Genomic DNA, 72,089 nt, shown 5'->3' with positions numbered 1-72,089 from the left:
TGGATTATTCACCACATTACGAAGTCTTTTTTTTTTTAAATCATCATTATTATCATTATCAATGGTTCCCCCAAATTGTTGTGCTTGACAAAAGACTGTCATTCAAGTGACATTCACGTGGATGTGATCTGTACGGTCGCAAAAACGAGCCAGCCATAGTCATTTAATTCATGTACGAGTCCCTCAACGCTTCTACACACACTCATTTAATAGCAACAGATATATATCTTACTAACGATTACTATTGTTATCACAACTACTGTTATAATGCTATCAAGGCATAGGTACCTGAATTTAGATGAAATTTGGAATGTTGTCGATTTAGTTCCAAAATTTTTTTCAAATATTTCGATCATCTCATGCTGGACACACACGCGAATTTTAACTTCAGTGTGTATACACTAAATGTGTTTTTTCCCCTTATTGCACCATACATTTCTACTGTCGTGTCCTGATAATGATTAGGTTTTTTGTTTTTGTTTTAAGAATTTACAAACTCCTGTATAGATCAGTTTGTAATTCCACTTTGCGCATGAGTAGGAAAAGGTCATTTGTACCAATAGGCATTTTGATTCTTAATTCAATGAGGTAAGCATTTGTGATGTGATGATTATTCATGTGAACCTTATCTAAATGGTGCTTGCCAGCACATCCGCCTGACAGCAAACCTGGTATTTGACAAAGAAAAAGGTTGTTATTGCTTTCAATACAAAACAATAAATTAATTCCCTTCTAAAATGTCAACTGATGGACTATTCTAGTCATCTGGTCTAAACGCAAGTTTATTCTTTGTTTGAACACGAATTCCATAACTTGTTACGTCGGACAAGCTTATGCATTGTGCCGCTTTGAAAACGAGTGAAGTGCCTAACCAGCCGAGAAGGAAGAAAGGTAATTTGTACCAATGCGTACATGAGCTAATTACGAACTGGTTTAATGGCATAGTGGACTCTCCTCGTCAGTCGGATGCCAGAATAAGACTCGTACGATTCACATTCATCCTGTCAGTACTGAGCCCCAAGAACGACAGTCAGCTGGGGAAACATAGCGTCGTATGGAAATCGCAAAACTAGTAGGATGTCGAACCTTATAAGACCCAGTTTACTGTCTCTAAACTTCACACGAATCTTCAGGTCTAATGGAATATACCACTTCACAGTAGATGATATACGTCCTGTAATTCTCCCACAGTGGTCACATCTCATTCTGTAGACGATTGGACTGTTATCGTCAATAATTTCTTAATACAACGCATACCCTTTTTTTTTGGGGGGGGGGAAGAACGAACTGCCTGTATACGATATCATTTCAAAACTCGGTTTTCTGATGTATCAGTAAGAGAAGAGTTTTATGTTAAAAATGCTCAATATTGTACAATCCTTACAATAAATAGTTTGACAGTAGCTACAACGTTCAAAATCAACTAACAGAAGTATCTTGGCAAAGGAAAAAACAAGAAACAAAAACGCAAATCAAGCAAAAGTGCATTATTTGAAAGTGGGAGTAATTTGTGTGTAATACCTACGATGGGAACGAAGGAAGAAATTTGAAGCACTGTTTAATGATCTTGCTATTCCCCCTTTTGAAAGCTTCTTTCACTGTTGCCACGGAGCTGGTTACCAGGGACGCCACATTGGATCTGGCTTGACCTTAGCATTGACCTCTGGAGAGTCTACGTCATCGTCTCCTCGACCTACGTTTGCCGTGACATTGACAGTGCCTGAGCGGGCTGCGGAAGGGGAGGGGACGACTGGAGCTTGGGGTGGTGACGAAGATGAGGGAGAATGAGGGAGGGGGGTGGCGAATCGTTGTTGTTTGGGGTGGGTCAGTTTCGATCCAGCCGGCATGATGGGCAGGAATTGAGTTTTGATGGGAAGTGTGATGGCAACAGGAGTGAATGGCGCAGAGTGCAAGTTGGATTTCAGAGGGATGAGCCGTTCCGGTTGACATCGTTTCGTTGTCGCCTTTTGAGATGGAGCGAAGGAAGTCGAGGGAGAGGATACAGCTAAGGACGAGAACGGCGATGATGAATGAGATGACGGTGATGATGATGGAGGTGAAAGGGATCGTCGTCTCTTTCGACGAGGAGTGTCTACGTCTGATTGAATACTGCGTGCCCCTTGACAAGGCCGTCTAGTACCAGTATGATGATGAGTGGTAGGGGAAGGATTAGGTGGAAATGTGATAACACGATAAGCAGCGGGTGCTTCTCCTGCAGGGCTAGTTATTTGGAGGTTGCTAGGGGCAACACATTTCGGTATCATATGCGCAGGTGATGAGCGAGCACCGTTTGAGGACACCGCTGCGGGGGCTTGTGGGGGTGATGCGGAGTTGATCGCAGGGCATCCTGTGTAGACTGGTATCAAATGTGTCGGGACATGTCCCGATTGAACGAAATGCTGGGGAAGGACAAGGGTAATCCCTCCCCCTCCTGGTGTCAGATTGGGCAGACTAGTAGGAGGGTGCAATGTCAGTTCGCTTTTGGAAATAGTCGGTACCTCAGAACTGACGCTGCCTTGAGACCGATAGACGACTGGCAGTGGGAGTCTAGCCACCTCCTTTTCATCGTTAACTCTGTCCATCACCGCTCTCCTCAGTGGACTTTGCGTTTCATTGACAGACGCATTCACAGATAGTCCGCCGACGTGGACAGGTCGCGACTGAACTTCATTGGAGCTGATTATGCCTGGAGCAGGGAGGTGGGATCTTCCCACCTCCCTGCCTGGAGCTAGAGGAGTGCCCTTTATCAGTGGGATGGGTGTAGTCTCTGGCAAATCCATGGCGGTGCTGCTGCACTGCGTAGCTAGGTGGCTCAAAAGTTGGAGACGCACCTCCATCTCTCTATCAACCACGCTGCCAGTGGCGTGCGCCATGTTGCCAGTACACGCGTCATTATTGCTTGTCTTGTTAATGATGCTAAAAGTGTTTTCCTTTACCTCGCTACCATGGATCGATGAATAACTGGGTGTTGTGTTGCTAAGGTAACGCGACACCTCTTTCATACATTCGGCGTATCCAGTTCGAAACTCAGCAAGCTTCATTGGGTCTTGAGTTAACGCCATGCCTGGTAAGACAAAGAGAAAAGGAAGTTAAACCCAGGAGACATTGATTGAATAAACGAACAAATATATTAAGAAACCTTTCTAAAAACATCGAACTGAGAAGCATATCTGATTGACGGCAAGAAGAACTATTTCTTGACATAGATAAAAACCAGAAGTCCCCTACAGAGAAATCCACCCCAAAAATAAATTAACTCCAAAAGTAAAAAAAGAAAACAACAAATGATTTTTTTTAAATCCCTTCACAACGTTCCAAAGAATACAAACGTTCCAAAGAATCGGATAAGAAACAAGGAAGATATGACATTGTGAAATTTCATATTTTTCGGAAAACATTTCTTGACTAGTCCTCCTTATGAATATTCAAATGAGCGAGTTGATGATGTTTGCTTGTGCAGGGCAAGCACAAGGTTTAAGCATAACAAACAAAAGGTTATGCATATGGATTTAAGCAATTGCTTGAGCTTGTGCTTGTGCTCGAAGCAATTGCTTGCAAGCAATTGTTTCATTTCATGGATACGGCCCAATCACTTTCCTCGATATCATGCCCTCTACGAAGATAGGCCCAACGCAATGTTCAACTGAACTGAATCATAACAAAAGACTGACTTACTTTTTGGCATAAGTCAGCCTGTTTTTCTGTTTTATTTACTTTTTTTTTTGGGGGGGGGGCGGAGACAAAAAGATAGATAGAGAGAAAAAGAGGGGGGGGGGCGTTGGCAGACTGAGATAGAAACGAAGAACAGTAGAGAGCTGAATATGCATCACCCGAGAACACAACCTTCTTGAAATAACCTCGATCTCAACATTATCAAGATTTAAGATCGAATAATTACAAGCATGTGGTTAGAAGGATCTGAATTTTTTTTTTAGTATTCATACAATTAATCCATTTGTATTTCTCACGTTTATGCATTAACACCTCCTGTGCTTGTTTATTTGAAATGTATGACCTCTTTTAAGATTCTTTCATGCAGCTTTACCGGTATCCATGCAGGGGGTTTGTATCCGGTTCTTACCAGCGACATGATGCCGGTTTATGGATCGCAGGTAGCGTACAGTCATTTCCAGGATGTCAGCTTTCTCGAGTTTGGAGTGCCTTGGGTTCTTTCAACCAAAAGAAAACAAACAAACAAACAAACAAACAAACAAAATGTCAAGAGGACGTTAAACATGACATGATGTTTGATGCAAGTATCTTCTGTTAAAAAAGTAAAGTACTGTTAAAGTATTCTGTTGAAGTGCACTCTCGAAATAAGGAACATTTTCTTCATTTTGTGATCGCTTGGTACAAACATTTCGGCTTAGTCCATTTGCTTATATACACCATAGTTAGTTCACGTTTGCTAAGGAAGATATAATTTTTTTTTTTTTTAATCTGATGGGGCTCAAATGTAAACATTGAAAAATTTGCGGACTTTAGATGTCTAATGATGATAAAAGGGACAGGGCATATCATTAAACTAAGAACTGTTTTGCCACATTCAAAATGTTCACTAATATTACCATGCTTGTAACGGTTTATTACGAAGTTACTACCTTCCGCGGTAAGATATGTTAAATCCGACTATTTAGTTTTAACTTTAATAATCACATTGATCACGGCTTTTTCATAGGTTCATTTTATAAAATATTAGAGGCATTAGTGGTATGTAGGATCACGTAGCTAAATTGATGGTTTTCAGTCTAGAAACAGCGTTAATGCCTTTTTAGCGTGTGCACTGAATAAATGAACTATAGTCAGCTACGTTATAGGCCCTATTATGTCAGACGGTGAGGGACCAAATTTGTACACTTTTAGAAGTTTCCATGAAGTCATATTTGGGGATTAAAGGTTGTTAATATTGTCATTACTCGAATGCAAGTCCCCCCCCCCCCCCATAAACAAAGAAAAAGAAGATGAGGAAAATGATACCCAAGCAAAGATATCCAACATGCAATAGCATCTGCAAACGCAAAAAAGTAACATTAATCATAGATACAATCACTCTCGGCATTTCCCGCATGGTTAAGCGTGAAGTTAGTTCGTCCCCCACCCCCTTCCATACACACTGCACCTGTTCGCATGATTCTGATGAATATACATGTACATGTGCCTTTTGCAAACATCATTGTCAGATCAGCGAAGGTAATTCTCCCTGGCAGCTCAACCCTGTCAGAGTCCCCCTCCCACTCTTCCCCTCCTCCTCTCTGTCGTCGTTCGTCCTGAATCGACTGTGTCGACCCATGCAAAGATAGCTCCTTACGGTGTTAAGTCGTCACTGGAAACCTAGGTATGATCTACACATCAAAAGCATTAATACCTCCATCTACGCGCCCCCTCCCATTCGAACCCATGCACCTGTACAAAACCAAACAATGACCTCTCGCATCCCGTGAGAATTCCGAGGGTCCCTTTGGATATTTTTTGTGCTCTTTTTTTTTTTCTTCTTTTTCTATAGAAAGAAAGAGAATGATGCGTTCGCTGTGAACGGAGCAAAGCCAACAGTTTGTGCGAGGTACAGGAGATAATTCGTCAATTCACTGGTGTTGTTTACAGTTCTCATGCATGATAAATCACTCAAACATTATTTCGTCTACCTGCTCTTCACTGCCCTCGAGTGAGTCACCTTCAGAATATTTTGGAGTATTTTTCCCACGGCCAAGTTCTCCCCTTCTCTGTCTCCTCTCTGTAATGCTCTCTTTTCCAGTCCCCATTTCTTTTTTCTTTCTTTCTCTCTCTACATTTCTCTTTATCTTTCCCCTAATCTACTACAGTACCTTTAACGCTTCCATACGAGTGGACAGAAATCTGATTCATTGTGTCTGTTTATTGTGTGTGTATGTGTGTGTGTGTGAATGCTTATTTTTAATTCAATATGCTGTACTTAGTCAACCTATCACCAACATATATACGTGGTCATAGTCAGCACGTGCGAAAAAAAGAGAGAAAAATTGTTAGACTAACTAAACTCACCCGGGTCTGTTCCCAATCAATAAGAGACGAGACATAACATAACATAACATAACATAACATAACATAACATAACATAACATAAATCTAGAACGCAACATAACATAACGTAACATAACAAAGCATAACATAACATAACATAACATAACATAACATTACACAACATAACATAAGAGACGGGCTACGGCGAATGTGTGATACAACAAAATAAAGTCGTTTTCAATATGGGTCAAATCCAGAACAATGATAAGCTTTTACAAATTACAGCTCACGTACTTAAAGTAAAAGTAAGTAGTAGAAAGGAGGTATAAATGACCTTACATTTTTGTTAAGGGCATCGAGCACCAAGTTCTTCAGTTGATGAAGGCTGTCGTTGATGCGAGCCCGACGTCTCTTTTCCATCATTGGTTTCGACGACTTCAATCCAGACAGAGGACAAAGAAATAAATGAAATGATTGATTTAGGAGCCCAGATGATAATCGAGGAAGAGCGGGAGAAAGTGTGTTCAGAATCAAGGGACTTGTCTGCTTTAATGGCACATTAAAGCTACTATTCTAATACCATTTGCAGATGAAAAAAACAAACAAACTTAAGTGCTCAAAATACTTCTAAAATGTGATTTAGGGATAGAAACAACCAATGTAATAATGTTAATCAGTACAATCAATGTTCAGTATTGTTAAATGTATAAAATGTGAACAATTGTTTTATTGAAATCGATTGCATAGAATAACCGTCTACAGTTAGGGTTTATTGAGAAAATTAGTGATACCTCCTTTTGCAAAGTTTTTATGGTAGGACTTTTGTTATACAACTGAACTGTACATATGCATCAATTTTTTTAATCACTCTTCACAATGATAAACAGCGGCCTTAGTTCTTTCTTCTCCTGTTCTTTATCTATTGTCAAGCCAATTTTAAGTTGCAGGAGCTGAGTAAAAAGCCGAGACCACTTTTAATTGACATAATTTACTGGGAATCAATTAAGAGTCAGATTCCCCCCACCCCTTCAACACAAAATGAACTCATGTCAAAAATGTTATGCTTGCCAAAACGTTATATTTTTTTTCTCTCCTTTTTTTTTTTTTTTTTGGGGGGGGGGGGGGCTCAACAAACAAAAGTTTTTGACGCTTTAAACTAATCCATTCGTACGCTATATAAGACTGTGAATTATATCACTCTAATTATGAATATGTGATTTGTATCGTATACAGTCTATTGTGTACACAAGATTCGTATAGGAATCGTATTATGTTATGTTCTATGGGAAAAAATGAAAAATATATTGAACTGAATGGAATTTAATTGAATTGATCTGAACAGGAATAGATTTAATTAATAATGCTTTTCTTCCAATAAAGGCACTGTTGAGAAGGGTTTCGGCATGGTTGCTTTAAAATATATCTGTGTTTCAGACAAATGTCTACACACAAACGCACAAATAATAACTGCAAACACACAGCGTTCTTGTCTTATTTAGGCCTATTAAATAAAACCGAAGGACGTTTTGTGAATCCAGAGAAATCAAGACGATAAAGTAGTCCACAAACAGGAGCAGAAAGATTGAGAATTTCAGGAACCGTAAAATTTCCATGTACGCGTACATTCTAGTCACGTATGACATATCACAAACACTTGCGAACATCTGCGACCATATTTGGAGAAGGGCGCAATTTTATCTTTCTCAAGAGAGGTTCCAAAATTTTGAAACTTCTATTCTTACTTATCGATAAAATGCCACAAACGTATTAAGATATGCCCTGGTCTATTTGCGGCGTCCACTATCTGTGTCCCTACATGCTTTATCTGCTTATTTATTTGTTATTTGTAATACGTATAGGAAAGGTCTGATTTCTAGAACTGTAGAAGTTTCGTCAATATCGGACGTGGGGAAAGAATGTTATCTGACTGTGCAAGTAATGAAGAAATTGTCTTGATTGAGACATCGATATTTAAGTTGGATTATCAACAACAACAACAAAAAAAAAAGCTGCACGACCCCTTCTGGAAAGAATACAGTGTTCTACAGTGTGAAACACAATGTGAAACATAGTAATCGTTGTTAAATTCGAGCGTTTTAACATTGTGACCACATTGTAAATCATCAATTCACAGTGTGAAACAGAACATTACTAAGTGAACTCTCAGTGAAAAATTACACCACAGTGTGAAATCATCTTCATACTGTTAGATTCGAGCCTTTTCGAAAAGTCGACTATGTGAACACGTTGTGAACACACTGTGAGACATTGTGTTCTTTCCAGCAAGGACTGGTGATGATTTATTCCAGAAGATAATTTTGAGAAGATTTACTTGGGATGACGGTGATTTTTTTTTTCCACGAGAGATATTCCCAGGTCGCTATTAGCACTGATTACGGACTGATCTTAAAGGCATAATTTACCATTTGCAGATGAAAGCATTAGTGCTATAAAATAGTTCTAAAATGTGAGTTAGGGATAGAAAAAACCACTGTCAAAATTTGAATCCGTATAATCGATGTTAAGTGTTGTTAAATACACAAAATGTGAACAATAGTTATAATAAAAAATTTTCCAGACTAAACCGTATACAGTTATGGTTTATTGAGAAAAACCCTGATATCTCCTTATATTTTAGGTTTTATTGCAAATATTTCATATGGTAGGATGTTTTATGATACAACAGACCTACACATATGCATCAAATATGATATCTTGAAAATTTTTTAAATCACTGCTCCCAAAGGTAAACTGGACCTTTAATATTCCTAGTGAGGGGTGCTGTTCGTTATTCCGAAGGTTCGTTCATCCGAAATACACAAATTCCCTATACCTAGAGGTTCGTTAATCCGAAAATAAAAAAGGGTTCGTTAATCCGAACATTTGTGGCGTTATTCCGAAGGTTCGTTAATCCGAAAATGAAATATGGTTCGCTATTCCGAAGGCTCGTTAATCCGAAAATGAAATAGGATTCGTTATTCCGAAGGTTCGTTGATCCGACAATGAAATAGGGTCCGTAACGAACCTTCGGAATAACGAGCTTTGTTTCATTTTCGAATTAACGAACCTTTGGAATAACGAACCTTATTTCATTTTCGGGTTAATGAACCTTCGGAATAACAAACCTTGTCACATTTTCGGATTAACGAACCTTCGGAATAACGAATCTTCGGAATAACGAACCTTCGGAATAACGAACTGTAACCGACTTTTGTGTAGAGGAGTGTTTATCGCCAAAGACTACGCCAGCCAATCGGGAAAACACGAGAAGCTTATAACGCATTAGAAACACAACTCAAAGAAAGGGTGAAAACGAAAACTGAAACTTTTCGGCCGAATTAATCTTTTTATAAACCATTAGGAGTAATTTCTAACGCGTCGCTACTACCGCTTTCGCATAGTCGAGAGAACCAAAGTGTTTTTTTTTTTTTTAACAATGGAAAAGGATGAAAAAGTGTTGGTCTGAACGTGTTCGTGGTGTCGAACGAGGACGGCAAGTTGGTGACACCTATTTCTTTCACATTTCTCTCAAATTCGTTTCTAGTTTCTAGCTGGGATATTGAATGGTGTGGGCTGCAGTTACTAGGCTTCAGTTGCTATCATTGCTTCAGTTGCTTTATTCAAAATTCTTAATGAAGTAGTTTTCAATCTCGGCTTTTTTTTTCGCGAATTGCCTCCCTGAGCGACAAATCTGGATACGATAGATTTTCTATATAGTGTGGGTGAGAATGCAAAGATGTATTGTGCTGGAATAAAGAGAACTGCGATTCTGCTTTGAGCATAGCAATTCTGAATTTAACAATTATGTCTCCCGTGACATCTAGAAGGCAGACGCCAATACGGTCGGTTTTATTGGTTGTTGTTGGGGTTTTTTTTTCCATTCCATTCAGATTCCATTTCCAACACCACAAATTCCTCCAAATACGATTGCACAAAAAACAACAAATCAGTGAAATATCGATGATTAATAAATGAAATATATGAACATACATTTGAAAGCGGTAGAGTAAAATGTTCAAGTCCCTATAACCTATCACTGTCTATATCAAAGAAAGCTATATAAAACCTGTGTAATGGGACTGTGTGACGGGTAATAGGACTCTGGGGCTTCATGTCAGTTGATTCACGTACACTAAAAGTTGTTATGCTATCCATAATTTTCATGTTATGCACAATATTTTGACGTCAGTTCCTTTACATTTGTGTTTCCAAAGACCCCTCTCTTTTAAGTCAGTCAAAGTCACTTTTATTAGCTCAGTTGTTCCTTGTAAAGTAATTGTAAGTTAAGATCAGTCAGAGAAGCGAAGCGGGAAGGGATGACCTCCCTCGTACAATAGGGTTGGCAAGTCTTCTCCCGGAGGGGGTGCAATAGCTTCCAACTTCATGCTGAAGCAGCGCAGGTGCATCATTTGACGAGTTGGGTCATGCATCCGTAACGCGCGTACCTGCCCAACGCCAGCCTTTCTGGATAACACCCGAAGAGGGCCACCCCTTGGTTACGCCGTTGCCATGGAAATATTCACGAGTGACTAGCGGAGGAGAATGACTCCCTTCTTGTATCCCGGATGCTCACCGAGCCACGTGTTAATGCGCTATGGCTTTGCAAACCTCCGGTGTTGGATGGGTATTCTCCAAGTTTTTGATATTGTTTTACGAAGAAAAGAACTAGTAGGGGCCTATTTTATTGCCCATGAACGCTGCAGCCCTGTTGCCATATAGGCCTACACGTATGTCGTTACATTGCTCATATCCGAAATGATGTCTGTGAATTTATTATTCGTTTTCAGTGCTTGCCTCCAAAAGAAGTATCAATGAAAACAAACCTCTGACGACGACATGCTCAGATGATGATAAACAAAAAATAATTTCGTGAAATGAACTGATCAAAACAAGGTACAAAGGTACTGGCTGGATTGATCTCTATAACTTAGCACACAAAGTGATTAGAATGGCGTAAAGAGCGGATGAGAACTTCGAGAAGAGAGATACCCAATGTTTTAAAAGACATGTTTGGAAGTAGAGGTAACAAATTAATAATGTTCAACAATGTGAACATGTATCACACGCCAAATCTTTGAATGGGTTTCTTCTTTTCTTTTTTCCCCTTACCTTTATCCTGTCTTCTTCGTTCGGTGTCATTTCGCACCCGAGAACCTTTCGATGACACCTGCCTGCTCCTATCTATCAAAAACAAAAAGCCGTGGGATGTTTTCCACGATGAGCAAGGGTAATCATTCGGCGAGGCAGAAAGGGACTATCAATGAGTTCATATCCTCACAAGACTGGAAAGTTTCTTGGTGGCTGGCCTTTATCGATTATTCCTAAATGTTGAAACAAAAGGATGATTCACACCTCTGATGCGAGCAGCAGCTGTGATCCTTACCAGGATGTGGCGGAACCTGGTAACAGGTGCACCGGTGTTTGCTCCCGTACAGGTGCGTCTCTCGTTCTCGGTTTAAAAAAAAAAAAAAAAAAAAAAAAAATACATTTCACTTCGTTCGCTTTCCATTACTTCACGCGTTGTCTGACGAAGACCAATAAACGACAAAGAGATTATACGCCACTTAAAAGCGTTAAATGTAACCATCACGGAAAGGTGGATGCATTTGAATAAATAGAAAGAGAGTAAGAGAGAGATGAGGGTGGGTAAGGTAGTGAAAGAAAAGTATTTCATGTACATCATACTTCTCTGTGGTATCATATTTTGTCTAAATTACATCATTCTTTGGACAGCAGTCAATGAAGCTTGACATAAAGTTCACTTAGAGGACTCGACGTCCGAAATTCCCACGTTTTTTGGCTATCGTTCAAAATCTATATCATTGTTTCTGTGCCTCTATTCCGCGCACAATAGAAACAACTCATAGTCAGTTTCGCTCACCCAACCATCTCTACCCCACTATTTCTTACCCTTTTCTTTTCTGTAGCTCGATTCGGGTTTTGTTTTTGCGTATATCTTGTCACTTCCCGTATTGTTGTTTCATGCCCCATTGCTTCAATCAAATTCGCTTTTTACCCTCTCTTTAGTTGCTCGTCGATCCCAGTTTCTTTCCTTTCCCGTGCTTCTTACTATCATCACATATTGTGTATAATTCTCTCTCTCCCACCATCTATCTTTCCCCATCCGCTAGTCTGTGTACCTTTGTCCCGTGTTTTCATATTCTGTCATTTTCTCACGTGTCTCTCCGTAAATTCCATTGTTTTGTTGTTCTACACTTGCTGAGATTGGCCTTTTTCCCATCCTTGCTTTCTCTTCATCTCTCCCTCTCTCTCCATATTTTTCTATCTCTCTGTCTGTCTCTCCGTCTCTTTCTGTCCCTCTATATATCTTTCTCTCCGTCTCTCCCGTGGTTGTTGACTTCAGAGTTTGCCACGCGTGTGAAATCACCTCTTAACCATTTCCCACACTCGGAATTCCGACACTCCACGTCTCTCGAACGGCCGAATAAAAAAGCTAGAATACAGCGATACGCCCCGAACAATCAACCCCGAAAGATAGGCTCCGTGGGCAGACACAATGAGTGTCGTAGTCACCTTTGCTACCTTAGCGTATTATTCTGCTTCTTGAAAGAGCAATGGAGGGGGAGGGAGGGAATGGGGGAGGGGAGGAGGGGGTAGAGAATTATAGATATGAACAATAACTATAAAGTACGAAGAATGAGTGTGCCCGACATGCCCGCCCGCTATTGGTCAAACGTAATAGCGCTAAGTTACTGAAAAGTGTGCAGGAATACGCGATCTCTATTGGCGGATTTTCATTGGACTCGTCGAAAGTGTGTAGGGGTGTGGGAATAGGGAGCACGCAGTTACGAATATTCTCGTCGCCATGGGGGATTCAGCACCAACGTACAGATACCAACACACCCATCAACCCCCTCCCCACACACTCACACACAAACACACGCACACATACAGCATGCGCACATACACGCATATTCGCATACGTATTCCAGCATTTATAGCGAAAGTTCAAAATACGTCACCCAGAAAATGAATGGTAAAAGTTGTTTCGTGCATAACTTTTATTACAGATAACAATTTCCGAGGTCAGATATTGCAGTGAAACCAGATATCACTAGATACAAATTTAATATTGCAGGATATATTTCTTTCTCTAATGTTCTATATTTCTTCTATGTATTTTTATGTATCTCTTTGCCGTTCTCTTTCTTTCCATCTCTCTCATTCTTTTTTTTTCCCTTTTGATTCGCTTTTTACAGCACATTATACTCGACTGCCATTGACAAGGTGTCGCAATCGTTTCCGGAATGGGGATGAGAAAATTATAAAGAAAATACTTTATTCATGGTGTTGGTTAACAAAACTATGAAAGTCTGATACCCCCATACTTCCGTAGGTGACGACAACGTAAGTGAGATATAACTTGCTCGCTCAGGAGCCGAGAACGTCTACATCGCAGCAAAATTATGAGTTCGCGAAATCCGACGAGTTCCCCCTAAAACCGTCGAGAGGTGTATCCGGTGCTTCTTTAGTGTGTAGATTTATGTGGATGATGAGTTCCTCTCTTTGGAACCAGATACGAGTGAGTTAAAGAAAAAACCAATACCCAGATCTTGGCGCTTTCTTGAAAAGCCCGTTCTAATTCCACAAAATCCCTACGTTGCCTTTGTCGGCTATTCAAGTTACTCCAAAAAGTGCGCTCCATATGCAGTTGTGACGTCAAACAAGAGTTTCCGCTGTTCTTCGTCTTCTACCACCCAAACCCTTATTATTCCCTACATGCAGGGCATTCATAATGTAGAACATTATTGTCCAGCACGACCTCTTCTTGTCCATTCTACAGGTAGTGGCGCGACGGCAACGTATTTTACTTTTTATTATTTTGTTGTTTGTTTGTTTGTTTATCTATTCATTTGTAACACAAAGATGTTCATAATGCCCAATGCCGATCTCGTCGTTTAGCCTATTATCTATCAGCTATGAGTTATCAGTCCGCAATCTATTACAAGGATTACTCCACCCTCGGGCGAGATGGAACCACATTAATATCACATCATTATCCTCTCTCAACAAAATACTTATTTCGACACACCTGAAAGAGCGCGCAAGAATCAATACCTCATTAACAACCTGTCTCTATAGAAGATGGTCAAATGATAGCGACACTAATGCATGTGCCCTTGCTGGGGAAAAAAGGTAAGTGGGGTGTGATTTGCCGGCGACTTTTCGACAAAAGTCACAGTACTGTAATATATGTAAACAGGATTACTACCACATAATGATGATGGCTCATAATTGAGGATTGTCTATTATCCGTAGACTGCTACTTGCTCAATTATGTCAATTATTTCGTTCACATGATGGAATGTAGTGACAGTTCTCAGGGACCGAGGCAGGATAGCGTCACTTGTCATCAAATCGAAGCTGTGGGCCAGGAGGTGAAGGGATTGGTATGAGATCACGTGCTTCAGAACGTCTTGCATAAACAGTTGTGAAATTAGATATCAGAGTTTGTTTGTTTGTTTGTTTGCCTGTTTGTTTGTCTGTCTGCTTGTTTGTTTGCTTAGAGTTTGATAAGTTCTAGCACTTAAAGGGTCGAACATCATAAATGATATAGTACTTACTCTTCAAGATAGAAAAAGTGGCAGACTATAGAGACAGACAGACGACAGACAGACAGACACACAGACAGATAGGGAGAGACAGACAAACAATCAAGTGAAATCTCGATCTTTTCTCGAGCACTCCGTGATTATATTAACTATTACTTCTTGTCCATCCCCTCACGCTGTCTATCTCTTTCTTCTTGGCAAATTGATGAACCAAACCGTTCTCGAAATCACACAAAGACCCGTTCCTGAAAAACTCCCTGTATACTTTCGTTGGAAATGAAATGCAATGAAACGAAATGACATGACATGACATGACATGACATGACATGACATGACATGAAATGAAATGAAAATTGAGCTTGACAATTTGTTCTGGCTACAGTAGCTCCACTCCGTGTTTCTGTTGGGTTCTATATGTGTGTATGTATGTGTGTGATACATTATGTATCTGATTTTTTTTTTTAACAGACATGAAGAAAAAAAAATTATCCCACTGGGATATACATCAAACATATATTCATCTAAACACAAAGTACATCATAATATTTCAAATAAAGTACTTTAAAAACAGACAATGAAATATCGTGACTCGGACCATATCAAGAGAACAGGTGTCTGAACACACACTATTTTTTTTTCTGAAACACTTGCAACTTGTGATTATTTTTTGCAATATTTTTTCCTTGTCATAGTATTCCCTTATACTATCTCTATTTAAATCAAAACGAGGTATTATTCTTTTTATTTTACAAACATACATTTCATATCTCACAAGCATAGTAATACAAATCAATGCCGAAACCAAATAGTTATTTTCGGTCGTAAATGTTGTTTATAACCTCGCATAAACATTGATCCATTCTCTTACTTCAACCCACAATCTATCAACATATTGACACTCACTCTAAAATGTATTAAAGGGGGTGGCTAGTAACCGATTAGTGGGAATCAGTGGGAATGCTGAGGGATGATTGTTCCAATCCTTGTGGGATCCATTTAAGAGTACACTATATATCTACTGTTGTGTGAAAATTATTTGCTTCAGAACAGTCTCATATTCAAGTAATGTGCAGATTAATGCCCTGTCACTGACCAGGCACGCTAACCTGGAAACATTAATCTACACATTACTTGAATATGAGACCATTCTGAAGCAAATAATTTTCACACAACAATAGATATATAATGTACTCTTAAATGAATCCCACAAGGATTGGAACAATCATCCTCCAGCATTCCCACTGATTCTCACTGATCAGTTACTAGCCATCCCCTTTAAAGTCTCAGCATACACATTGACAAAACGGACATTCGTTTCTTTTAACCAGCCCAATTCTACTCAACATCTTATCTGTATATAAAATTGTATTAACTATTTTAAACTGAAACCACAGTAAATTAACATCCGCCGTGCTCTTGAACAGGGCCAACGAAGAAGATTGCCATCTCTTTTCCTCAAGTTGTATTAATTGCTGACATTTTAAAAATCCTTTACATTGATATGCATGTACTCTATTCTCTAACAAATAGGAAAGGAAACATGTTGGTGATCATAATGACGAAAAGGGAAACTGGAAGAGGGGGCAGACGAAAAGCCGACAGAGAAGAATAACGGAGAAACAGTTTTAGAAAACTATCTGGTCTGGCGCTTTTTTTTTTCTTACGTTTCCATGGCTACGCGACGCCAAGACGCTTCCTAACCCTCTTACGTACGCGATCCATCATTCTTCTCAAACTTTTCTTTCTTTCGTCAGATATAGCTCATTAGCCGCTTTCATTGGACACAGATGAGACTTTTGTCATGTGATACTCGTAGTAGAAAACTTGAGACGAGAGATTAGACAGAAAACATAAGAGAGAGAGAGAAAAAAAAAAAAAAACCCAGAGAGAGCTTTGTGTGTGTTTGCATGTGTGTGTGTGTCTATAGGAGGGAAAGCGATGAAGAGTCAGAGGGCGGATGAAAGAAAGAAGGGAAAAGACTTGATCAGTAAACCTTGGTGCATTTTACTTTTAGTTGGGAGAGAAAGAGAGAGAGAGGTAGATACTTTATAGAGATATATATAAACATAAAGAGATAGAGTTAGAGAGAGAGAGAGAGAGAATACAGTAAAAGTCCTAAGTGAAAGTTAAAGTGACAGGAAAATTGTTTTGCATGGATCGCTGTTTGAATGGAGTAAATTCCTCGTCGTGTGTGATTGTTGTCACGGCAATTTTCGGCTCTTGTCGCATTTTCTCAGGCGCCCCCTGTCGGTCTCTTTCATTGAACAACAAAGGATAGCATCAATACATCATGGTTATCAAGCGGGTATGACTTACATAACCTCACATTCTTAGGTGTGATAAATCGGGATGCGACGGCTTAGCCTAGGCGTCGGTTACCATTTCAATGAATGATACAGGCAGTGATTTCACGTTCTATCTCTTCTCAACGGTGGAATAAAAGAAGACACATACACAAATCGCATTTGCCTCTGCCTTTTCTTTTCTGTGTCACACTTACAGAATAAAAATCGACAAGTCTCAGCCCTCTGTTAATTTGACTTGTTCGTGATTTGATAGAATATACCGTATGCCCCCCCCCCAAAAAAAAAGATACAACGGGACCCTCCGTAATGATAACTTTAAACATAGAATCGATCCAAATACAATTTCAGAGTATGAAACTATAACTTATCACCTGCATCTTACAGAAAAATCCATCCGATTTGCTTCAGTGGTCAAAGGGAAATCTTGTACAGCATGTCAAGAATCCCTTCCCTCCGAGTTCTGTCCAATGTGTTCACACATTAATGTGCAGTTCCAAGTGCATCCAATTGCTATACTTGGAAGAAACAGATCCATGACATGCTTTACAACGACCCACATTTCTCTTTGACCACTTAACCAAATTGAGGGGGATTTTCTGCAAAATATTGGCAAGATGTTGTGTTTAAGACCCTGAAAATAACATTCAGACAGTTTGATCATAACATTAAATGCTATCTATTTGGAAATCTGATCGTATTTTTTTTTTTTTTGGGGGGGGGCATATTGTAGTGTGCACGATGTTTGAATACACCCAACTTTGAATCTCTTGTGCGATATGGAGAAAAAAAAAACATGTGGACACCAACGTATACTCAGTTTTCCTCACTTCTTCATTCACCATTCCTATTGCACTCAGTTTTGAAAGATGGGACGAGTTTGTGAAATGAAATTATGATACAATCATTTACTTCGAAGACCACCGGTCTTTGTGGGTAGTTACAATTACCATGAGGTTTGAAATGTTCACTTTTATTTTCAGCACACAATCATTGGAATAATTCCCTACTTATAACTCTTTGTGCATGCTTCTTGTTTTATCTCTTTTGAATTGTATTAGTGTAGAACAATTTCCATTGATACACATGTAGGTTGGCTGAAATTAAACATGTTTGATATCAACCGGACTGCCTCATCAATTGTTGTTGAAATGTTGACAAAACGTTATACACTAAACTAGGGAATATTAGCGAAAAATTGACGAAAAGATATCAACCTGAGATGATAATGCTATCTGTCTTCTTCTTCTCGGGGTAGAGCACACAGAATTATGCTTACCATTTCAGTGAACTCTTACCATTATGTTTTGTTTGTTTGCTTGTTTGTTTGTTTCATTTCAATAGCCGTAGCTGTGGAGCGTTGATGTAAACCAGCAATTGATAAAACTGTGTTAATTTGAAACCAGACCTAAACGCAAGAGTTGAAACTACACCCATTCTTTATTGTTTTACCGTTAGGTTTCGAATCCATGAATCAGAATCCTGGCCACAAACATATAGGCATATTACCTTTGGACCACAAAGTCACCAACGCAGGGAAAACGCCATGACCGATTATAGTGTTATCGGTATCGTCTTCCAGCATCCCTTGCGTAGCGGGGGGTCTTCGGCTCTGCGCAAAACACAAAAAGTCGGCGAAATAGTAAAGAGATCCCGCACAAAAGCGCACAGCGATGCAAGAGTGTTGAAATATCCTTTTTGTTCGCAGAGATCGAGTCGGATAATCACGTGAAATAAATCAGGGTTCGATGTCCATTGTGTGTTCGAAGAGAGACGCGGGAGTGAAAGCGAAGCCGGCCAACGTGATTATCTTGGGTACAATGTGGCAAAAGATGCACATTTTGTGCTTTATTTCGATAGAAAAAGGGCAGTTCGTTGAACCTTGATGCCGGTAACTTCCACAACACTACTCTCCTTTCGTTCTGCGTTTACCTTCGTCAGATTATCACAGCTCTCTATTCACGTTTTCTGTCCCTTTGCCAATCACTACAGGAGAGACAGAAGAAAAGGATCGCTGTCTTGACTTTAAAAAAGAAAAAAAAAAGAAAAACAACACTTCAATAATCGTGTTAAGGTAGAGTGCGATCAGACAGACAGAACATTGACAATCTAGTGAAATCGGAAAATAGAATCGGAAAGTTAACGATCTACCGATTTTTATATGTTTTCGGGGAAAGAATGACTCAGTTGAGATTACTTTTATGAATTAGATGACCTGGCGGTCATTGCCTCACAAGACTAGTATACTGTTGGCTATAATGAACACTTTCACTGATTTTTCTTTTTCTGTTTGCGATGAATGAAAAAGAAGAGAAGGATTGTATATATTGTATGGAATTTATGAAGAGTTTATACCAGTTAGCACGGATGATTTTTTTTCTTTTTTTTTTTTTACTGGGAAGGGGAGGTATTTCGTAAAATCTCTCAACAACAAACAACAACAAACAACAACAACAACAACAACAACAACAACAACAACAACAACAACAACAACAACAAAAATATGGAAAGTTGTGCGGCGATAGCATTATTCTTGATTGTCACCAATGTAATTGTTTGTGAAACGAACTGGAACGTTTCTGGTTTTTCGCTTTCAATGAATCTCTGTGTAGCACACCCTATTATCGCTTGATACAGAATGCACATAATTTATTCTACTCCAATGTGTACGTTCTCCTTTATTCTTGGGATGAGTCAGGATCATTCAATAATCTGGAATCTTTCATACCCTCACATATTCTTCTTCTCTTTTCTGCTTCATCTTATAAATACCATCATTATCACTGGTATTATCAATCTCATAATTAGCGTCATCATTCCCTGACTTGGCACTTCGTGAAAAATTTACAATGATTTCAGATCGACGTATTTGTAGCTTGTACGCAAAATTTCACCTTCCGCGCAGTCTTGTCTGCCACGGTGCGATGCAATAAACGTATTAACTATAGTCTTCGAACATATATATGGCTCCTCCCAATCACAACCATGCAGGCCTATGTGAAATATAATACTAGTATGCAAGATACAAAATGTAAGGAAAATCTTAGCACTATGAAAAGAGAACAAATCGAACGAAATGTGGCTTGCGATTGTATTTACCCCGTATAAGCAGAAGAATGAAGAGAAGTAAAAAGATAAAGAAAAGACGGAAGAAGGGGGTAACAACTCCAAGCATAATCACATGTATCTCGGGAAAAAAAAGAAACATAAGTTCTATAGTTTCCCTTTAAGCATGCCAAGTATGCACATTATCACAAATCAATTTTGTAGTATTGCAGAAATGACTGCGAAAAAAGGACCAACACAACTTAAGCAGGGACGTGCGCTCATTGTCTGATAATCAGCTCAGACCTAGAACAGAAGAGTTGATAAGAAGCAAATCATACCATGCCGTTCGCTCATTTACAGTTAACCAACACGTTTCGTCCTCATGTCTGGAACAGTGTCTTTTGGGTCGTTCTTTTCGTAGTTCAGATCTGCACGGTTTGCGGCCATTGTTTCGTCAGACAAGTGCGACTCTGTTGCCCCCAAAATTGCGTTTTTGTCGTTAAGTTTAACTACGTGCTATTGTACAAAAGATTGCTATCATGCGTCTGACTTTTTGAATGGCCTTTTTTCCTTGTGATCATTCTTATGCATGACTCCATCCCAAAAGATAGAAACGAAGAGAAAGGGAAAAAAGGGACAGAGAAAAAAAAATGAAATGAGATAGGTGGACATGCTTCATGCACTCAGTTGTTTGCTAATGGTGACGCTTTCCCCAAGATATTAGCGCTTAAAAATTAAGTGAACGTGAACAAAGGGAGCCACATGACTCATTATATGAAATCGTTTGGTTAAATAACGTTTACTTGCTTTAAGATATACAAATGAAATGGTGGCATCGTTGTCATAATAGAACCTGATTGGACACGGTGTTGATTACACGTCTCTATTATCATCCGCATGGTTACGGACCAACTAGCGTCTCTTGAGATAAGAATGGAAAGCATTCACGCAAGACTTACTCCGTCAGAAAGCGTGAACACCATGCACAGTGGTAGAGGGGTGAAAGACACGACGCTCTCTGCAGTAGGGCCGCTGCGACAGGCGCCGAAAATTAGTGTAGAGGATTACTATCAAAGGAAACCCAAACCCAAGGAGAAATGTAGATTGAGTGAAAGCAGCAACATTAGTAGAACAGATTAGTGAAAGTTTGAGGGAAATCGGACAATCGATGCAAAAAAAAAAAAAGATTTTTTTTTTTTTTTTTTAAAGTTTTGGTGTTGGAACCGCTGGATGAGGACTCGAACTACAGGTTACGACGTCATTGTGGACAACAATATGAAGAAAATATAAAGGGAATTCCACCAAAAAAAAAAAATAATAATTTTTCATGAAAATTACACATTGGATACTGACATAACAAAGAATGCTACAGGTATAGTAATTATTCCTCTTGCTTTCTGAAAGCGGTTAGTCAAGTGCTCTTTCCTTATGCTAGAAGAGCATGTTGGATTTCATTTACATTTTCTTTATATTGTTGTCCAAACATATGTCATAAACTTAACTATTCTCCTCATCCAGCTGTTCCAACACCAAACCTTAAAAAATTCAGTCACAACTTGTGATCTGATCATGGGCCTATCCACCTCTCGCCTGCGAGGGCGCCGTCCATTGGACGTCTTTGTAAATGAACTAAAGAAGCAAAACCTTCCAACGATAACTAGCGATGACGCAAAAAACACATGATATTTGTGTTTTTTTAATTGATTTCTACAGACGATAAAACAAAAATATAACGTATTTACAAAAGGTCAAGCGTAAACATCTGTTCTAAATCTTTGAAACCCTTCTTTTCACGACCTACGAAATACCACCCCCCAAAATGGGGGTGATGTTTGTTATTTCGAAAGTTCGTTTATCCAAAAATAGATAAAGTTCATTATTCCGAAAGTTTATTACTCAGAAACACACAAATTCGGTATACCCATATTCGTTAATCCGAACATTTGTGTTATTATTCCGAAGGTCAGTTATTCCGAAGGTGCATAATTCCGAAAAATATTCCGAAGGTTCGTAATCCCAAAAATTTAATCCTGAAATGAAATAAAGTAACATAGTCCCCAAAAAAGAGCGTTTCAACATACCTTTGGAATAACGAACTTATTAAGGAACCCTCGGAATAACGATCCATACATGTATTTTACCTTTTGTTTGGGGTTAAAGAATATGGAACTGTACTCCCCACCCCCTCCCCAAACCTTCTCCCGTTGATCTCTTGCCCACGCAAAAAGTGCGAATGCTTAACCTTTTTCCTACAAGATGGCGCTAGAGCTATTCTGTAGCCAGGGTAGTAGCCGGTGGCGTAGCAGTGGAAAGTGCCCCCTGTGTTGCGCGCCCGCCCTTACAAGACGGATTCCTCTGGCACGGCATGGATGCCCAGAGCCTGGTACTCGTGAAAGATGTGACTCTCCAAATTAAGTTCAGACTTGTGCTTGCTCTCTGAAAGGTTACTGTTAATTCCCTCTCAGCGACAACATGTCTTACACAAGACACCTTTTTCTGACCCCCCCCCCCCCCCCCGGTTCTGTCGCAATTTAATGCTTGGTAAACTTGGTTTATACTCAGTACTTGGTCGGGTTGGCCGTCTTTTTTATGTTTTCAGGATTTGGCTTCACACAATATTGCTTCTTCCTTCCTAGAAAGTTCCTACTGCTTCATAATTTCTGATGTTCTGTGTCAGTTGCAGACATTGTTATTAGCTCTTCTATGCATCATTCTGTGGTGTGTACATGTATCTTCTCTTATTCCCCTCTTTTATTGTAGTTTTTTTTTTTTGAATGAATCATTTGATTAAATATTAATGTTGTATGCTGAATGTTTTTGTTTTATACAGTGAGAAATGGGGAAGTCCAGTATTCAAACACGTTCGAACTATTTTCCAGACTTTTTTTTTCACAAACGTTTTTTTTTTTTCCCTTTGTGCATCAATTTATTTTTCTATTTGACATTCTGTACCTGAGGGGCCCACATTCTACAAGCTTTGTCTTTTTAGGGGGTCCCTTCATTTTTCGAAGTTTGCGTATTGTTATTATTCGTCTTTATCACTTCAGTTCTCACGACAACTTATTATTACTACAAGGTTTCACAATCATTATACTGATTTACTTTGTTTTGATTATGCAACCTTATTCTCTGTTACCAAGGAAAGTGAAATGTTTATGTTCTTTTTGAAAAAATGAAATAAATTTGAATTGAGTTGTTGAAATTTTTATCATCTATACGGTGAGCGCCCTTGACTATAAAATCGCGATCATGTTTTGGTAGGAGAAGCGTAACTGCTTTTGAGAGATTATGTCTAATGTTGCCTAAAAGAGTATGGATTAGGTTACTAATTTTGATTAGGCATATGCCTTTTTTTAATAGAATTTATTCATGGAAATAAATGAAATAACAAAATATTTTTGCAATAATGCAAATTATATTCAAGCCCTCTCTTCTCTCTCTCTCTCTCTCTCTCTTTCTCGGCATTAAATACATCATAACAATACGGTTACTCAGACAAAAACTAAATAACTCATTATTTTCGTGTTTGTAGTTATATTTTTGTCGTAATTTATTTGGAACGTCATGATAGTATTTACACAACATTGTCATTCTAAAAATAATGTGCTCATGTTAACACAGTTTCGAAGCACAAAATACCACATCAACTTAGTAGTACTTCGTAGCTTTGTCGTTACGGTTTGTGCGGACACTGTGGCAATGATATTAATTTTGTATCTTGGTGTACGTTTGTTATAGCAACACCAACGATGCCATTGATATCAGTGTCAATCAAAATAATCTAGTAATTCAAATGATCTACGTATCTCGTCACCTAAGGCTTCCAGTAGAACTGAAATCGTTACATGAAACCTGAGTTGGGTGTTGTTGGTCCGTCCAATCATTAAAAAAAAAACACGAAAATGACACCACAGAATGTTATTTAAATTGTTGTGACAAAACGACTGGCAAGTGAGGCTTTTCATCTCTTTTGCGAATTAACATCTTTGAACAATCTAAAAGCGTTGAACTGATTGTCAAGGTAATATTCTTGAATTTTTATGTGACGTCATCGCAAGTAGAGCATAAATCTTAAAGCAGTATCGTTAAAGATGTCGTAACGAAAAGAAACATGACAGAGTTTGGAGAAGACAAAAATGAACTGTAAAACAAACGCAAGTGAGAGAATAAAACTGTGACTGTCACTAACCTTTTTATCAATTGATGATTCTTCATAACCCCCCTCCCTCCCCCATAAAACAAACAAACAAATAAAACAGATAAAAAAAAACCATCGCTGATGACAAATGTCATTGGGTAAATGTTAAAAGTCAGACACTTAATTAGACCTTAGACGCTAATTTGATGGCAGAGGGAGTTAATGACGAAAGAGCGCCCGCTAACGTTCAAAACCGCCCAGATGGCAAGTCTTGCTTTTTATGGCTGTGGTTACAGTCATGACTCTAAACGTTGGCAAGTTTTTGGAAAGTCCTCTACTAACTACTGATGGAGAGTCGTGCTCCATGTTACCAGGAAGATTGATGGATTTTTCGATTCTGTGTTTTCCGCATAACAAGACCAGACTTCAAATTTTCACGCTTCAAACTTTCTACCCTATTTCTAGAAATTTGAACTACTAGATTCCATTTCAACTGCAAATGTGTTGCTAGTTTGGGGGTTTTATTTTTATTTTTTTCGGACAGTCATTGTTCTGTTAGCCATACCCTTTTCACCCCCCCCCCCATCTTCTCTCTCCCCTATCCCCTCAACTTGCACTAGATATGATGAAAGCTCTTGGTAGAATGTATACAATAAACGATGGCGTATATTAATAGGAAAGAAACCATCAACCGTCATTTTGCCTTGGCTTCAATTTGACTGTTTGTCATCCTTACTCCTTCCTAGTCCATGGCAGTTTAAAAATGTATGAATTCTATGGTGTGCTTCCATACCTGGCAAGCAACATGTTAAGACACTGATACAAATAACTGAAGAAAAGGATTTCCAGTTTGCCCTCTCGTCGATGACGAAATTGTCGTCAATGACTACAGGAGGTCCAGGTGTGTTCAGAGGCTGTCGTTCAACCCATTAAAGTTGTCCCCTTGACGGTCGACCAGCGTGAACTGCATCACCACGGCGTCGTGGCCGCCCGCGGTCACGAGCCGGTGGTCGCCGCCGTGCAGGAACTGGATGGCCGTCACGTGTGAGCTGTGGTGCTTTATGTCCATCGATCGAGCCTATCACGTCCAAGACACCAAGGAAATCAAGGGTTATTGATTAAAATTGTCTAGATTTTTTTTTTTTTAATTTCCCGACTACTCTTATTACAATGATAGTCAGTTATTATGATGAATAAAATTCCTGATATACATACATGCGGACATAATAGATTCATGAATTCAAAATTATGCCAGTGTATGGACTGGTTACTTTATAACGACCGCTTTCATAAGTTTATGATATGCAACATATCTATGGGGATTTTATCACATTCAACATTAAGTGTAAACGAAAAAAAAAGCTTAATTCGCTAATCCCACTAAGATTTTGCTGTAAATACTGGTAAATTCACAGTCGTTGTGACGTCACTGGTGTGCTTTATCATCCGCTTAGTTTCGTGGCTTTTATGGTTTTAATTCATATCTCCACCCTTGCCCCGAGCCCTTGCCAAAAATAATATATAATACATATATACATATATACTATTCCACATACTCAAGAGTAAATCGCACCTTGACAGAGACGCAAGGGTATTTGTATGTGGAGATTGCCCCCAGATTGTCTCCAGCCACCAGGATCCTGTTGCTAGGCGACCTCGCCACCGCATCCACATCCGTTCCCTTGTCTCGCTGCGGCCAGATGCCTGGAAAAGAAAGGGAGAAACAATGCAAACACTGACTGTAATGTTAGAATGAACACATTTTTGTGACTTCTATACCTTACTGCTAAATGACAGCAATACCGTATTCAGTAACTGATCCTTCTCCGTAGGCTTACAGTTATCGATTTGTAACTGCCACAGGTTTTACCTTTAATATTTTTCTCACTTTCGGCTCTGTTTGTGTCGACTATACAGAAACCATGTCCTATAATGGATCAAATAATTCTAAGTACCGTTCCTACTCTGTTTAGTTGGTAATACTGTCACCAAGTGTATCCAGTGTGAAAATAATTTCTTGTCATTGCTTGTTGTGGACAGTAACAACTCATTTCACCATCCCTTGGGCCTTTCTTCGGGGACTATTTTTTTTTTTTCTGGAGGGGAATGTGACATTGAAAAATATGTTGTTAAATGTATGTTTAACTTAATGCACCTTGGATAATTGTTCCTTGGAAATGACATAAAATTTGACGTGGGTGAGAGAGTCACAACTCACGCACGTAAAAGATCCCTCTTCATTTATTCATCACAAAGGGCAGGCATGGCAGGGTGCATAAGCCGGTGAAGGGTCTGCCTCACAACAAACTGGACCCCATGGAAAACCAGCGGATGCAGCTGAATAAGGGCTATCCAGGCATCTTCACCGATGGAAAATGAAAGAAGCAATCAATCAATCAATCAATCAATCAATCAATCAATCAATCAATCAATCAAACAAACAAACAAACAAACAAACAAACAAACAAACAAACAATCGCATGTGTGTTTGTAATACTATTCTTACCCATCACTGCGTATCCCAGGATGCAGCTGTGTGTGTTCCATTCCACGTCCCTCGTGACGCTATTCCTAACCCTCTGCATGCTGTCTACGTCCCCTGTAGGTATGAAATAAACGTCATTAAACATTATTAAAAAAAAACCCACCAAAACGCGTTTTCACTGTAGTCATTCTTTTTTCTGTGTGTGCATTTTGTAATTTTGGTCGCACACATTACATGTATCTTTATCGACCATCAGCAAGGTATGTGAGTATTTTGAGTTTTTAGGAGCTCTGCCTGCTATCAGTCAGTTATCCAGTACAGGTGTATCTGTATCTAATTGTAATGGGCAATGTTAACAATGACAACTTGATATAGTGCGTGTGTGTACATTTATTTTTCCTGCTGTTTTTCATGGATGTAAACCTAATGACATATGCATACAATGAATATACGTGTTTAACGTGGAAGAGTGTACCTGTGTATAATTTCATATAGGTAAAAAAAATGAAGTGAACTTGAACTGAATAGTATTAAATTTCCATACGACGAACACACAATTACACAAAAGCATTTTCAGAGAGCAAATTTGTGTAACAACTAATGTTATGAACAAATTAAGAGAACAGAACATTGTTTTGTATGTAAGCCGCTACGGACGTTGTTGGCAGCGTCTGTTGTTGCTTCACTTACAGAAGAGGAGATCATAATTCCCGGAGACGCTCTGGAGGTAGGCACCGTCAGCAGACCAGTCCAGGTGGGTGACGAAACTGGCATGACCCTGCAAAATGAACAAGCCGTTTATATCAGAAATTGAGAGTGGGTTTAATCTTTATTTTAGACGCATCTAAACTCCTTCCTTCTCATCCCCCTCCTATCTGACTATACTTTCTTCTTCTTCTTCTTCTTCTTCTTCTTCTTCTTCTTCTTCTTTTCGTCCTCTTGTCTCTTCTTCTTATCTTCATCTTCGCCTTTGTACATTCTCCAGATCATTCCTATAGATTTAACAATTTCGGCGCGTGTCTTTTTTTTTCCATCGATCTCATTCTCTCTCTCTCTCTCTTCCTATTATTGTGTACAGTACTTAGTGTTGAAGCATTAGCACCAAAATATATCAGCAAGAACACCTTGCGATGACGTGTTTTTTTATAGTTCACATCCACACACATTCCTTGTACGACCGCTTTGAAAGTGTTACTTATTTCGATTATATTCTCTTGCTGTGAGTACACCTATTCCTAAGTGTATCTCGTGAATATCCTCTTAGAAAAAAAAAAGTTATTTCGCTGCGCTTTTTTTAATGAACAGAATCGAAATTATAATAAGAGGTTTGATCAGATGCGAATAAGCAGCAGACTATTTTCTTTTTGCCATGTTGTGCTTTAAAGAAGATGTGAGTTCACTGACCTCCAGTACCCCCAGCTTCCGGTAGACTTGACCCTCGTCCATGACAGAGAAGACGTAAATGAAATGATCATGTGACCCGAGAGCAAGAAGAGATCCGTCTGTGGAAATGTCATTATATTTATCAAATGTATTAGATTATCATTTTATTCTTAGGCATTGGTGAATACACATCTCAATGTCAATTCTACCCATTTCATATTTCTCAAGAAATTAATGTCAAAGAAAAAATAAGGGTCTGTAATAATATAGGTATACAACAGGTACAATTACATGACAAAATACAAATTACATGAAACTTTCACCCGAATTTATAACTGCCTCCACGTAAAAATGAACATAAATATTCTGCTCTGTGAGTAGCATTGGACAACTATTTTACAAAGTAGGAGAAATATGAAACAAGATTGCCGTTAAGCGAGGAATTACAGTAGAACTGATCATTCCGCTGTACATTAATTCATCCTTCTTTATATCTTTATGCAGTTACTTAAAGGGATAGTACAGTATTGGTGGAGATGAGAATTGGGCTTTTAACTTTTTGCGAGATACCAAGAAAACACTAATGATGTAGTACAGAGCATACCATTTTAAGAGGAATTCAAAGTTTATTTGATGAAAATCAGGTTTGGAATGACTGAAACATCCAAAAACAAAGTAAAACAAAGGGATAGTAATAAAGTGTGGGTCCCACACTTCATTAGTATTGCTCTTTTTGGGATATCTCAGCCATTTCAAAACCAATTTTCATCAAATAAATGTTGAATTCTTCATAGAATTACATGCTCTTTCATATTTCATAAGATGTTTCTCATTATTTCACCAAAAAATGTTAGAAACCTGAAATTAGGTCTCAACCAAAACTGTACGATCCCTTTAATCTTTACTGCTTTGTATTGTATCTCTCATTGCGTTAATTTATCGATGTAATGATAATGATAATACATACATACATAAAATTTCTATAGCGCCATTCTCCACTCTGATTAAATGCTCAAGGCACATTACATCAAAACCAAAAGACTAAAAATGCATACACCATAATCTACCAGTTTATCAAGCTATATTCATTACATCAACACACCATCGGGTCTTTGGGGAGTATAATGGACTTTATGTAATATATCAAGAGGCGTATTGCACTTAAAAATTGTGAAATCCTAGTTGACATACTAGTTAGCACACTCAACCTCGTCTATCCTGTAACACCCTTACCCGCCGAGTACTGGATGACGTCAATTTGTTCCTTGCCGACCTGCACCGAGCTCACATGCATACCGTCGGTGGCGCTGTGCACCATGAATCGCCCAGCAGTCGTGCCCACGGCCAGCACGCTGCCCGTCGGGTTGAAGGCACAGCACACGCAGCATTTCTGTGTAGAGGTCAAAGGTTAGGCGAGTCAGGGCACAGGGTATCCACGTGCACAAATTATATAGCTTTACTCTCGGAAGTTTTAACACGGTATCGTTAGTCCATCCTATCCTGTAGATGGGTATTATATTTTGGTCAACTATCAGACGAGTGATAAGAAAGACCGCATCCTTAATTTCATAGAAATGCAAACCTTACCCAACTTTTGAAGTGCTTGGTATTAGTTTAGTTTTCAGAAATCCTCAAATTATGAATAAGGTTTTCATCAATAGAATCGTCCAAATGTAATTGCAAATCCATTCATTCGATTTTTGTTTATTATAACATAGAAACATGACCGGTTGTCTACACTTGAAATCAACAATCTTCAATCTTGCGTGTTAAGTCGTCACCTTTAAGATGCCTGCATGTGAAATTGCAATATAACTTATGCATAATATAATGCATCCGGGTCCTATGGGGATCCAACCAGGTAAGGAAAAGGTCACTCACCTCTGCATGTACCTTCCAGAGCACCTTGTGTACATCGGCTTTCCACGTAATGACGTACTGGTCGTAGCCCGCCGTGGCAAAGATGGGTTTTGTGGGATGCGCCGCCAACGACCAAAGTTCTTCACTGTGACCCTGTGCAGTGACGAAAGTATGATAAGAGGGTTCAGCACCAACTGTCTTATGAAGATGTGAACATACGAATTTTTGCTTATCTATTAGATTGTATATTCGTTTGTTTTCCGCTGTGGTCTGTCCTCTTTATGCGAATAGAAGAATGTGTCTAGCTTCTATTTTGATTGCAGTATGCTTTTTTTGTGTGTGTCATGTCTGTTGATTGGTTTTGTTGTTGTTGTTGTTGTTTTGGACTGTTGTACATTTTAGTTCGTCTATATTGAGGGACACTGAGTAGTGTGCATGACAAAATAATACACGGAATAAGAAGAGAGAAATCAACTTTTTACGGAAAAGTTTTGATTAATCAAATGAATGGAGGCTTAACAAACTTACAAATATTGCTGTGACAAAAGAAAAATAAATCCCGAAATAAACTTATTGAAAAAAAAAAGAGTCGACTACATGAACGACAGAAAGATTTCGTCAGTACTAACTGAAAGGTGAACGGCTGCTTGCATTTGTGTCACGTAGGTATGTATTTCTTCATGTCTTCAAAGTTATGAGCAAGCATCGATGTTACTTAAATCTTGATGTAATTCAGACAACCAGGACGTGCATCACAAGAAAATATCTAACCAACCTGTAGAACGTATATGAATTTCGTCTGTAGTGACCCCTCCATGATGTGATTCCGGGTCGTTCCTATGACGATCTTTCCGTCCGGACTACCCGGGTTGACAGGCGCGATGGTCCGGATGCCGCCCGCACTGTCGGGGAACTGAGAGGGCGAAAACATAGATTCGGTATAACGATTTGAATTACCGTGATTGAACTGAGTGTGGTATCAAGATGACGAGAAATTAATGCGACGGTGTAACATTATCAACACTACGTATCTTCATACGACCCAAGTTTTCTGATACATGAAGAGTTTGTTTGCAAAAACCGATAAGTCCATATTTGTCAAGTGGAGATATTTGCGATTAAAGGTCAAGAAAAATAAAAAGAATAATAAGAAAATTCTTGCTTCTTTTGACAATAACTTCAAAAATATACCTTTATATGTAGTGACCAATGTATCATTTAAAAGGTATTATTTTGTACTTTATGACAGAGACCGTACTTCAAAATCTTCAAAAATGGACTTATCGGTTTTTGCAAACAAACTCTTCACATGTAGGCCTATATCTCGATAATTGTAAAGATTTTTTTTTCTCTATAATACTAGTTGTCATGTGTGGGCATCACGATAGTCACTTATATTTGGCGTTTCGTACACAAGATCAACCTGGAACCCCTCTCTCAATCATACAGACATGATTTTTTTTTTTTTGGCATAGTACGTATGGCTGTGACGTCAAACGGAAATCTAGGAAGCAGAGTTCCATGTCACATCAACTCTCTTCTGTTCCACACATGGTGCTTAAAGCATCGTCGTTTGATTGGTTGAAAGAAGCCGTTATCTGCTTAAAGATTGTTAGATCAAAACCGAATCAATAAGAGTGTAGTGATCTTTTAAGCCTATCTTTCGTCAAATAACTGTTTTTTTTTCTTCGTGTGTGTGTGTATATGTGTGTCATCCGTTTTAAAGTGTCGATTTTAAAGCATTTAAAGGACAAGTTCACCTTCATTAACATAAGGATTGAGAGAATGTAGCAATGTTAGTAGAACACATCATTGAAAGTTTGAGGAAAATCAGACAATCCGTTCAAAAGTCATACTAATAATTTATTTCACGAAAATAATATTTTGAAAATTTATGACCTTTATCGTTTGCAGTTAGGACAATTCATGTGTAAACTCACCAACCATTCTCTCCCCCTTGTGTTTGATTCTATGTTTTTAAAGAATGAAACTGTTCATGCATATCCAACCCGTCAATCCCATGAATATCATTTGCCTTTGACTAGGACGGTTTTTGCAAAATCTTCATTCTCCTTTTCTGGACCAAAATTCTGGAATTCTCTTGATAATAATATAAAAGAAGCTTTAAGTTTCAATACATTTTCTATAAAGTTAAAGAAAATGTTTAATAATGTTTGATAATAATATAAAATATAAAAAGAAAATGTTTAATAATGTTTGATAATAATATAAAATATAATATAAAATATAATGTTTGATAGTAATATAAAAGAAGCTTTAAGTTTTAATACATTTTTTTAAAAGTTAAAGAATTATTTGAAAACTTCGTATGCAGCATAATGATTCATTCTTTTTCTTTTTACTTTTGATTTTCAAAACTGTTGTTGCTCGGTAATCTCACTACTCTTTGTTTATCAGTGAGCCCGAGCTTCGGTGCCTCCAGTGCCCTGGTTATGACCCATCGTTTCCCTCTCCTCTCCCCCCCCCCCTTCTCCACCTCGGACTTACTACCTTCCTCACTATCTTTCTATCCTCTCATCAATCTTTCCTTACAAGAGAGCCGCCTTGTGCTTGTCAATGTGCGTTGGTATGTGTGCATGTATGTGTGTATTACTCTGTCTTTTTTTTTTTTTTTTTTTACTACCGCTTAGGGAAATTGTTGTTGTTTTTACTACTATATGTTTTTTTTTTCTGTATGAGGGGACTGCATTCTACAAGCTCTGCTTTTTAGCAGTCCCCTCCATTTCCAGCAATATTGTTTATGCATTTACCACAGTGACATAACAGTTATTTTTTGTATCTCTGTTGATAATTTACCTGTATCTTTTTTACAATGTTATTTCTGTTCATCGCATTGTGGTACTGATTTTCTGACATCTGTGTATATGAATGTTTCATTGTACTTCCAATTATTTTGTATGTTGGAAATGAAATAAATCAACTTGAACAACTTGAAGTAATGAATTTTTGAAGTTTTTGTGCAGTCACCGCTGGATGAGAAGACTACTGCAGTGTATGATGTCACATGCGTACAACAATATAAGGAAAATAAGAGAATTTCACAAAATTTCATCTTTTGAAAAAAGTACACGTTGAAGAGGCTGTGGTGACAGTTTAAAAAACAGCAGCACAAAAACAAATATAACTATCCTTTAGTCTACTTACCAGCCGCTCGACATTTGAGAAAGTGTACCCGCTCAGGGAATCCCAAGCTAGTAGTCTCCGGTCAAGACCGCCGCCTGATATGAGAGTGCCGTCTTCCAGCATACAGAGCGCAAAGACACTGCGCTCGTGCGCGTGCTGCACCTTGTAGCGGAGCTTGAACGAGCTGTCGTTGTCTGCAAAGGAAAGAACAGTGATGAGTTTAATGATTAATGTGATATCATCGATTCATTCAAAGCTGAACATTATCGAAAAGTAAAGAATTGAATGGATTGTTAAGTAAGTGCATAACTTCGGGTAATTTGAAAATGAGCATTCGAACATTGCTGTCAAAATATGGCAATAGCACACATAAAAAGAAGTGCATAAATATCCTGACGGCATTCAGTTTTCGGCTAAGATTTTGATTGTGCAGATATTTTACACAAATTGAACTAGCGGCTGAGTGAGAAAGCTGCTTCTGAATGCATCGTATGATCGGGATCATCCTACGAGACAGACACCAATTCAAATGAGTCATACAGTCCACGAGTCATACAGTCCATGAGTTCGACACTAGGCGAAAACAGCCGGAGTTCGACATTTACAGCACAGAGCTTAATGTGTCGGTCTCGTGGGTCGTGTTTGCTTAGTGTCAAAGACATAGGTTGTTTGACTCGTGGGCTGTATGATATGATTCGTGGGTGTCGAACCGTAGGAAATAATTGACAGCGTTTACTGTCTCAGTGGGTTAACTGACTCGCACTCAAAATCAATACAACGCACTCACAGGAATGGAACACACAGTGAACAGAAGTGTCAGAAGGTGCAATTTACCCTTTTCCCACACGGTTATGTTCCCGCTGGAATCTCCGGTAAGCACGTCGCCCGTGTGCGAGAATTCCAGACAAGTGACGTACGCAGGCTTGTCGCTCTGTGGACACAACGCATTGAATCAGTCTCATTGTTACATCACGTTTTTATGAATATTATTCAATCTTCTGATGTGATGTCATCACATCATATCATAATCACACCAACGCTCCCTCATCACAAGCCTCTCAGTTATGTCGTCATAGTAACGGTATAATATATAATCATCATCCGCAAAAAATCGTAATAGCAGAATAATTGGTGTAGCCATGGTCAAAACCAATCAGCTCAAAAATAATTCTCCCCGTCAAATCTCGTAAAGATCACTGGCATCATCAACTTCAGCCACATCTAATGTCACCACCTTCAACATTGTCATGATGTGATCATTCTATCGTCATTGCTATCTTCACATCTGTTATACTACTTCCTCCTCTTATAAGTCCTTATAGATCTATTCTGATGTTCATCATCTCTACCATGTTGCAGGCCATAATCGTTATCATCATGTCGGATTGTAAATCTTCATTTTGTGATCACCATAACAACCAAAAAAAAAAAAAGAAAAAGAAAAGAAAAAAGCCCACCCCAACCAACAACCTCCGTTACATGGAATACAATTTTACATCCCACTTTCATTTGTAATCACTTTAACTAATATCCTTTTTTTCTGTCAACGGAAACACAATTGCAACCATTGTTGGTATAATCACCATTGTATCCACCCCTATCATGACTATGATCACAATATAAACCGTCTCCTTTTTCAATCTCCTTCGTGATTTTCATCGTGACGGGCAAAGCTTTTATCTCTATCATTAGTCAATAATGCATTGTGTGAACGTTTCCAAGATCAGCGACTTCGACTTCGGAGACCATATGCCAAAGTCGTCATCCTGACGACAATCCAACCAATGTAGCGTCGAGGAGTACTCGTATGGTCCTCATAAAGGACTATTTTTTTCATTCAAGAACAAGTTCGTTCCATGGTAAACCGCGAATCAACTCTGCCTTATTTCCTTAGTAGGCACCACTGAATGTCATCAGTAACATTAACGCAATTGTCATCACCACCAACATCAACAATTGCACCATCACCACCATCGTACTTTCATTCATTCATTTTCATGTTCATTACCAAGCAATGGACATGTATATTACAAACAACAAAATAATGTTATATTCTTATAATCTTATATTGCAACATGATATATGTTATGAATATACATGTAAATCACCATTATCATCACCTTCATCATTATCATCATTGACTGATTGATATTGATTGATCATCGTCGTCATCCCCATCATCTTCGCCATCGTCAACAGCAATGACGTCATCATCATAACTAATCATAACCATCAGCCACCGGAATAAAAACATCTTTTTCGTCATCATCGTCATCATCATCCATACCTAACTATTCAACTATTTATTCTTTACCACAAGCTACACTTTTGTGGTGTTTTATACAATCATTATGCTCCACTCACTGTTTTTCTTCATTCAACTGCACCCACACCTGCGACTGCACTCAACCCATCTGATGACTCAATTTCCCCAAACAGAGGTGTGTTGCTGGATAGTCTTTTCATGAGGCTCCATCCACTTCAAGCTTAATCGCTAACTATGGCTGTCTCCTGCATTCGATTATCTCTGTTATTTACTGGAAATATTTGCTTTTTATCTTAATGTGAAATTGTATATGTTTACTGTACAACACTGTTCCTTATTCTTATCTATTTGTGAAGTATTATGTTATCATTTTCAATCACAGCACTTGCTATTCTTCGTCTTTGTGCTTTTGAAATTTAATGTATATTTGATTGAATGCAGAAATGATAAATCATATCAAACGAACAATATCTCCGGCAGTCAGTTTCTATAGCACATTGTACTCACATCCCAGACGCCGCTTCTCTTGTCCCGCACGAGCCGGTTGTCGAGGAGCGTCCAGAAGTAGAGATGATGTCGACCGGCCGTCACCACCGTGGAGTCGTCGAACGGATGGAAAGCGCCGCATACGATCGCATCCGTGTTTGCCTGGAAGCCGATAATGATTTATCATAATTATCAAATCTTTTTAAAGAACCTTCCATTTTTGTTCTCGTCCTCCTTCCTACTTTCACTATCCCATATCACCAAAGATACTACTGTTTACCACTTCTCACTGGACAGTGACAATCTAACTCTAGCGACAGGTTTACTATGTGGACCAATGGCTTTATAGTTGATTAACGATACAATCGGCTCTCGTTTACCTCAATTCAATTCAATTTATTTCCACAAAATGTCGCATCATAGCATAAAGGTACGTGAAAATTTACAAAACGTAGACTTTATATCTAAAGAAGTGGAGGACTCAACATATAGGCTAAAAGCAGCCTTTCAAGATTAGTCTCAAAGAAATAAAATATCTTGTAACACTATGCCAATGAAACATCTTCACTGGAAATCTTAGAGGGTGTCACTTCATTATTCTCCCCTCCCACCATCTTCAATACCGCTGTAATCTCAGTCTTGTGACGAGTTTACTCAGTGAGTTATAACTTCGATTGTATATTTTGAGATATCAACGGTTTCTAAAAACGACATAAACTCAACACAATCGATTGGGTAGCAACCCGTTGAAGACTAGTCCCGAGTATAGTTTGGCAGAACTTATCTAATGGAAAATATGTGTATCAAAATCAGCTCGTCCTAAATGGGTTAATGAGTGCGTCCAGGTCCATTGTACGTGAATCTAAATGGTACAACAGTGCGTGTGTTTTGGTTCGTTCGGTAACAGTTCCTCCCCTGGGGCACCCTTAAAGTGCAATCATGACGCATATCATACGCCTACTAGACAAACTTAACCTGTCCCAATAAAACAGTGAGTAGAACGAACCTGTGTTGATGCTGCGTCGTGTAGTTGGTACTCCTGAGAAAATAGCAATGCGAAATGAAAAATCAATATTGTAATATTTACGTATGATCACAACTTTTTATAACGGGTCAGTGGCGTTTGGTATACGATCATCCATACTCCTCAACAAAGGAAAGAGCGAAACCTATAGAGAAGTGGCAGAAAAATAAAATGAGACCACCTGACACACACAGAAACAGGTCAAACCACGAACATAATTGAAGAGAAAGGTGAAAATGACTACACATTCCAAAATATCCAGCACATTCTATACATTGGGTTGTAAACCTTATTTGATTTTGTTATGACAACAGCGGCATTGCAGCTTATCATCAACATACGATTACATTTTTCCCATACAGAATATCCAATACCTATCATTTTACTCAAAAAGCTGTAAATACTATCGATGGAGATGACTACGATGATGATGACAAGAGTTGCGGTGGTATGGTGATAATAGTGATTATATCTTTTTATATGAAAGACATTCGCTGAAGTTTATTGACAGTGGTGAAAATGCGCGTAAATACTGCATTGTCATACTGTCGTAGCAGTAATGAAATAGATGAGGAATACGTTTAGAATAGGATTAATGCTGACAACTGGTATAATTAGCCTCCCTATAGAACGGATACTCCGTTTTAAAGGGATAGGGTGTTGGCGTAAACGGGGCTGCAGGTTTCCAACTTTGTGTATGTATTTCTGAGATGATGACAAAACCTCTTATGAAATACGAAAGAACATGTACAGTAATTCTGAGAGGAACACACAGTTTATTTGATGAAACTTGGTCTTAAAAAAGCCGATATAAAAAAACGATCATAATAAAATGTGACATATTAGGATCTCCTTGTTTCACCTTGTTTTTGGATATCTCAGACATTTTTAAACCAATTTTCATGAAATAAACTTGTATTTGTAATTGTATGCTCCTTAATATTACATTGAGGGGTTTCTAAATACCTCGCCAAACGTTACAAGCTGAATCCTCACCTCAACCAGCACCGTACAGTCCCTTTAAATGAGCAATTGATGAGAGAGAGATAGAAAGATGGAAAAGGGACCAAGACTCACGTTTGACTTGGTGTGTATTCTGTCCTCTTGCCAATGCCAGACACTGATCACGTGATCACCTCCCTGCTCGATCGCCAGCAGCCATTCACCATTATTCTGGTAAACAAAATCGCAAAGGTGCATTTTTTAAAACGTAGTGTAAAGCAATAAAATGCGGAAGTAGCATGTGGTAAATCATCAGGCAGTAGTCATGAGGATTGATTCCTAACTCGTCAACCCCGCGTGAGAGATATCATTAGAATAAACAATGAAAAGACAAAACATTGATCATCGGTGAAAATATAATATCCAGAAGTGATCTAGCTCGAAGTTGAAGGTCCAGCGTACCCTAATGTACGTTGAGAGTGATGTATTGTGGTGTTCATGGAGTTTCCATCAAATTCGGTGTAATGACTGATTGTTTGTTTGTTTGTTTGTTTGTTCTTTTTAAGTTTTGGTCATTATGTTGCATAAATAGTTGTTTAGTCATGATTATACCGTGTTGTAACTCCAGCCGCCATGATGATATTTAGTAGAACATACTCACTTCGTTCGAGAAGCTGAGACAAGCGATCCCCTCGGAGAAGAAATCCAGACCAAGGATGGCGTGCGTGCACAGCGATTGCACCTCCCAGACTCGCACGTGTGCCTGCAGGTATGACCCGGAAGGAAACGTGGTGACTCGTGAATGTACCACTGAACTCTATCAGTGGAACGTAGACTGGTCCCTACACACTATACAGGCGTGAGAACATTCACGGCTTCGTTTGGATCCCTACATGTGTTTTGGGTGCCGATTGAAATAGAAAACCCCGAAGCATTGTACACACTGGCGAACGTCCCTGGTACAGAAAGGGTTCAGGGACCTTTAAAAATTTTCATAATGATCTTGGATGGTTCTTAATATGGTCTGCTATCATATTATCTCGATTAGGTGAACAACGTCTTTTATGAAAGGAACAAAATGATGATTGTTTGCGTCGATTTTATTATGTTAAAAATGTATTTTATGAAAGATGTAACAAGGATAACAGTTGTTTGCGTTAAAGGGGATGGCTAGTAACTGACCAGTTTGAATCAGTGGGAATGCTGGGGGATGATTGTTCCAATCCTTGTGGGATTCATTTAAGAGTACATTATGTATCTATTGTTGTGTGAAAATTGTTTGCTTCAGAATGGTCTCACATTCAAGTAATAAGCAGTTTAATGTTTCCAGGTTAGCATGCCTGTGCAGTGACGGGGCGATTAAACTGCACATTACTTGAATGGTATGGTATGGAATGGTATGGAATGGTTTATTGATCAAACTTCGCAGCCGAACGGCTGAATTGTGTCTGATTTACATCGATAAAAATACAGTGAGACAAAATAACTTACATACATTTGTATACAACACACGAACAAAATACAACCATTACGACAACAACAAAACAAATCATCGGTACATCAGTAGTGGAAGTAGATTCAGTAAATAAATTATATTGGAACAAAAACAGAGTTGAGTGAAAAAAAAACCCGTTTTACATACATGTATCTTATTTCCTCCATTAGTGACGTATCACAACCCTTTAAGCTAATAAAAAGGGTATAGAAGGATAAGGGAGGAGGCGTGGAATGAGGAATATTGAGAGATAGAAGATGCTACATGTAGTGTGAGGCTGAGACAGGAACAGAGTGAGGGGGAGACAGGAGAACAAAGAAAACAAAGGCTGGGGGAGAAGAAAAGGGAGGCACAAAGAGAGAGCAGGAGGAATGTAAGGATAAAGGAGAAGAGGAGTGAGTAGAGGGGGAAAGGAAGGAAAGAAAGGGAAAAAAGCTGTATGCGTCTGGATAAATATAAAAACAAGACAATTCAAACAAAATGGACATACAGATGTAAGCACATATATTGCACTTCAGTTGAAGGACAAATTCTAACAAACTTTATATTTCTATATAAACTTCTGCATTTAAATACTTCAAATTATTTAATCTTCGTACCAGTTCTTTGATAGTCAAAATATATACAAAAATAAATACACTAAGCGAGTCTGAACATTATTATGCAACATGAGACTATGAGACTATGCTGAAGCAAATAATTTTCACACGACAATAGATATATAATGTACTCTTAAATGAATCCCGCAAGGACTGGAACAATCATCCCCCAGCATTCCCACTGATTCCCCGTGATCAGTTACTAGCCATCCCCTTTAATTATGTTGTTATGTCCACTGGAAAGACACATCTTCTTATATTAACTTGTCAGTGAAAGCACGTGCTTAAAAAGGCATCCCACGTCACTAAAAGTGCGTGTATGTTACGCAGCATCCTCGTCTTATATTCCTGGTACAATTTATCTATGCTCAAGTGATATTGAAAAGCCTTGAATTAAAGCACAATAGAGGTCTAACAGCGCCCATCTGACAGTTGCACAACAGAAACCAACAATTAATCATTATACGAGGCAACATTTACAATTTTCAACAAAAACACTCAGGCCTATAAAAATGTCAAACGCGCATTTCGTGAAGGTCATTAGCTGCAATGAAATGTATATCATTCATCGTCATCTGAAGCAGTCAAACTACATTCTAATTTGACTAAGGGTGCATTTCTAATCGATAAATATTATTGGAATTAATGTACGACGCTGGCAGAGTAGGTGAGTTCACTACATCGTAAACAAGCACTTATTCATCCTCTCTCTCTCTCTCTTTCTTTTTCTCCCTCTCTCCCTCTCACACACATTACAGCCCTTTTTATGGGGGGACTAAAAGTTTTTTTTTTTTTTTTTTTTTTTTTTTTTTTTTTATATTCGCTTTCAACGATAGAGTCAGATAATGTCCGTTTGTTTGTTACTTTAAATAGACTGATTTGTGACCGGTTAAGTTTTGCAGTTGGTATGGCGCAAATTGAAGAGGGAACATGATTGAAAAATCAAGCTATTGGACAAAGAAAAAGGAGAGAAAAACAAAACTAACCATGAATATGTGTTCTCCAAAGGTCCATTAAGAATAATGGTATGACTCGCTAAATGGGTATAAATCAGCATTGCCTAACAACGCATGCGCCAGTGACATGAATAAAATCCTAATTTCTCAAACTGTTTGTTAGCTTTAGTCATTTAACACTGATTAAGTGCCTCGGTTGCAGATGAGTTGACCCCCAATCATGCTCTTGAATGTCTGATGAAACTATAGAGCTCTGTGCTATGTGTTGAGTGCTCAGTTCAAACATTCTGTGTTATAGAAATTACACTAACTGGCAGTTGTGCAAAATATCGTTGAGACACAATCAAACTTGGCAAAAAGGTACACCTATTATAAATTTCAGAATGATGATAACGCAGGTTGGACTATTTCATTCAGTACAGGGGCAAATGGTAGTAACAATGGACTGGATATCCCGACGGCTTGTCAGACAACGATATATCTTATCCGGTGTTTTGGTGTGTGTGGTCGTTCATCAACAAATCTATACCGGTGTATTTATAGTTACTAGCTCATTATTTCTGACGTCACGGCGTCATTCAGTAACGACAACTTCACACACTCCACTGTTTCTTGGGTGCCAACAAGTTCTGAATTCAATAATGGTATGTATAATATGCACAGATGCAGGGCGCTAAATGATCCGTAGAATTCATTATTACTGAGGAAAGACTTTGTGTGTACGGACGAAGAAATTAAAATTAAAATCAAAATCAAAATCTACCTTTCCTGTAAACACAAATACAACCAAGCAGACAGTGCAAATTATTGAAACACCACACACGTTACAATACTTTGTGAGAATGCAACAGACGTGTAAATAAGTGAAGAAGAGAAAAGGGTATAGACACAAGATACTTACGCAGTGGCAAATCGCAACGTCTGAGGGCTACTCTCGGGGAAATAGCAAAACAAATCTCAATCCTTTGAATTTAAAGGATATAATCGTACATTTTACAAAATGTGACACAACCCTGTAATTGTATTGAAAATTGTTGTTGTTGTTATTTTTTCTGTGAATCAGCACCAGAATCACAATCTCTAATTAGTTTGTTACTTCGATTAATTATCCAATTGACTTCGAATAAAACTGCGGACATTAAACTGACGTCACTGATGCATTTCAGATGCATTACTGACAAAAATACATATGTATATTAGTTTCTCTCAAAGCTTCGGCACCTTAGAAATAAAAGGCATCGCATTGTTGACACTTTTAAAAATATCATGATTACATCCAAGCGATGTTTTTTTACCAAAATTTAACAAATGAAATAGGCCTACATATTCGTTTTCCTTTGTCTTTATAGCATATGCGATAGCGATGGCTAGCTGTTCGACAGTGAATTGGAATTCTTCCTCTTTACTGATCATGCTGATTCATTCAAGTTTTTAATCAGTTATTTTTTTTTTAATCAGTCATTCATTAAATTATTGTTACTTACCATGCTCACCATGTTGTGTATTTGTTTGTAGTATCTGGTTGATTTTTCTCTTTCATTTTTCTTTCATTTTTTTTTGTATTGTATTTCATGTTTTTATGTGTTTTTATTAGTGCACGGACATGTTGAAAAACAGCCATTGGCTGAATCTTGTTGCCGTGCTCAAATAAATAAGTGAAATGAAATGAAATCAAGTAATTAAGATCCCTTGAATCGTTCCAATGGTTGATCTATGTTTTCACTGTCTGTGGGGTGTTGTGGAGTTGGGTATCTTACCGTTGAATCAGGGAGCTGTCCGGCCATTTGGCCCGTTGCCACGTACGCACCGCTTGGATGGACAGCCATGCTTTGGTGAGAGAGAGAGAGAGAGAGAGAGAGAGGGGGGGGGGGGAAGTAGCCATGAATGAATGACTTTGAGACAGTAGGCATCATACTGAAGGTGCATTATTTTGATCTTGTTATTACGAAGCGGTAAGACGACAAGTGTATAAGATGTGTCAAAAAGATGTCTTTATTACATCACTTCTGTAATCTCGACATAATATTACTCAATAGCGACACGTAACCGTTCTGCGTCGTTGTTTGGTCTAAACCATGCACAGAGTGTGAAGAGGCACAGACAGAAAAAAATAAGGTTTATGGTTTAAGAGACAATGTCATATAAGTTTCCACATTACATGAGAACATGGATATAATCTATTACCCCTAATTTGAGAAAGAAGCCGATGAAATGTCAAACGAGAGAGCCATTGTGAGAATAATGAGTAGCTTAACCTCTGATCAGTTCGTACCTCGTAAACTTGTATAATTTTGAATCTCTACTTTAGCGTACATCATTATGTGTATAAACTCATTACATCAGACTGGCATTTGTGTGTGTGTGTGTGTGTGTGTGTGTGTGTGTGTGTTTCTCTCCCCCCCCCCCCCCCTCTCTCTCTCTACGGCAACTATACCTCTGAATGTCTTCGTTGTGGCCGATGTAGTGCCGCTGCTCGCCGAGGTCCCGGTCGTAGAGGATGGCGATGGCTCCGACGAAGTAGAGCAGCTCTCCCGACGGCAGGGAGAACAGGTTGTTTCTGGCGTCGAAGCCCCGATACCCATAGCTATTGGTAGCAGTAAAAGGTTAAGGAATGGAGAGGAAAAAGATACACCTCTGATGCTGCGTTAACCCCTTAAAGGTCGCCATTTCAAAACGCCTTAGAAGGGGGAGACTTAAAAGGTAAACTGTTTAACACCATAATCAATGTGCCCTTCGCGCACACAATACATATACACGTATGTCATGTGATACACATACTATACTATATGAACAAGTTCAAAGTACACACATTTTTCAACATAGGCATTCATATAAACGCACTTACATACACATTGCATATCTCCTCATGCATTCACATGTAATTGGAAAAACATATTTTTCCGTCTCAGTCATTATCAAACACCATCACCTACAGTAATGCAACATTTCCTTCAATAATGTGATGATGTGGAGAATTAAATACAAGATGACATGTCTGAGGGTCCTATCTGTAACTTCGATATCCATCCCATTTCAGATCACCCTATACTATAGCCATAAAGAACAGTTGGTAAATTTTTCATTCAAACAGCCCCTTGCCCATCATGTAGACCTACTTTATAATGATACGGTACAGAGAGGTAGCAGAATCCTTCAGATTACTGACAGGTAGGCATGCAGTGTGCTGTACTAGGCTAATATAAATAGCATGTATTTCAAGTTTATTAATACCTACATCATTCATTTTATCACCTGAGGTAATAGTCATTCGTATCATCAATACACCCTCAAACGAACCACACACACACACACACACACACACACACACTCACACATGAATAAATTTAAACAAAAAGGATACACCCAGTCCAGTTTGAGTTTCTTGGCGGGAGGTTTATCGCTGTGTTTGGGTCCGTCATCTGACGGCGGGAGAAACTCGCGTAGCTGACCGTGGATTTCGACGCTGACCGGAGCCGGTAAGAACTTTTGCCCCTTGGTCTCTCTCTTCTCTTTCCGGCGGGCACCAAGCGGCTTCTGGTTCTTGACCGGCAACAGTCCTTCTTGACCGTCGTCCGAGACAATCACTTCCGGTGAGTTCTGCAGCTGTAGGATGTCCAGTGGATAAATGATAAATGTAAACGATAAACATTAACAAACGATTTACAAAATGTTACTTTGGTCACATTTAGCAGTTTGTACATCACTTTAACGGATAACCACTCATTTGAAATGAAGGAGCTCTCCTACATTAATATCTTAACTTCCACACATTTCAACACACACTTAGTGGTAAGTAAAATGGTGCACGGTTTATGACGCTACTTTAATAAGTCAAGCTGGGAATGACATTTGTCTGAAATCTCTTTCAAATTAACTATTGAATGCTACGTGTATTTGTCAGATTAATTTATTCATTTGGGCTTGACCTGACTTGATTGGTCAAGTGTACGCGATTAATATCAGCGGGAGATACAAAATATATTACATGCAAAGGTGGTAGCAGCACTGCACTGCGGCATTTGAGCCTCGTTGCTTAGCGATCAATATTTTATTTCTGATTGATCTGGTATTGCTCAAACTCAAATAATTATGTCGCGCAAAACAGCAATAACGCAATTATTTTATTGTCGTTGTTCTTATGTGGGGAGGGAGTTTAAAATAATGTTTTTCATCTTATTGCAATATTTTCCTTGATAGAGAAGATTTTCCAGAACATTCGCGTTCTACCTGTAAGTACGCATCAAATTTCCATGGTTACCTGAACGCGTTTGTCTAGCAGTCTCTGCTTCCTGTCGCGCAGGTTGTATGGCGTGCGGCCTTCGATCACGTGCACACCTCGACCTCGCCTCAAACCTTCGTCGTTGCCGTTCTGCTCCTCGAAGTCCATCAGCTCGAGGCTCTCGTCCGTCGAGCTGCCCAGGCTGTTCGTCAGGGCGTTGCCGTTGTTCGTCTGGAAGGCCTTTCGCGGTCTCATCGGTGGAAGGGGATCTTCCTTCGACGGCAGAGCTCTTCTTGGGCTGGCAGGGTAGGCTATAAAAAGACCAATGTGACGAGAAACCGGTGATGGTGAAACTTTATTTAGATTCAATATTACTAATATTTGTACAGAGATGAAAAAATACATGGACATAGACAAGGGGAATACATAGTACCTTCTAGTGTGTGACCCAGCAGAGACGATAAGAACCTTACAACGTGTGATGCAGTAGGGATGGCTAAAGGCAAAGGCCTTAAAATGTGTATAGTGCAGGCAAAAACCTCCTGTATAAAGGCAAGGATCTTTCAAAATGCGGTGCAGAAAAGAACACTAAAATTAAGGGACTTGAAATATGTAGCTGCAGAGATCACCAAGCAATGCCAAGGGCAAGGACCTTTCAACGTGTGGTGCAGCAGGAATCACTTAAGAGCTTTCAATGTGTGGTGCAGCAGGAATCACTTAAGGTAAGGAGCTTTCAACGTGTGGTGCAGCAGGAATTACTTGAGGTAAGGACCTTTCAATGTGTGGTGCAGCAGGAATTACTTAAGGTAAGGAGCTTTCAGCGTGTGGTGCAGCAGAAATCACTTAAAGTAAGGAGATTTCAATGTGTGGTGCAGCAGGAATCACTTAAGGTAAGGAGCTTTCAACGTGTGGTGCAGCAGGAATTACTTAATGTAACGAGCTTTCAATGTGTGGTGCAGCAGGAATTACTTAAGGTAAGGACCTTTCAACTTGTGGTGCAGCAGAAATCACTACAGGCAAGGACTATCACAATTTTTTCTCATGAATAAACGGTTTCTGAACAAGTGAAGGAGGATTTCCAAGGTGTACACGACAGACGAAAAGAGAGGCCCAAGATTGATCAATGATTTATCCATTGACATTGAAGATATTGCTGCGCACGACGCGCCGGTTTCCACATTACTGCCACTTATAATTCATCACCACTGATCGGGCAGTGTCTGTGTAGACAACTCGAAGTTTAATTTTTTTTTCTTTTTACCTTTTTTAACTTTATGGATGTTTCATTTGCAAAAATAAGTTCAGTTATTTTGCTAATTTTATCTATTCAGCAAAAAGCCAGTAGAGCTTACGCCGTTACATAGTACGTAAAGACTGCAGTATTTTCAGTTGTCTGACAGTAATATTTGTTAACGCGTGATGATATGTCACAAGACAAGACAGAAATATAACCGAGGGGATTGTGCAAAAAAAAATCAAAACATGATGCAGCTAGGATAATACTCCATTTGTGTTATCATCATCACTGGTTATTAAGTTCTCTTTTTTTAACCAAATCACGACGATTTTCATTCTTTTTCATCCCTGTCGCTTTCGTCGTCGTCGTCGTCGTCGCCGCAAGTATGTTTCTACTCACCTCGCTGTACTTCGGGCTCATCTGGCCGTTTCCATCGCTTCTCCTTGTACCTCTTCCAGTCCTGATACATCGTGACGTACCGACCGACTTTCGCCATCGCCGGCTGTCGCTGTGGTCGTGAGACGTCGTCGAAGATGTCGTCCACCTCGAACCTCTCCGCGGCTGGTGCGGGAGCCTCGGACTCGCTTCGCGCCTTGCCGAGATGCGACGACCGCTTCAGCTGCTCGATGCCGCATGCGATGAACATGCTGTGGTCCCGGAAGTCGCGAAAGAGTTGTGTGAAACTGAGGACCTAGAGGGAAGGGAGTAGTTGCCACAGCAAATAATGCAATTCTATGAAAGTTCTTGTTACATAAATGGTCGAGATCAATTGATATCGTACATGCAACATCTACGTTTCACTGAAGAAACAATATTGTATTTACTGTTGACCAAGGACTGGGGTGTTGGGATTACCAATATTGTTTTGCTCGTGCAGCGCGTTATCACCAAGAAGAAAACACTTATGATCTCAAAAACAACAAAAAAATCGGTCTTTTTTTTTTTCAATCCATACCTTTACACAGTTCCATATAAACGAATCATTTTTCAAGGAAGCCCATTCCGAAAAGTTCGTCAGTTTTCTGAGCAAATCTAATTATTTTGAACTACATAAAATTAGATGTGCGAGAAGATTGCGATTTGAAAACCTCAGTTGCTGCATAAGATATCATTCTCTGAGCAATACCAGTGACTCCACATGCTAGGAAATGATGAAACGAACATGGAAATGAAGACAAAGTAACAGGGAACGTAACTGTTGCAAGAGAGTTCGTACTTCTTGATATAATCGGATCAGGTGTCTTTCAGTGTGTAAAATACAACAAACAAACACACAAAAAACAAACTTAAAAAACCCAACAACTTAAATTTCATTTAGGCGTCTCTTACCTCCTCCTCGGTCCTCCACGTGAAGAGTTTCCGAACAGGTGGATTTGTAAGCATGATTGCTGGACTCATGTCCTTCAACACATCATCGAAACACTGCGAAGTTTTGGGGTTCAGTAGAATCTTTGCCCTGCTCGACCGATGGGTGTTGCTCACAATTTGGATGACTCGTGGTTTAGCCCACTGCGCAACCAGTGGATCAATGGAAGGGTTCTTGGAGACAAGATTAAGTGAGTGCCGACGTGCAATGTTCCCGAATCTACTCTTGGGAAAGTCCTCTTCGAGGACATTGACAGAGTTGCTCGAGCTATCTTTGGTAAAGAGATTAAGGTCCGATCCTCGCAGTCCGTTTGACGGCTTCTCCGTGCGCCAGTGCTTTTGCGTGTGATCGGCTCTCCCATAAGGCGTCCGGTCGTTGAACTGGCCACTGGCACAGACATAAGCGCGTCCGTCAACAAAATCCTCGACGCTTTGCACTTCAATACCGGCAAGGGAGTATATCTTTCTCACGCCGTAAGGCAATGAAACTTTCCCCGTGAGAAATGTCTTGAGGACGTCCATGGTGGCGTACTTGCGCACGCTGAGTGGCAGCGTGACGCCTGGGAAGTGTTTGTCGCCATTGCGGTAAAAGGTCACAACTTTCGTGGTAAACCTTCCCTGCTTAGATTGCTGCTTCTTTGGGGGCGCTTTATTGAGGCGTGTCTGGGGCGGGGTGAAGTCGAACATGGCGTCGCCGCGGGGAGAGTAGTCGTCCTCCTCCGCCACAGGAGGACGACGAGTTCGGGTTGGCTGCGGCTGCTGGACGATGTCGTCGTCCTCTTCGTCCTCCCAGTCTTCCTGATATCCGATGTCGTCACTTCCAGAAGACACCTATTGTGAATACAAAACAGGTAGTGTATCTAATGAAGGAATTGAAACATCATTGTTGCAGTCCTTTCACACATGACATATTGTACACTTAATGTATGTAACGTAACAACACTAATGTAATAGCTGCAGAATGTCATGTCCTATACATTCTTATTATTCTGAGTATGAACTTCAGTTGGCTCACGGTTTGAGTACCAAACAAAACCATTGTAACGCTTACCAAACTAGAAGGCATGCACTTCGTCTGCGAGAAAAGCAATTTTCATGCACAAATTTTCCTGCCTAAACACACAGTTGCAGCGCCGTTCATAAATTTCTACATCCTTTTCAAATAAAACAGTTGATGAGTATGTCTTTTCAGTAGCTGTCAGCATGTGCTTCCATTTTTTGACTTCATACCGATGTAAGAAACATGAGGGTTGAAAACAAACGTATAGAGAAGACTTCCCAAAAAATAATACCGTGATAGCGACATGATCAGTATACGTTAGCCAATGCAGCCAGACAAAGTTAGAAAGCGTGATCACAATATCTTATCGATAGAGATTTCTTCTCGATAGAGAGCCTCTCGGGTGAGAATAATCGATAACGATATCGATCCAACAACAATGTGTTGCCTGGACCAGGAAGGCAAAGTATGAAACAACATTCCCTGCGGACAAAGGGAGGTGGCATGGCTGCTGTAGGTTTATCGATACGCCGTTGTAGGCACATTGTTTTCGAGTGAGAAAGGGAAAATCATGGAACGGGCTGATTTGAGTGCGAGCTGGTCTCAAACGGGGAAATGGCTTTGGCCATCATGGACCAACAATACCATTCTGGTAGGAACAGGTACCAGCGAAACCGATCGGTGGTATATTTGTTGCACTAACGTATAGCTCCTCCCTCCTCTCTTTTCCTCTCTCTCCATCTCTTTCTTCCTCATGAAACATGCAAGTGTTGTTGAGACTACGAAGTCAGTGACATCACGAAGGTTCTTTGATACTACTCAGCACTGAAGTGCTCAGTGGATTATGCACGGGATCCGAAGGCATTTGTAATTGCAGTCTCTGTGAACCATTACCACATTTTCAGCTCTCTCAGCATTTTTATATCGACCTATCGATATATATCTGTTCATCTACATAACTTTTCTGCACATCTCAAAGATCATGATTCGACGTAATTATGTCACTGCGTGTCATCATATTTGGGGTAATTTCGCGGAAAGTAGCAATCTAATCCGAATAGTGTAGGCTTAATTAAGATATTTCAAGGCGTTTTTCTCTTTTCTCATTGACCCTTGACCACACCAATCCCGCAGTCCCCCACCCCTCCACACACACACACACACACACACACACACACACACACGTTTACACAAACGTTCTGTTGCAATCTCTGTATATCAAATCAAGTATGATAGTAATTGCTTGATAGTAATCGCTCTGATACAGAGGCCCTCCTTGATGTAAAATTGTGAAAATGAAGTGAAGATGGAAAATAACCAAAATGTAAAGTTTTACAGGAAATAGTTCTGGGTCTCTGATCCTTTTTCCTGAATCAGTGTAATACATTACACAAGATGCAATAGCACTAGGTACTAGATAGCACTAGATAGTATAAAGTAAAGCACATATTAAAAAAAAAGCAACAACAAACAAAACAGCACGGCTTGGCCACTATATAGAACTTAAATCTATTCTCAATTTTCAGATATTTTCATTCTGTTGATTTCAACAATTTATACAAAACCCATGCTGAAAAGGATTGTATAAATTATATGGTTATATTGTGCTAATATTATATATGCTTAAAGTATGTATATTAGTAATTTTTTTCTGATCACGTAAAGTGTCATTGATTATATTACCACCCCTTCTCTTTCTCCGCCATATTGAAAAATGTCATATTTTTCCTTAACTTTTATATGATTTTGCACTTGCTTGAAAAAGAACAGACCACTGTAGATGACAGGTTTGTATTTTATCATCAACCCATGAGTAGTACAGGCTGCAACGAATAAGAGAGAGAGAGAGAAAGGAGGAAAGAGACGGGCGGGGGGGGGGGAGGAATAGTAAGGTGAGGTGACATTGAACATCTCATCAGCCTTTTATTGAGTGGTATACCAGTGGACAGCTTGTGGCATAAGGAAAATACAATACATCCTATATAAATTTATTATACGCATAAACAAAGACAACGATAGCGACAGTGACGTAGAGCAGTAATTGAATGACGGATACATTCAGTGGCACGCAGACGCTAACAAAGAGGTATAGATAGCAGCAAGGACAAAAGTAAGGACAAAGACAAAGGCATTGATAAGATGAACAAAACCAAAACCATATGGCTACTGTTGTGTATTAAACAAAAGAAACAGTGGACGAACCATAAGACGGTGCTGCACACGACATTATCGACAGAAATGATATCTTTGGTGCTCCGACTAGAACTGAAAAGATGATGCCGACAATGTCGACTTCATCTTTGAAAGCATTTTGGCTACTTATGTCGTTCATATGTCATTTTGAAGAACCCCATATTTTGATTGACAGTTAGCTTAACCGAGATTATCTTCGTTTTTTTTTTTTCAAATGTTAAAATTATGCTAAACATAATATGCCAACCCATCGGGAGTGTGTTGGTGAAATCTATACAGATGTATCATTACATTGAACCAATCGATTCACAATCACATTCTTGTGAACTAAATTGAATGAATGAATGAATGAATGAATGAATGAATGATTTATTACCAAATTTAAGTTCAAGTTTACAATCACAGATAATTTATACAGTCATTGAGGATACAATGATAATAATACAATTAACAGGAAAACAAGACATGAAAGTATAGAATCAAACTTATCAACAATATGAATATGAAAGTACAAACATATTTAAATTGACGAGGTATTTCTCATCTGAAGAGGTTTGAATGCAGGAGGGAAAATGAAAAGATTATATGCTGTTAGTAGAAGATGATTCCGGTTGACAAGAACAACGGGTCAGGAAAGAACCCTTTGCGTCTTTCAAGACAAATAAATGATCTAAGATTAAAGGATAATTCACCTCCCCGTCCCAGATGCACTTGGACGTGAATATCATATTTTGGATAAAAATTATCCTCCAGAATATAGTGATTGGTTGAAAGAGATTCACGTGATTGTTGTATAGGCATTTCAGCTATCATGTCAGAATATTGGTATGTTTGACACTCCATGGCGTACTATTTGCAAAATGGCGTCACTTTTATGACGACATTTTGCAAAATATATTATTTGCAAAATGATGACAGAAAGCATTTGTGACATCACAAAGCAATTCTGATATTGCGCACTCCATGCTTCGTATAGTCACTAGTGAAACTAACATGTAATAATTTCTAACAAAAGAATAATTGTAACATCACAAAGCACACTCTGACATCGTGCGCTGCTTCGTACAGTCAGTGTAAGAACCCTCCACAACACTGCATCCGCCACTGATGACAAGACTTCTCGCCCCTCATTTCCCCCTTCTTTTGTTTAAATCTTTGATTCAAAATGTAAAATAACCACTAATAAACTCTGCCTAATTTCGAGTTTCTGGTTAAAACTATAGGCCTCGGTGCCTCCAAAAGTACTATTCACTGAGGGGCGCAGCCCCAAATCGAATAGTGCTATTTTGGAGTCACCTCTGCCTATAGAGTTTGCGACCATTTTCACGTGTAAAATGTAACAAGTATCCCGTTCCCAAAATTTTCACTTTTATTGCATGGATACTAAAATAATATAAATCGCAAAACTTTGGGATAAAGTGGCGTGCAAAAAGCACAGTTTCTGACTATTAGAATGTAATTGAGCATGTCATATACTATAAAAATACCACTTTAAAAGAAATCAAGATGAATGCTATTTACTTTTCTTGTCATATTTGCATATACTTCTTGTTCGTTTCTATGTGTGTTTTTCTTTTGTGTGTTTGTTATGTTACATTGTTTTCAATTAGACAGGAAGGTTTTGGTATCATGTATTTCATTATGGCTTTCCTGTAAAATCCGTGAGGATATATACATAATATTTCTTTTGTTGTTGTTGTTGTTTTTTTTTTTGCCTTTTTTTCCTTATCATATTATAGCGATCATCAATTCTCTCGTATAACAGGAAAAAGTCCCATAACGATACTAGTTACTTTGGGGTAAATGTTCGTAGCGCATAATTCTCACTTACTTAACGAACCTCCCAATTCTCATATCCATTTAGTACGTCACGCCCGACAAACATACCTCGTTTACGTTATTCCATCACAATACTCCTCACCAATCATCTTGATCAACACAAAGTAAATCCAACACGGATGCCATAAGACGACAACGCTACATGTCAAATCGCTGAGTCTGTTTGAAGATAAGTATGATATCCTCGATATTTTGTCACTCTGTTAATGCTCGTCCAGATTTTCCTGCCATCCTCACAACAAACTCTGTATTTCCGACATCCCCACGTTTTATGGAAAGTAAATTCTTCAAATGACTTCAGGTCTGGTAGGCCGATGGCCGATCAATGGAGCTTCCTTGAATCTTGAAATGGAGAAAACAAAATCGTGTTCAAATAGGGAGACAAAAGGATCGTACAAGTCATCCGCATCGATCTACCGGGCTTTGTGTCGATCTTCGATCGGCACCGAACTGCAATCGATCGCCGTCCGTCTGCTTATTACACTCCACCTCGTAAAGTCGCGTTCTATCTCGCTTGGGACAACAACATGACGACGTGACTGAACTAAGAAACATCCATGGACTAGTTTGACTTTTTGTTTGTATTCTATGATTATGAATTGAGGGGATTGCCACTCTGTTTTGTCTTCCTATCGTATCTCAAAGCTGCCGCCAATGCTACAACTACTTAGTATTCAAGTTAGTGTTATTTGAATCAATTCAAAGTTACAATCCTATCAGCTTCTACAATTCCTCCAAGGGAGACCCCTGTAGATAGCTATTATCTCACCGTGAAACTGAAAAGATCCAACTTCCAATTTACAGTTATATAAGATGAAAACACAGCGAAAAAAAAAAGGTGAATGTGATGATTTTATGAAGCAAATACCAACGTTTTCCTTGAAAAGGCGTGCAAACGAACATAAGATTAAAAAAAAAAAACACATATACGCCCGTCTTTCGCAATTTACGATTCAATTTGAGATATATCAGTATTTGTGACAATGCTATGATCCACAATACCTATATTCTAGGCCAGAGCAGAAAGTAAACGACAAATTGGAAGGGCAAAGAAAGTAAGTTTTTTTTTTTTTTTTCTTATTTCGTGATCAAAGCTTGTCAACACAACTCCGAATTAAAATCCTACAGAGTCAGGTTTGGATATAAACTCCGCGTGAATTTGTCTAGTGTGGATATTAACGTGTTGAAGAAGTTCGACTGCTGGAGCGGCTGCCGGTTTTGTTTTTGTTTTCAAATCCAGTGGTTAGTAGGATCATCATTGCTATGGATAACCATTTTCGACTGACCAGGTAGATTGTATAGGAGGTATCAAGTTCGACGCCCTCACGAGATCAACAAAGCAAAATGCTGCGCGTGATCACGCAGACTTTCTGCATGCTATGCACGCCAATCTGATCTTCAGCCGAAGTCCTGGTGAGAGAAAAGCTGCAGCAGGCGTCAACTCTTCCGAAAATAAGCAAAGATAAAATCTACACACGCTAAAGGAAATGTTCAAATTCGGCTCTGATCGTTTAAACATCAGGTCTTTCGTTAAGGCATCTTCTAAAGCCGTCTTACCAATTTAGTTTCTCAGGCTGCTAACAAAAGATCCTACTTTCTTTCGCTATTGCTTAACTTTTAACCAGGGTAGGGACTAAAGTACTTCGCTCGAAATGAAAATTTCCCAAGCGTATGGCCATTTTGTGGCAATTTCAGGACAGTGTGGCGCCAGCCCCTAGAGAAAGAAGGAGTCATATACGACGCACATAAAAGATCCAGCTATAATTCACTGTAACTGAAGCAGGATGCAAATCCGGTAAGATCACGCACACACTCAGGCACGTGCGCACTATAAAACGAGTGAAGATACCAACCCCTTGTGCTTGAGGATCTCCCCGGGTGAATGGCGGTGAGTGAAATGTATCATCCGGGCTCACTTCTGGTTTGTACACCGGCAAAGAGTATCGGTGAAATCATTTGGTCTTGAGGCGCAAGTGCTGATCAACGATGCAAGGATACTAACCATGCTAACTGCGTTACACAATGAGGTTGTTATGACCTTGATTTGCCCGGGATTCGTTAAACACCCCCCCCCCCACATACACACACACAAACACATTCACACACAGAGAAAGTGTTTTCTCTCTCCTTGTGTATCCATGTATATTATACAAACAGTGTAATCACAATTTTGTGGGTATGTGTGTTTATGTGTCTGTGTGTGTTTGTTTGTTATGTGAGCTCTGTTTGATCTGGGCACAACTGATGAGTCATGATTTTTCAGACACTGTAACGGATGCAAAATGCCTATGCGTAGTATATTATGTAAAGCTAATCATAAAGCATTATATGATTATATACGTGGATACCACTTACATTGTCATTACCCTTAATTGATTACCACCAGGAAATTAAGTAGGAAAGGGTCTACGAAGTAAGGACAGTGCATGCTCTCTGACATGCAGAGAAATACTTTTTTTTTTTCAGGGGATTACCAAAAAAAAAAAAAAGATGTAATCTCCGTATCCTGTATCCTTTTCATTATCAAGGTCCTTTCTCTTGCTGGCATTCAATTCCTAGCAATTAGTACTTTTCAGTCTTAGATTCACTCTTTCATACCATCATTTCGTTGTCTTATCATATCATATCTATCATAGTCATTATCATTATTAGTATCATTATGAATATCATATCTAACGACCAAGTAGGATGATAAAAAATAGATTAGTCCACCACCTATTCTGTGCAAATGATAATGTGCTTTCTGCTTCCATTAAAATTTATTTTTCCCTCGTATTTAACTGTTCATTTCCGCTGACCAATTTCGTGTTGTTGCTTAGAGACGACAGTAACTACCATAACCCCTTTGCCATCATGATTCTTTATTGTTGCTTTACCCCTGTGTTTTTTGTTCCTATGAGTAAAGTAAAGTGGCCAGAAGTTCGTGCCTCAATAGAATATGAACATAGTATGTTGATCAAAGCTTTCGTTTGGAGAACAGTAACTAAATTTCATATTATGATCCAAGTTACCATACCACAAAAAATGCACCAGATACTATATTTCCCTTTCCTGCCCACCCCCACCTTCCCCAATGACAGTCATCATCATCATCACTAAATTAAGGCAACTCCCCCATACCCCGTTATTTCCCCCCCCCCCCAAAAAAAAATAAAAAAAATGACACCAATGTGGTGGTGTCCTGTCACATACAATTTATTATCAGTGCAATTATGGACTGATTCATAATCACGCGGTTAAAATGATAGTATTTTTTAACAGCTATGTCGATACATTTGTAATTCAAGACTTTTACCACCACCCAACACACACCCCTTTTATAGTTCACACGAACACGCTATTCTTGACCAGAGAAATGTACATTGGACTATACTAGACTATACCAATTTTCTTCATTCATCACACTACAATATACAATAAGATGTTGACGTAAAGACAGTATAGCAAAGTCATCATCATAGTGCATGGCTTAGTCATGTAAATGACTTTCTATCTCGTGGGAGTTCAAACAAAGAATGTTCAATTTGCACAAAGAGTCTCTATTTTGTGTGACCTCGTCACGTCTATGGAGTTCATTTTCAAATAAGAGAGAATTTAGCACTATTCATTTTCGGAATGCTCATAGATTACCTTTACGGTTACCATGACAACCCCTCAACATGACAGACTGAGAACCTTATCAACCTAGCAGCAGCTGATATTGTGTATTGCGGGACTATGCAACATGCGTTATACTGATCATAGACAAACTACTAAACTTACGCTTTTCTGCAAGTACAGCTGATCTTGAGATTAATGACATTATAGATAAAGTACAGTCGCCACTGCTCAACTGGGACAATTCCTGAGAAAGCACTTTGTCCCGATTAACCAACTGTCCAGATCAAAAAGAAGAGAAAAAAAAAAAGAAAAAAAGAGTCGCTTGCATACTCCACAAAATTCAGATATTAATTGCGCTGTAACTTGCACAAACTTAAATACAAACTTACGGGCAAGAACTACATTTTTAAGCCTGTAGGCCCTATGTGTAATAAAAACAAGCGAGCTGAAGATTGGATTGCAAAGTTAGAAGTAACGACCTTGTGAAAGAAATTTGCATGAAGCAAATGTAACGAAGAACATAACTATGTATCACATTAATCTAATTTTAAAAAATGACGTCGTCTCCCGGGTGACCTAATGAAATCCGGACAGTGGTCTTACTTGCATGTCAAGAACAAACGGAGGCAACTGTATGATACGAAAGTAGCATTGGTTTACGGCTATAAAATACATTGTAAGTAACATCCTCCTTCTGCTGCAAGCATATTTATGAAAATCTAGCTGGAGCGAAATATTATTGTTGCTATTCATCTTTTCCTCATCCTACAGGTATGTCTTTCTGCTTTATTTCCTTATTTCATTTATTTTCATTCTCAACCAAGAATAGGCCCATCATTATACAAACATGGCATGTAAAAAGAAATAAGCATAATTATTCTACATTCATCGAATAGTAATTTTGTTACATTAACCCCTCCTGTGTCAGGGACTTTGGACAGTGTGCACAAGACTATGGGATTTACTGTGTCAAAGCACACAAAAGGTTAAACAGGTCATTGCTTGGACTCAATCACTGCATACTAAGCATGGTAAGATTTCTGTAATTTTTAGAAGTATCTCATTCAAGTCTTATCCAACAGTTTTTCAGCCGTATTGAAATGGATAAAACAATTAAAGAAGTAACAATCCGTTTATTTCTCCTTATTGTCGTAATTCTAATCTTGCAGACTGATATTATGCTATCTTTCATTGAAGATACGTGTATCAATGTAGTCAATGCTCTTTATTCTGATCCCAAACCCAATGTGCTATAGGAAAGGACAAGGTTAAAATGTGTGAATCAAATTTAATCATAAATAACAATAATAGCTGCCGCAATCAGCAACGTTGCATTTACCTGTATATTACTGAATAAAAAATGTATGAATTGAAATTGAAATTGTGTCTTGCATTACGACAGGTGTCCTTTGAAATTACACAAAGCACAGCGAAACCGACCTTCAAAGGTACAAAATATCATGTCAAGGGGTCTCTATCATAAATATTTAAATCGATTTCTTGTGCATTCAGTGTCATTTCCGAGCGGTACTCGTTACCTAGCAACAGAAAGCTCACCATTGCTGGGCAGCATGAGGGGAAAAACACACGCAAACACAGAGCGACGGAATTAACAGTGTTATTATGGAAATAACAATCTCAGCGGTTGCTACAGCAACGAAAACAAGTCACAAAATGATAACGGGAGATCGAATCAACAATCACCGCCTGGTTGTGAAGTTGTCTCCTTTGTTTAGGGTATAGTGCTTTTTAACTCCATTATAACCTGTGGGAGATAATTTCTAATCATATTCAAAGTACCCCATCATATGTTCAGCTCGATAATGTTGATGTCAATGCATGTGTATATTAATCAACACATAATATAGGGCCTATGCAGATGAATATGAAACTTATATCAAACTTTGCTGACAGTGTTATACAACAACGCTCAAAAGAATGAGGAAACATTTAAGGACTATATAAGTTTATCTACATTCTAAGTTGACAAAGATTGTATTCACATTGACGAACTGTTCCCCATGGGTGTAGGCCCTATTCTATAACATGATTATCTGTGGAGAAAAGGCAGTTAAGTAAATCACAGATTCGTAACTATTCTTTTCTTGAAGAAGTTACGGAATATTTTCATAATCACCATAGACACATCAGAGACACCGGTCACGCGTAGGACCAAACAGCGGCTAGATGATTTCGTATTAGAAAACATACTGCCTTTAAATAGCCGAGAGGTGATACTGACATTGAGGTGTTGATCGTCGCAGTAATTTGCCCGATGATAGATTATTAATTCGAACGTGTCGCCTTTGATTGCTGAATCATTGATCCTAATGGAATCGACCACTTTACGGACATGATCGGCAAGGACAATATTAATGAATAGTCAAGCGAGGAATTGATCTTTTCTAATGAAAGGCTGTTAGCATGTCGGCCTTCGATTTTTTTTTCAGCAAATAATTTTCAGCAGAGCTTCTCAAAGTTGCTAGTTGGAAAGCTAATAACCATTAACATATACGGGGAGTGATAACAACGTGCAGGGAATCAATTCGTAAGACTTTAGCACGCACTCATAAGGAATGTTAAAAAGACACTAAATAAAACAACAAAGTATAGTGCCGATTGGTCCGTGCGCACATTTATAAAGTAAGTTACAAGATGTGCTACATAAGAAACGCGAGAACATTACTGTAAAATGAGAAATGTTCGCGTGCATTTTAATTTCGCGAATTTCGCGAGCGCCAAGATTCGCGAAATTAAAATGCACGCGAAATTTCTTATCTACACTATTTATGCATTGAACGCAAGAGGCAATTCGCGAAAATTTCTTTCCACGAAAAAGGCCGTCGGCTCCAATTCACGAAAAATTCGTGCCGCGAATATATCATGTTTTACAGATGGAAACCAGATAACATTCTGACTGTCTTACAGAGAAGAGGCATGGGATTGTGGAATGAACACACTGCTCCACTGCTATCCCCAACCCTCTCGTAATTTGACCACATTTCTTTGACCAATAGTGCAATTTTATGGAGCATTGAATCCCTGGGTTTTACCTTGAACATCATAAACTATTTTGTACATTCCGTAGAGTTTATTATAATCTCGACATACCGATTTTCGCTTGTGTTTCGTCATCTTTCGTAATTAGCATGTTGTGATAAACGCTTATATTATTTCTTTGGAACCTACATCCTACAAGCATCGGTTTTTAGTAGGTTCCTCATTTACACATAATTTTATTACATGTCCTTATACATTTGTGAAAGTATGTCTAAAATTGAATGTTGTGTTATACATATTTTGCTCCGAAATCAAATGGAATATGAAACCTGAATATGGAATGTGGAATATGGAACTTGAATAAAAAAAAAAAAAATCAAGCGTGTTTGTGTTCATCATTCAAACTATTTATTTCATACCATTATTATGTAAAGAACGCTTAAATCTGGCTCATTCACGGCTATATGCACCACTTAAACCGCCTTGGCAAAACACCTATTATTTTCCCAGTTGACTTCTTCATGCTCTAGATCAGACACTGAAATTTACCCCATCCGAATTTACCCCGATGAGAGTCTGTTTTGTATCGTTACTAGGCATATTCAGTTTCAATTCAAAATCGCGTCTTGCTGCATAAACTGTATATAACTCCCGTACTATTATAGTCACGATTATTGTCCTTGAGATTACTAGTTACGTGCTTGTGATTGAAACAAAATTTTTATACTGAAAAAATTAGAAAAATCCCGATTAAAGAGATCTCAAAAGAACGCACAGCCATTCAAAACTATTCCAAAAGAATGCGCGCAGTGACGTCAGAACGCGTTATTATACGAAACTGCACATAGCAGTATGTTTATAAGAGATGGCGCTATATACACCCTTTTTTTTAGGGGGGGGGGGCGGGATGCAGGTGTAATGGCCTCGAGATCTTGGTTAATTCGATACAACATGTACGCGACGAGTTGTACCCTTCATCTCATAAACTATCACCATTAAACTCCCTTGATCAGATTTGACCTTCATCACATATCACTATCAGCTCAATTGATGAGATTTATTAAGCTTCATATCTCTACCTTATCATTTGACGGAAACACGTACACTGTGAGAGTGCAACCTGTAACTTGTGCATTTTGTCTCCCCTGCAATCCTATTCAGCAAACTATCTCCAGCATGATATAGGGTCTATATGTTGAAACTTGGGCTGTCGACTGGCAAAAGAAAACGAAATGTTTTTTCCCCCACAGTCTATTCATTTTGTGTGTTCATCTTGAACTGAGACATGAACACGTATATTTGCCTTTTTCAAAACCTTGCAATTTACATGCATCTACACACTATGATAACGTGATAGCGTTTTCTACAAGAAAGTAGTTGCTCAGAGTTAAATATGAACATGTTTATGCTGACGTCACAATATCAAATGTACTAGTAATCTAGATGACGAAATATAGAAAAAACATGAAATGCCTCCAATGTTAATGTTTTAGAAGCCTCCGAAATGAAACGTAATTGCGCGGCATTCTCGAATTAATGGCGCATTCGTAACTACCATGAGATACTTTAACGCGTCAAAGTGCTGCACCCTTTCATGGGTATTTTTCAGCAAATTGTGTCGGTAAAAGAATAGACTTCTCTTTTTATTGACGTTCTATTTTCTGTTGTAGTGTAGATCATGACGTCTAATGGGCTGCTTCCAGAGCAATCTGCTCAATTACGCACAAATTCGAACAGCAAATAGTTCAAAATAATGTATTGTATATTGATAGCAGACGGTGCCCTCGTTTTTTTCAGTCCCCTTCATGTACTAGATCAGAAACCGTTGCTGGGGCATGGAAGCATGAACGTAATTGCTAATCACAAGTTGATCGCAGGTGATTATTCTTCAACATTTCACGCTGTATACATAATCCTACGACACCAGTCGTTTATGATTAACGGTAATCTGATATGAACTGTTGTGAAAAATAGAGAGATTTGGGAGTCGGCAAATTGAAATTTAATGACCCGCATTATGATTACATCATAATTGTCATATCTACATGAACAGCATCGCATTATCCCACATTGACGTGGCTAATGTGGCTTATGATACTGCAACTGGTCGACTCACTGTTACAATGACGTGCACCACATGTGTCTAAACTACACTTCAAAGACTCTTAGATTGATTGTTGACCCTCTCCTAAAATAATTCACGAAATGCAATATTATGACGCGTTATCACACTCCCATCGCGTTATTGTAAATTGTAAACACGCGCGCACATAAGTGATGATATAGAATAGACTATGAATGAAATGTAGGTACATGATGTATTCGGATCGGCGAGGCAGAAAAAAAAAAGTGCTAGTAGACTAACCAGTCAAAATGAGCATTCAAATCACACTCACACTGGTGTACCAATTCATGTGATTCCTGCTTTGTTACCTCAGCTGGACAAATTTTACAGTGCGTGCCGTTACTTTGTCTGATATTGATATTAGAAGAAAAATTTGAACATGTTGAAGGAATGGTTTTGAAGAGGAAAATGGGGCTTCATCATTATCTCGTAAAGGCCGTGTCACACCATTCCGGGCAAGCTACGCGGGCTTGTGGCGAGGAGGTAGTTTCCAGCACGTAGAAGATTTTCAGCGGGCGAACAAGAATGTTTGCAATTTTCATTCATGCCTTGCCATACCGTACGGGGGAACTTCTGCGGCTTGACTTGCGGGAAAACAAATTTACTCTCCGGAGCTCTCCGCAGTTGGTCCGCACATGACAGTATCTAGCGCGTAGTTGCCCGGAGGTGCTCACGCAAATCCGATTTAACCGCAGCCAAGTTTTGAGCATGACCAAAACTTTTTCCAGGTGAGTCGCGGGAATGCCCGTAGAGGTCCACGCAGAACGCCAGTAGGAGACCCTTAGCGGCAGTACTTCCCAGGCAATTCCCACGCAGGTACTTCGCAGTCCCGTATGCAGCCAAGATAATGAAATTCTGTGAGATTTCAGCCATTCCATTAGAGGAATTCCTTCACTGAGTTGTCGGCCCCCACGCGACTGGTGCAAAGGTCACACAGTATACTCGCAAGTATAACGCGTCCAGCAAGTAAGACACATACTAGTCCATGGGCCAAGGCTCGAAAAATGGGTTGTTGGTACCACCTGAGGTGGCAAAACCTTTTTGGTGTCATTTCGTTTGTCGGGCATAGATATACTTATCAAGCTATGATAGCATTTGCACATGAGTAGCTTAGTCATAATAAATGATTTTTTTAACCAATTTGGTCTCGTTTTTATATCCCTATACTTCTGACATCGAAACTAACCGCTATACAAAGAAGAGCACTGTCTTCTGTATGTTCACAGAATAGGTGTTCTGTTGTAAACGCGGTGCGCTTAGTCTTTATTCAAGGCAGCGAAGGGAATATGCAAAGGGTTATGATGTCCACAGCTGTCACGCGGTGCGCTTAGTCTTTATCTAGACCAATGTACCGTTATCATATCTAAAGTTCCTCATAAAGGGATTATCTATACTGTTTTTATACTACCCTCTCAACAAATACATCAGTTTTAAACAAAATTCACCCTGTTCATTTACAGTATTATTCATTATAATGTATTGTAGTGTACCGGTACATTGTTTTTGCATTATCGTTATTGTTGGATGGAAATAAAGCGACATTGGCGTGGTGTCAGCGTTTCCACCGTAGCGTTTTCACCGGAAAATGATAAATAATTGAAAAATACGGTAAAACAAATTGCTTTTGTTGTTGTTGTTGCTTTTAGATAAAATGATATACACTGTATCACAAGCTCTGGATATTCCCTTCGCCGTCTTGAATAAAGACTAAGCGCTGTGGACAACATAACCTTTGGATATTCCCTTCGCTGCCTTGAATAAAGACTAGACGCACCGCGTTTACAACAGAACACCTATTCTGTGAACATACAGAAGACAGTGCTCTTCTTTGTATAGCGGTTAGTTTCGATTCAGAAGTATAGGGATATAACAACGAGACCAAATTGGTTAAAATTTCATTTATTATGACTAAGCTACTCATTTGGAAATGCTATCATAGCTTGATAATATTAAGCATATCTATGATCGACAAACAAAATGACACCAAAAAGGTTTTGCCACCTCAGGTGGTACCTATATCTGGCCTGGCCCATGGACTAACATGCGCTGACTCGCACAAATCCTTTTCCGCCCTCAGGAATGTCCGGTATGCTAGAAAATCCCTACACGTAACAAGCCCGAGTAGCTTGCCCGGAAAGGTGTGACAGGGCCTAAACACGGTTGCGGGTAAAAAAAATATGCGTGCGCACCTCCGGGCGACTACTTTTGAGATACATGCTACTGGTACTGTCATGTGCGGATCATCTACGGGGACCTCCGGGTAGTCAAAATTCTTCTTTGCAAGTCGCACGCAAGGCTGGTGTGACACGGCCTTAAGAATTGAAACGTTACTCATGAATATTCTGTCTCCCTCTATCTTTGCCGAAATGGAAGGAAATGGCTTTTAATAGGTAAGACGAATAATCGCTGTATCCAAATGAAAGGTTAATGAAAAGAAAAGTATTACTTTTTTTTGAAGTTCATGTAAATTTATAGAACATCATTTTGTCAATACGCCAAGTTTACTAGATAGATTATTTCGTATGATTTCACGTCTTCATTGTCTCCGTTTAAGGAATTATTCCTATCATACTTCTGGTACTCGTTATAGAGTTTGCTATAATTATTTTCGATGTATAATGTTCTGCTGTAAAACGAGTTCCTCTGCTCAATTTGGGGGACTTAATGTTTTGTGTTTGCAATTAGTAGTTCTGGAAGTTGTGTGCGCAACAACGTTTCAAAGAAATAAAAACTGACCCAAACAAACAAACAAACAAACAAACAAACAAACAAACAAGCATACATACAAACAATAAGACATGGAGCAACAACCATAAAAATCGAGGAAATACTAAAAGAAAAGTTCACCTAGCCAGCAACCACGATTAAAACCTTCGACAGCAAGGTAGGTTTGCAAGAACGTTGCAGTATGGGTTGTTTACTGTCGAACGTCTATCTGGTAGACCTACTTAACATACGGGCATGGGTTGAAAATCGTTTCAATGGCGGTCTTAATCAATAAATGGCCCTCGTCTTTACTCTTTTCCTTTAGTCCGATGCCTTTTGTCATTTGCTGGGTTGGCCATTGATTTTTTTTTTCAGTTCTATATTGCGCCTCAGTATACCGTTCTGACTGTTTGAGCGTTACTGAATACAAAAAACGCGTTGCAGCTTATGATATTTGCCAAATTTGACGAGTTATTGAAAATGGTAGGCTATTCACAGAATTGCCATACTGATGCCAGTGATTCTTCATGGAACACTAACGTCGAGCAAAGTTCATTCTAAATTGCATCGCTAGAGGCTAACCCACGATTTGATACATTTTTTCCCCCATTACCAATCAAACACTGTGGATCAGAGGTGGAATACTTCCTCCAATCACGTTAAAGGCGTCATTTACCATTTGCAGATGAAACAAAACTCAAGCTTTAGTGCTTCAAAATACTTCTAAAATGTGAGTTAGGGATGGAAACAACCGATGTAAAAATTTGAATCAGCATAGATAATGTTAAGTATTGTTGAATATATGCCCTATAAAAACGTGAACAATAGTTGTGTTAAAATGTTTCTAGACTAAACCGTCTATAGTGTTTAGTGAGAAAAATATTGATTTCTCCTTGTCATGCAAAACATCCTAGATACCATGTAAAAATTTTGAAATAAAGCCTAAAATATAACTGACCGACACATTGCATCAAATGTGATATCTTGAACATTTGTTTTAATCACTGCTCCCAATGGTAAACTGTACCTTTAAGTTCGTCAAAGGGATTCAGTTTTGCATCAATACGTCTGCGAAAAGAAAAAGCTATTTGAAATGGATCTCATACTCATATGGCGCCTGCTGCTGCCATTGTCGGTAACAAAACTTCCTTGAGCTATTCATAAACACACGCTCATATGATGAATGCGTAAAGACCTTTTGCAGCAGACCAAAGTAAATCTAATCAAAAAACTTCAGAATTATGGGCGAAATCTAGTTGAATATCAGTCCCTCGAGGAGTTTTATCATCCTCTGTCTCTTCGCATAATTTCAAAAGCTCTGAGCAAAAACAAAACAAAACAACAACAACAACAACAACAACAACAACAAATTTGTCAGCGTATACAACGGGATGCATTTTCTTTGCCTTGGAAGTTTGTGGCTAAAACTATGGGCGGTGACTCCAAAATAGTACTATTTACTGAGGGGCGCATCTCCGAAGTGAACAGTAATGTTGAGGCGCCAAGTCCCATGGTTTGAACGAAAAACTCGAAATCAAGCAGACTAGAATCATTGTTGGATATTTGGGACAAAAGCAAAGAAGAGAAAAATGAGGCGAGAAGTCATGAGGTTAGATGTGATGTTGTGGAGGGATCAGACAGTAACCGCACTGCGAAGCAACGCGTGATGTCACAATATTGTGTTGTGATATCATTCTCACAAAATAATAACGGTGTACTATATGGAGAATGTCATAAAAAGTGACGTTATTTTCCAAAGAGTATTCCATAGAGTGTCAAATAGGCCTACATTCTGAAATAGTTAAAATACATGATCACGTGCAGCTCTTTCAACCAAGCACGAAAGGACTTTTTTGTCTAATCCCAAATATTATGTTGTTCATAAGTCATCTTGATTACTAGTGCATTCAGAAATGTTGGAACAGCTTCCGTTAAGGTCAGGTTAATTAGATAAATAAGGTTAAATAAGGTTAATTAAAACTTGTTTGACATACCCATCCCTGCCTTTCGTAACCGGGCGCCACCGGTGACAGCTTATAGCGACGTCTGCCCGGTGACACGGTGTTGTTGACCCGCTGGTCGTTCACTTGCAAAAATTGAGGGTTCGACATTGCGAACACCGACTATCTTAGACCGCAAATGAAAAAAAGAAGACTTTTTCCAAAAGAACAGTGTTAGAATCGTAGGAAGAATTGGCCGAAATCTCGACTCTAGTTTGTCGAAGGTGCTGGGACCGGAAATAGGTTTGTCTCGAGTTAATAGTTTTCATGCAGCCGTCGATGGCCCATGATGTACTGTTACAGGACAAACTTGACGCAGAAGGTCAAGAAAGCGATACAATGTATGACCAGATGACATAATTTCAACCTCGAGCTTCATTCACCTTCGAAGATACACTTATATAAACATAATTTTTCAGCAGCCAGTTTTTCCAAGCCCTTTCATTTTGTTTCGATGTAAAATGGAAAAGGAGTATCGATAGAATACAAAAAAAAAAGTCAGCTAATTATATTCACAATGTAAGTATGACGAGTTAGTCACTTTGGGGATTCAAGCCCCGCCTCCCGTTAGGTTCTTTGAATCCACGATTCAAATTATGCAGTCGCTGCTGTTACTATTTCGAGTTCCATCCATGCTCCAACTTTCCGCAAATATTATCATGTCGACGTTAATACGTTAATCCACGACAGACAAGCATAGCAACATTACACCGAAGAGCGCTGTAGCCGCCTCCACACCAACGTTCCTGCCGCTTGCAGCGTTGCTATTTGCACAGCGTCATAGATGCAACTCTCGGCCACATATTGCAAACATTTGTGATCATGGCGATGTCACGTTTACGATTCATGATATCGAGACAGGCAATTGATAGCGGGAAAATCCATGTAAAGCGCACCAGAAATTATGTTTGATCTCTCGGTACTGCGATCACGCATAAGATACTGTACACTCAGTATTATGACTTTGCGCTCGTGTACTACAAATACAGCAGCTGCAACTTCGGTCTCCTTTTTTTTTTTTTATGTCAATCGATATTCGTGAATACGCATTCACCGGCAATGCATGAAACGTCATCTCGCATTGAATGCCAAGAAAAGAAACGCAGGTTTGTTTACTACAACGGACCCCACCACAGAATAAGTCGAATCCTTTGTCCTTAACATCTGTTTATGTGAATCAGAATGATGGACCCGCAGATGGCGAGCTCATTACTAATGTATCACTCCAAGTGTACATCCCTGCACAAGGCACCTGTACGATATAAGCTGTCCAAGTCCAAGGATGGCAAAGTCAACGCTAATTGGCTGCTAAAAGCATTCAGTTTGTAGTATAGTGATTTAGCACCACTTTGCTTTTGCTATACAATTTTTGAATAAGACTGCAGCGTGCATCAAGGCTGCTCCTGTATGTGGAGTGACATCACGGTGTATTGGGGCATCGTACATATTTTATGACTTAATCCACGTAATAAGCCTAATGACCTCTCATCCGCGCTCGTCTCTGAGAAGAAATGGATCAATGGTCATATATTATCTCTAGATCACTGTAATTAAAAGCGTAAAGTTTGATTAAAATTAATGATTGGCATAGGGCCTGTTCGAATTGCTCCCAAGATATTTGCAACCTATACCCTCTGAAAGGCTCTGTTTACCATTGGGAGCAATGGTGTAAAAATGTGGAGATATCACAATTTGATGCATAGTGTAGGTCAAATGTATCACAAAAACACCCTACCATATAAATATTTCACAACAAAGCCTGAAATATAAGGAGGTATCACTATTTTTTTCTGAATAAACCATGACTATAGACGATTTAGTCTTGAAACATTTTTTTTAATCATAACTGTTGTTCATATTCTGTGTATTTAACCATGTAACATTGATTATAGGCCCTACTGATTCAATTTTTTTGCATCGGTTGTTTCTATCCCTAACTCACATTCCTGAACTATTTTTGAAGTACCAAAACTGGATTTTTGTTTCAACTGCAAATGGTTTGTAATGCCTTGAACGTAAAGTTTTTATAGAATAAGCATTTTGAAAAAAAAAAATGTGTTGTGACAAATGATAATGTGCGCTATTAACATTTGATGTTTTAATTCAATTAAAGACATAATACAGTAGACCTGGACTCTCTGCGAAAATATACAGCGTCATTTTAGGTATCAAGACCCCTCAACCCGACCCCCCCCCCGACACACACACACAGACACATTACAAAATGGCAAATTCATATTCTTTATATTTTTGCATATTTTAGCTTTTTTTTTGCACAAATAGAGGGATTTCTACACCAACAACACTGCTGATTAGTGTTAACTTCGCATTAGATCAAATGAAATCGTTGAAGCTGAATGCAATTTCTTGATTATCCCCCACCCACTGGAGAGTCATTTCGCACCCGATATTCGAAATTCAGTATGGAAGATACACACAAAGCTTCGTCAGATTAGACTGCAAATCTCAATCTTTTAACAATGACAGCGATGAAGAAAACGGCATACTTGTTTCAATAATCGTCGTGATAATGATAGCGATTATCTATCACTTTTTTCATTGTCACTAGAATCATTACAATTAAGTATGCACTTTATTGGTAAGCCTTGTTGTGGTCATTGCTGTTGACACTGCCATGTATTCCTGGGTACTGTCATCATCGCTATTCTCCTGTTCCTGTGTACATACACACCGTCTAAACCATAGGTCAATACATGTATGATGACACCATAGGTCAATAATTGCCCTATTTTGATTATATTCATAGTAATGGTTCATACATTGTGCGCAAGGATGTAGGTCCCGTGACTAAATGGTACGCAGGAGGGTGTTTCACAAAGATTTTTAAGTCGAACTTGAAATCTAAAATTGACTAAAGTTATGGTATGCTGTGTGTGTTTTCAATGTTGCTCAAGTTTCTAATGAAAATGAAGATTTTGGAGATCTTTTTCACACAGCCTTTGAAAATACAATGTAGAATAAATAACAATGGAATTATTCTGCAAACATTACTGATAATTTGAAGTGGTTGATGATTAGTCTAATGAAAATAAACAAGGAAACCAGTGGCATACCATAATCTTTAATCAAACTTAAATCAAGTTCGACTTCGTGAAACATCCCCCACCTCTTGTGACCAGACTTTTGATATCAATAATATTTCCAGAACTCTCCTACATCCAATTTTGCTCGGGTACGAGTCCGACACTAACGAGTCATACAGCCCATCACGAGTTAAACACGCCACAAGCTCGTCACTAGGCGAATAAGGTCCATAATGGCGACTCTAGACTAAAAAGGCCCTAGAATCTGACGCTCATTAGGCTTACACCATGCCTACAGTGTCGGCCTCGTTTGTCCTTGTTTGCCTACTGTCGGAGGACTCTGGGATTATTTTCCTATAGTTTCGAGCTCATGGGCTTTATATTATTCTTCCTTGTCTTATCACGGACCTCAGATAAGCAACAAAATCGGTGATTTTTATTCAGTTTCCCTATTTCTGCCATAAAAACAGGTTTAGTGGTAGTATCTTCATTCCGCTGACGTACCGATATAATATCTATCTTTAAGTGTTTCAGTACACGTTTTAAGATTTTTTTTCTTTTCAATGCGATATATAATCTCGGATTGTTCTCCTCTCATTTTATTTTTTAGAATAGTCTTGTATCAAGCTCATTCATAGTGCAAGTTTTAAAAAAATGACGTAAGTTCAATTTTGTAGGGGAATTCTGATTTAGAGCACAATACAATTATGGTGTAGGAAATGAAAGAAATGATTCCATCTAGTTTGTTTCAAATAAAAATTATCTGATATAACTGGATCTTACGATTTCAGTTTGAATTTTGATGATGAAAAGAGTATAGAGAGAGCGAGAGAGAAACAGAGAGACAGACAGACAGACAGACAGACAGACGGAAAGAGAGCGTGAAGAAAGAGAAAGATGAAAGAGAGAAACTGGATGCAGAACGCTGAAGCTTCATTGTTAAACCGCTAAGTAATAATTAAGGTACATTAATCAGTTAAGTATCGAATTTAACAGCAAAAAATGGCGTTTCAGTTTATGATTATGGCCAGTCCACACACTGACAACATGTAAGGAAAGCCCTGTAGTTTATAAAGGATTTTTATCATTCATGATAGACCGGTGTCTGATTTCCAATAGGAGAGGCATTACAAACTACTAAAACCCATTAAATCAGGGGTCTGATTGAATTATTTCTCTCACCTTTCTGTTGTGTCGCTTGAGAATGGCTGCTTTCTTGTTGATTTGCATCTGTTTGAAGTGAAGATTGGCGAGTATCAGGGCTCGCTGCCGCTTCCACTCCCATTTTGCCTCTGAGGAACTGTTGCTCATGGTGACGACAATAAACAGTCACAGATCATTCGGCGGTGAAACTGGAGAAAACTTTGGAAGGTCTGTCCCTACTGCATTACCGTAGCATATCCCAGCATGTCCATGGCCCCCGTGGCAGACGACATGTCCGAACCACGGGCGACGATTATCCGAATGGCGCCGAAAATGCACTCATGATGAAGTGCGAAGGAAGTGCGTCCATCCGACGCACGCTCACATCGAGGTATGAATATGATGTTGACAACACTTTTTATAGTCCATCTGTCAACGAAAAGACACATCACTTTCCATTACCAACGTTATGGCTACGCTCTTAAAAGTGTGCAAGCCTGAACAATAAAATCTACTTGATTTTCCCTCCCCTGTTCGGCTTGTTCATCGCGCACCACTCTGCATGTGAGTCTCATAACCATAAATACTGCACCTTTGCAGGACTGGTGTATGCTGTAACTCATACAAAAATGAATATGAACAGAACTTCCAACCAGGAGCCAGTATTAAAAAAAAAAAAATCGATCTCTGTGTTTACACCTACTCTTACATTATTTTATCGATCTCTCCGCATCCCTTGTTCATTTATTTACCTACGTTCCATTCTGCACGACGGCCGGCTGTAGATTATAACAAAATTCCGCTGTTTGTTTAAGAGTTTTTTTTTATTCCGTCGACTGATGAGTTGTCATGACAACATTTCTCATAAACAAAATGTCAGAGTTGATGCGAAGTACGGAGTCGGCATTTAAAGCACGTTGGGTGGCGATCACCGTAGATTAATGGGCAGCGTTATGGCAGGAATGATTAATAGACCATGACTTATTTTGTCCCCTCACATTAATATGCTGTCGTAGTGGGAGGAGGGGGGGGGGGGGGGGGGTTGAGTGGGATGGGGAGGGGAACCTGAATATATTTTCCTCTCGTCGCTAACATTGCAACTTAAAGGGATGGTAGAGTATTGGTGAAGATGAGGATCAGGCATATAACTTAAAGGACAAGTTCACCTTCATAGACATGTGGGTTGAGTGAATGCAGCAATATTAGTAGAACACATCATTGAGAGTTTGAGCAAAACCGGACAATCCGTTCAAAAGTTATGAATTTTTGAAGTTTCTGCTCAGTCACGGCTGGATGAAAAGACTACTATAGTTTGTGATGTCACTTGAGTACAACGATATAAAGAAAGAATAAAGAAAATTCAACATATTTCCATTTTTCTCGCATAACAAAAGAACACTTGACCCTCTCTTTCAGATGGCAAGGGGAATAATATTACCCTTAACATACGTCAGTAGCAAGTCGAAGAACTGTGCACTTTATTCAAAAAGTAAAGTTTTGTGAAATTCTCTTTTTATTTTCCTTATATAGTTGTACGCATGTGACATCATACACTGTTTTCTCTTCCAGCAGTGACTGTGCAGATACTTAAAATATTCGTAACTTTTGAACGGATTGTCCAATTTTCCTCAAACTTTCACTGATGTGTTCTACTAATATTGCTGCATTCTCTCAATCCTATTGTGTATGAAGGTGGACTTGTTCTTTAATCTTTTATTTTGCGAAAAATTAAGAAACCACTTATAAAATGGTACAGAACATACCATTCTAAGAGGAGTTTAAAGTTTATTTGATGAAACTCGGTTTTGGAATGGCTGAGACATCCAAAAACAAAGTAAAAGAAAGCGATCGTAATAAAAGTTGGGTCCCGGCTTTTATTAGGATCTCTCTGTTTTGGATGTCTCAGTCATTTTACAACC

At 39.0% G+C, this 72,089-nt stretch overlaps 1 protein-coding gene across 1 annotated transcript; it reads right to left on the bottom strand.

Moving 5' to 3' along the window:
* Positions 1–24,703: 24,703 nt before the first annotated feature.
* Positions 24,704–70,338, bottom strand: LOC140239200 (echinoderm microtubule-associated protein-like 2). The gene is made up of 22 exons (XM_072319081.1): positions 70,210–70,338; positions 47,485–48,351; positions 46,555–46,846; positions 44,958–45,229; positions 44,061–44,302; positions 43,134–43,283; positions 42,457–42,526; positions 41,601–41,627; positions 38,311–38,412; positions 37,785–37,880; positions 36,690–36,722; positions 35,705–35,845; positions 33,766–33,862; positions 32,953–33,125; positions 30,563–30,700; positions 29,809–29,940; positions 29,161–29,317; positions 27,949–28,046; positions 27,235–27,322; positions 26,566–26,658; positions 25,633–25,763; positions 24,704–25,137 (listed from the first exon to the last, which is right to left on the bottom strand). The coding sequence occupies exons 1-22, from the start codon at positions 70,336–70,338 to the stop codon at positions 24,967–24,969; spliced, it is 3,699 nt and encodes a 1,232-aa protein (XP_072175182.1). The 3' UTR covers positions 24,704–24,966.
* Positions 70,339–72,089: the final 1,751 nt, after the last annotated feature.

Source organism: Diadema setosum, chromosome 15 (assembly GCF_964275005.1).
Source record: "Diadema setosum chromosome 15, eeDiaSeto1, whole genome shotgun sequence".
Taxonomy (NCBI): Eukaryota; Metazoa; Echinodermata; class Echinoidea; order Diadematoida; family Diadematidae; genus Diadema; species Diadema setosum.
Note: the sequence above shows the minus strand (reverse complement) of the source record. Positions and strands in the feature narration are given on the sequence as shown.

Coding starts and splice junctions, on each gene's coding strand:
- LOC140239200 (XM_072319081.1), bottom strand. CDS start 70,338: ATGAGCAACAGTTCCTCAGAGGCAAAATGGGAGTGGAAGCGGCAGCGA. Junction 33,863..35,704: donor AGAGAAGCGGCGTCTGGGAT/GTGAGTACAATG, acceptor TTGTGTCCACAG/AGCGACAAGCCTGCGTACGT. Junction 26,659..27,234: donor GAATTATGATCTCCTCTTCT/GTAAGTGAAGCA, acceptor TCATACCTACAG/GGGACGTAGACAGCATGCAG.